The sequence below is a fragment of the Crinia signifera genome, chromosome 7 (genome assembly GCF_055691185.1).
Source record: "Crinia signifera chromosome 7, ASM5569118v1, whole genome shotgun sequence".
Taxonomy (NCBI): Eukaryota; Metazoa; Chordata; class Amphibia; order Anura; family Myobatrachidae; genus Crinia; species Crinia signifera.
The window spans coordinates 113,059,168-113,131,256 of NC_139223.1; the positions used below are offsets into that span (position 1 = coordinate 113,059,168).

The 72,089-nt window shown below is 43.1% G+C and overlaps 1 pseudogene; it reads right to left on the reverse strand.

Annotated features, from left to right (window-relative positions):
* Positions 1 to 1,604: 1,604 nt before the first annotated feature.
* Positions 1,605 to 31,180, reverse strand: LOC146021219 (small ribosomal subunit protein uS5-like; annotated as a pseudogene).
* Between the last annotated feature and the right edge of the window lie 40,909 nt (positions 31,181 to 72,089).

Genomic DNA, 72,089 nt, shown 5'->3' on the forward strand with positions numbered 1-72,089 from the left:
GGGACTCAAGGCCCAAGTTGTTGATAGGGCCGAGTCACCGTCCAGAGTGGGGGAGACTCCCGGAAATGGTACTCCCAAAGATGGTACTGGGGTCCTTTTTGATGTTGAGTGTCCACGGTAAGGTAAATCATCTTTGGGAGTACCATCTTTGGGAGTACCATTTCCGGGAGTCTCCCCCACTCTGGACGGTGACTCGGCCCTATCAACAACTTGGGCCTTGAGTCCCAGGGAGCACAAGCTACACCCCGGTGTGTCTACAGGTGGACGGTAACCCCCATCCAATATTCATGCATTTGCACAATATGTTGTCTTCGGCATAATAGGAATGGACAGTTCTGCAATTTGATTTTATCTTCTTCCCCCCATTTCATTATACCAGCACTTGGTCACTTTATTAATAAATGTTATATTGTTTTTAAATTGTACAATCAGTCCAATCCTTTATTCATATTTATTTATATATTTTTTTAATTTTTTATTATTTATCAACTTACAGCGCTGCTACATCCCAGTTGTTCTTTTCACCCAGTTCGGGCCTAACTTACCCGACATACCAGCAGCTTCTAGTGTCACAACCCACGTCGCAGCGCCACCTACCACCCCCTCCCCCTGTGGAGGCACCTTTCTTTTCTGCTTGTAGGACATTTGAGGACTATATCTGGGATACTTTGTTCCACTAGCGGGAATGTCTCTGTTTATAGCAGCATGTAATTGCAAGGTGGCCGAATCCTCATGCAGTTTGCAAAGCAATGGATTTTGTGGTCCGGTAAACCTTGATATGCTTGGAGTAGTTGCTGCAGGTCCAATCCAGATGTATTATGTGCAGGATGACCAAGTGGAGAGAGTGAAATCCATATCCAGTGGAACTTGTAGGTAAGCAGTATTCCCCAGGAGTCCAGTGATGTCAAGGGGGTGTAAAGTCTGAGAAGCTCTATGCGTTTCTCTGGGTATAAACACCCAGCTTCCTCAGGAGAAGACTCATAATGACTGTCTGTCTGTATTTATACCCCTGTGTCCTAATTAGGAATGATTAGCAGCTGTGAAGCTGCTACTAAAAGAAAGAAACCATCAAGAAAACTACAATATTCATGCAATATAATAGCAAGAGATTTATGTCACAATGGTCTGTATGATAATGCATGATTTTAAAACACATATAAAACCGTGTACATATAAATAAAGTATATACTTTATTGTGATGAGACATCATTGGTCCTTATATATCACGTGACCGGAGACTTGATCACGTGACCCAGAAGTCCGTGGTGAGATACAGCGTGCTAGTACTGTTGCTTAATGGCCGGCAGTGATATTCAGCTGCGCGGTATATATTAGACTCACTCATGTAAAGCCATGGCTGAGGTTGAGAAAAGTTCTCAGAACTCGGATGGCCCAGTACCAGATAGCTGCTGGATGTTGTTTTCCGGGTATATGACGTCATCGTCAAATGGGACTCGTAATTTGTTACCGCGGATCATATAATCGCGAATAAAGACACCTCACCTTTAAAATTGAATATCCAGAGCGGTATACAGAAATCCACTTAGGTGGAATTTTTTTTTTTATAGTTGAATCTATTCTTTAATTTTCCGATGACAAAAGACTTAGGAGGTGGCAGGAACAGCAACAGCCTGGGTCCTCTGCACAGACACCCTGGTGTGAGTCCAAATGGTCTGTGTACTCCTGGTATGGAGCCTTGGTGAACACAGTTTCCTTCCAGAGGTCAGGAGTCAGATAGCTGTAGGTCTTGGAGATGGCATCAAATGTGGCTTTAGCAAAGTTACCCAGGGTAGCTGTGCAACCTTTAGCTGATGTGTAGCAATCATCAATACCAGCCATCCTCAGCAGCTTCTTGGGGACTGGAGCAGACACAATACCAGCACCTCTGGGGGCCAGGATGAGACGAACCAGTACAGAACCACAATGACCAGTTACCTTGCATGACACTGTGTGGGGCTTGCTGATTTTGTTACCCCAGTAGACTCTACGAACAGGTACATTGGAGAGCTTAGCCAAGATAATTGCTCCGCTGATAGCAGTGTCAACCTCTTTGGAGCACTTCACACCAAGACCTACAACCCATTGTAGTCTCCAATAGCCACAAAAGCCTTGAACCTGGTTCGCTGTCCGGCACGGGTCTGCTTCTACACTGGCATGATCTTCAGGACTTCATCGTTCAGGGAGGAACCCAGGAAGAAGTCAATGATCTCAGACTCCTTGGTGGGCAGGGAGAAGAGGTAGATCTCCTCCAGAGACTTGATCTTCATGTCTTTGGCCAGGCGGCCAAGCTTGGGAACTGGAACCCATTCCTTATCATCGACCTTTCCTCAGGCACCACAACCTCTTCCACGGTCCCTGCCTCTGTCGCGTCCACAGCCCTAGCCAACACTGCCAAACACCCGCGAAAGCCTCCTCTATTTCCACCGGCATCGTCCGCTATTTGGTGTTCACACTCACTGGTGATCAGAGCCACTTAGGTGAAATTTTAACAGCTGCTTTTCCAGTTATCTGGTTGTCAGAAAATTTTTGTTGTTATATTGTGTTTTATAATATAGCCATTTTGTTTTATATGTGATTTATGTTATTAAATTGAACAATGATTCTTGGTATCAGAGTTGCTTTTTTTTGTATATTTATATACAATTTTTGTGTTTTTCATGTGGACAGAGCTGCAAATTACAGGGGCAGTGACACGATGTGATGAGGGGAATGGAGGTAGCATGAAGCCACAGACTGAGAGTTATTTAGTGGGAGGAGCCGGGTCCCCAGAGCCATGATCTCTTACATATTTGTTGTCTGTTATTTGTCTGTTTGTCCAGTATGCTTTCAGACACTGTTGGACCGATTTGGATGAAACCAATGCAAGGTGGCTTAATTGGGTTCAGATTAGGTTCATGGACACTAAAACCCCCAATCTCAACTTTGTGGGGACCCAAAAAGGGGTCAGACCACTCCACAAAGTGGGTCAGGGAAGCAAGATATGGCATAACATAGATGGTGTAGAGGACATGGTAAGAAAAAGATGTCTAGAGGCCCTCAAGCAATCCCCAAAAAGATTCTAGAGGCCCTCAAGCAGGAGTTTCTTGTAAGGCTACTAGAGATTGCTCCCCAGCTGCTTTGATTATGAATTACGCAAAATCAGAACTGCTGGGGAAACATTCTTTAATGGCCTGTAGCTAAACAGTTAATTAATGGCCTAACATATATATATATATATATATATATATATATATATATATATATATATATATATATATATATATATATATATATATATATATATATATACATACATAATAGTCCAAGATCCCACTGGGGAATAAACAGCACTCAGGAGACGGTATAAATGAATAAAAAAAAACAGTATTTTTTTTTATTCATTTATACCGTCTCCTGAGTGCTGTTTATTCCCCAGTGGGATCTTGGACTATTGTATTGCATTACATTCTGGCACCGGGGGCAGCTGACTGCATTATCTTTGGAGTGCCGGTATATATATATATATATATATATATATATATATATATATATATATATATATATATATATATATATATATATATATATATATAAAAGACACAGGGTCCGGCACTCCACTGGTTAATAAGGCTGGTTCCTTGCTCCGGTGCCCTCCTCAGACATCAAAGTTCAGAAATACAGCAAGGCAAAGGCATCACTCGGAGACTTATTGCAGAAATAACAATGCTTTATTAGCAAACAGGTGATAACCAACACCAGCGTTTCGAGCCGCAGGCTCGTCCTCAGGGTACAACCCACAAGTGTATAAAGACAGAGTTATATACCCTGAAGTTATTCCACACCTACTAATCACTAGGACTACTCACCTGGAGCAGGTGTCAGCGCCGCATCTCCAGCGTCTCATCAGTGCCTCTCCGGTCCTCCGCTCACTTCCTGATTGCGTCATCAAAGACGCGCCCTGGCTTGTGAAATGCAGGGAAGCATCAGAGAGTGCACGACTTCCGCCTCGTGGACCGCAGCAGACGGACCGCCCAGGGAGTATCCTGGAGACAATGAATAAAAGTATTATTTACATGTGAACAGATAAGTGAATAAATACATACATAAATAATAGGAAAAACAAGAAAAATAAATAAATGATTAAAAGGAGAAACCAGCATTAAACAAGCGCTATTACACATTTATCATCATAGAATAAATATCTCTACTTACAGTATAAGTAGCTTATGTCCTACAAAACTTTAATATTGCGCTTGACATATGCTAAGGAATGAATATTCATATAAGAGCAGCAATAAAGGTATCAACCAACAATATTTAAATTGTACCTAAATGTATCTGAAATACAGACCATTATGTGCTATAAGTAACTTTGTAAACCATGTTGCTCGTTAGGCCCTCTTGGGGCAATGGTGTCCAATACATGGATCCACCTAGCCTCCGCCTGAAGTAGCATTCTTCCCCTATTGCCACCCCTAAAAGGGGGGGTGGGGCACATGATCCACAATTTTTGAAAAAAAGGCTAGCAATACTATGACCATGTAAGACACAATGCCGAGCCATCGGCTGATCTCTAGTGCCACTAGATAACGCCTGATGTATGGCATAACGGTGATTCGCCATTCTTTCTTTAAATTGACATTCTGTCTTGCCCACATATTAAAGACCACATGGGCAAGACAGAACGTACACGACGAATTTAGTTGAATAAGTCACAGCGACCCTAATAGGTATTTTACATCCTGTGTGGGGATGACTGATGAAACTACCTGTCAATAAAGACCTGCAGGTAGTACACCCCACACAACTGTAACAGTCCGCAGGTCGTGACAAAAAGTGCGTAGGTGCAGCTTTTTTAGTGAGATCACTAATATCCAGCTTGACCAATAAATCAAGTTTTTACCCCTTTTATAAGCCGGCATAATACGAAGCTTATTAAGACCATGCAAGTCTTTAACAGTATTGATAATTGGCCAATGATGTTTAACTTTTTTTGTGACTGCCTGACTGTCACTGGCAAACTGGTTGACCCATTGGATCCTTTGTAGATCCTGATTAGTCCTGTCAGGAGGATTCAAGGCAATCTCTCTAGGAATCTGCAAAACCCTATTTTTGGTCTTGATAAGGTCACTGCGTCTATATCCCCTTTGCTCAAATTTAGTTTGCATAACATCGAGTTTGTTAAAGTCGAATTGCATACACGCCATTTTAGGATAGTATGGCTGCCATTTTGGTTCACAGAGTTACGCAAATAAAGTATAATACCCGAGTCTGTGTAACGAAGTGGACCATAAGCGCAGCCATACTAATACACATAAATGCATAATATCATACTTACACCAAATAAAATATAGTTAATTAAAGGTTTAGTGCACTCCAAATAGTTTAACTAACAACACACAATTATTTCTGTATAATGTTTAGTATTGTTATGTTCCGTTTCTCATGCGCAGCACTCCGGTCGTAGCGAAAACTTCGCAAATCATAAGGTCCGATAATTACGAACAAAATCCATATTCCATGTACTATTTCTGCTAGAACTGTGTAAGACAAAGGAATCAAGTTATAACCGGTTCTTGTTGCTTTTTATGACCCCGACGACGATGCCAACACACAAAGGACACCGAAGTACACTCCCCCTGCACCAATCCAAACCAAGTGTAATACTTTGCTCCAATCCCTGAGGACTTGACATTTGAACCCTTGACTAATTGAAACGGCCTTTGACCCCCCTTATTGGACCCTATAAATATAGCCATCCCTGAGCTGGCTCGGTCACTTCGGCACTGCATCTATCCCTCCACCATTGACCTATTTTCTATTTGAACATAGCGAGCTTCGACCGGACTGCGCTGCGCATATTTGATGAGATGGTAAACGGTTGCATTTCTTGTGCTTTCTTTTATTGTTTATTGGCTGATTGTATTCTGTACCTGTTTTTTTTTCCGTTTAGTAGTGTGTGACTTGTATTTAGTATTGTTAAGCAAACTGTATCACGTGTTATACTGTCTTTCTTCTTTCTGTAACCCCTGTTGTCCGCTAGGGACTAATACATTATTAGGAGATTCAATCTCCTCACTTTGAGTTATATCCTTGTCTCGACTCTCATTCGCATCTGGCGATAAAGGTTTACTATGGACATTGTCCTTTAAAGGTATTCGCAGTTTAGGTACTAAGTACTGCGAAGGGATACTCAATTACTGGTATTGGTCCAGAGTGTACAATACATGGAAAAGGTCCGCTACGTTGCGCAACACTTTGTTCGCACGTAGCTAGGTTTAAAGGGTAAGCAAGTTACGGAAAGAGTACGTAAACTGCGCATTTCACTTATTGTCCTTCTGATTACATTTATATCAGCATTCACAAGTTGTTTAGACGCTTCCTATGGATCACTGGTAATCTGTCGCACCCGCAGCATCTGCGAGTAGGGCAGCCCCCTACACAGCGGCAATGGGTGACAACTCTTGTGGCGAAGCAGAGTGTTCCTATAAGTTTCTTTAACAAATATGGCTGTTGAAAGCCTTCTATTCTGTAGCGTAATTTGCACATGAAGAAAATTAACAGAGCTATCACTAATGGAAAAAGTGAATTTTAACGGACTTAAAGACTGGTTGTGTGTCTCGAACATATCAAACAAAGAATGTTTGGACCCTTGCCAAGAGATTAGTAGGTCATCTACATACCTTAGGAACAGGACCTTAGGAAAAGCAAATCATCAATAGTGCACATAAAGGCATTGGCGTCCCCAGTGGCCCCATCGTATGCCAATGCCTTTATGTGCACTATTGACAATTTGCTTTTCCATCAAGGGCCACATAGTGACAAAGTGGTCCTGTTCCTAAGGTATATAGATGACCTATTAATCTTTTGGCAAGGGTCCAAACAAGGGAAGGTAACATATAGCTGCAAAGGTGCGGTACTCTTGGCTTTAATGAAGACTCTCAGTCAGTGTAGTTTCACAACGTTTCAGTTCTTATATGAACTTTTTTGACACACTTGAAAAAGTGGTACTTGTGTACTAGCACGGCGCCCATCGCATCGCAGACCATATCGCATGCGATGGTATGCGATGCGACGCGATATCGGCCGATGTTGTACAATGGCATACAATTTTAAAATTGTATGCCATTGTATATGGCATACAATGCCATACAATGCGATGCGATTATAAATTGCATAGGCACCCTAATGGGTGGTTACAATGGTTAAATGCACCCCCACGCCACCCCCAAGTATAAACGTAAACCCGAAGCGTGGTAAGCGCAGCGAGCCCGCGAGGGGCGGCGGTACACGTCCTACGAACTTTTCATACCCCCACTATCCACGTCGGCGTGGAGTTGAGAATAGAAAGTGTGGCGAGCGCAGCGAGCCACCGAGCCCGAAGCGTGGCAAGGGGACGCGGATACCTTCACAGGTATCCGCATCCCCTAGCGGCTTCACAGGTATCCGCTGCACTCACCACACTTTCTATTATCAACTCCACGCCAACGTGGATAGTGGGGGTATGAAAAGGTCTTAGGACGCGTACCGCCGCTACTCGCGGGCTCGCTGCGCTCGCCACACTTCGGGTTCACGTTTATACTTGGGGGGTGGCATGGGGGTGCATTTGAGCATTGTAAGCACCCATTATACAATTTAATATCGAATATGAGTTAAAATTGCGTCGCATCGCATCGCATGCCATCGGGTTTTTGGCATGCGATGCGATTTAAAAAATCGAGTGACTAATTATTGAGGCGCCGTGCTAGTACACAAGTACCAAAAAAGTTCATAAAAGAACTGAAATGTTATATATAACTCCCAAATGTTATATATAACTCCCAAATAAAGAACGTCACTCCGGGTCTCTTTGTAATCAAAAGTGCGGTTTACTGATGCCTACGGCGTTTCGGGCCAAGCCCGTCTTCAGGACATACTCAACTGACCCTATATATATATATATATATATATATATATATATATATATATATATATATATATATATATATATATATATATATATATAAATAGCTATATGCTATTTCGGTACTTGTGTATTATCACAGCGCCCGAATTCATCTAAATCGCATATCGCATCCGATTCGATCTGCGATGCGATTTTGCGTCCGATTTTCTCCCCCGTTTTTTGCCCGATTTTTTTTTTTGATTTTCGGGCATTTCCTGCCGATTTGCATGTTATTCCATCTTTGCACACCCCCAGGTACTATGCAATGGTATGCGATGTGATTTTCCGGAAAAAACGCCACCCCCACTATCAACGCCAACCCCCACTATCCACGTCGGCGTGGAGTTGATTTCAGATAGTGTGGCGAGCGCAGCGAGAGACCGAGCCTGAAGCGTGGCGAGCGGACGCGGATTACTTTACATGTATTCCGCGTCCGCTTGCTGCGCTCGCCACACTATCTAAAGTCAACTCCACGCTAGCGTGGATAGTGGGGGTATGAAAAGGTCGAAAGGGCGCGTACCGCCGCCCCTCGCGGGCTCGCTGCGCTCGCCTTGCTTCGGGTTGGCGTTGATAGTGGGGTTGGTGTTGACAATGGAGGTGCATTTAACATTGTAAGCACCCATCAGGGTGATTGTACAATTACAAATTGAATCACTTCACATGCATCGCATGGCATGCATCACATGCCACTATATTGCATGCGATGCACTACGATGGAAATCGGGGGTGTGCAAGGTGTGCAATGATGGAACAGCATGCAAATCGGTCGAAAATCGGATGGAAATCGGCCGCAAAATCGCATCCGTTTGCATGCGATTTGTGGCCAATGTTCACGGTGATAATACACAAGTACTGCTATTTCTATATATTAATGCTATATATCATCCATATATATCCCTGTTCCGCATCTACTGCTGCTGCTGATATTTGACTGTACCCTGCTGCCTTGAGAATGGTCCTAAGGGTCCGAAACGTCGGTAAGCTTGTACATTATTAAAACTATCGGGACTTTGAACCTTATCAACACTTTACTAAAGTCTGGTGAGTGCTGTTTTCCCTACTTGGGAAGTTCTCTGTATATATATATCAAGAGATGGGGGGTTGTGACCTTTTCTGCGCTAAGAGGTTAGCTGCACCTCTAACTACCTCGCTGTTAATTGAGGTAGAAGATAGGCATAGAAAAAGAAAGAATAGAGGTGCGCTGGTGTAGGTTTCACCTTAATTTCATACACAATGGTAGAATAAAATAATTAGTTTTGTACAATAATATAAAAACAGTTGATTCTCACACAAATGTTCATATCATATTAGATACCATTTCTAACAAGTATAAAAACAGTTGATTCTCACACAAATGTTCATATCATATTAGATACCATTTCTAACAAGTATGTTTTCCTGGAAACATACTTGTTAGAAATGGTATCTAATATGATATGAACATTTGTGTAAGAATCAACAGTTTTTATATTATTGTACAAAATAAATTATTTTATTCTACCATTGTGTATAAAATTAAGGTGAAAGCTATTCTTTCATTTCTATATATATATATATATATATATATATATATATATATATATATATATATATATATATATATATATATATACAGTATATATATATATATATATATATATATATATATATTGTGGCAAGGGTCCGGCACGCCCAATGAAGTTAGATGACTACGGCGGGTGCCTTCACATGAAGGTGCAGATAGAAGTAGATGGTGCGGCACTCTGGCGGCTTGATAAATGTAATAAATGAAGAGCAAACCGTGCTGCGTTTAAGACAACGTTTCAGTTTTTTTTATTCAACTGTTTTCAAGTCAAGTTGTGACTTGAAAACAGTTGAATAAAAAAACTGAAACGTTGTCTTAAACGCAGCACGGTTTGCTGTTCATTTATTACATTTATCAAGCCACCGGAGTGCCGCACCATCTATATATGAGCTCCACAAGCCTCCTGTACTCCTGCTTTATCTACAAAGCTGAGAAGGCACCAGGGCAAGTTACCTGGCTATCAGCACAGAGTGCCGGTCCATCTGCTGATATATATATGCCCCTTTAATTCTAATTCAGGTGCTGTGTTTGGGATTGTCTCACCTTATAAAAGCCATGTTACTTGGCAGTTGAGCATTAACCCAGGAAAAAAAACACATGTTCATTTTAGCTATGATGTGTAAGCAGGTGCCAGGTTCTCAAGATAACCAGTTGCTAGTGTAGGACTTGCAGTGAAATGGGGTCCCTTGGCGATGGGCTGCAAGCTTAAATGCATTGATCAATTCATGAACTAAAACCCCATTATTTATTTATTGATTATTTGAATGTTAAGGTGAGTTAGTTTGTTGTAGTGAGTGCTGGGCCCCCTGTGTTTGTATTTACTAGAGTGTGTGGTCACAGGCCACCGCACCCCACCCTGGGATGTGGGTGCAGTTTGCACCCCATTCCTAGGAATGGCGAGTGTGTTGGTACTTCTGTATCTATATATTTGGGTTGATTTTTAATTAACCTCTGTTACTGTGATCATAGCTTTCTCATGCACCCTTGATAAGCTCATTTACCTGAAACCTGTGACAGCTGCCCCTTTAATTCTAATTCAGGTGCTGTGTTTGGGATTGTCTCACCTTATAAAAGCCATGTTACTTGGCAGTTGAGCATTAACCCAGGAAAAAAAACACATGTTCATTTTAGCTATGATGTGTAAGCAGGTGCCAGGTTCTCAAGATAACCAGTTGCTAGTGTAGGACTTGCAGTGAAATGGGGTCCCTTGGCGATGGGCTGAAAGCTTAAATGCATTGATCAATTCATGAACTAAAACCCCATTATTTATTTATTGATTATTTGAATGTTAAGGTGAGTTAGTTTGTTGTAGTGAGTGCTGGGCCCCCTGTGTTTGTATTTACTAGAGTGTGTGGTCACAGGCCACCGCACCCCACCCTGGGATGTGGGTGCAGTTTGCACCCCATTCCTAGGAATGGCGAGTGTGTTGGTACTTCTGTATCTATATATTTGGGTTGATTTTTAATTAACCTCTGTTACTGTGATCATAGCTTTCTCATGCACCCTTGATAAGCTCATTTACCTGAAACCTGTGACAGCTGCCCCTTTAATTCTAATTCAGGTGCTGTGTTTGGGATTGTCTCACCTTATAAAAGCCATGTTACTTGGCAGTTGAGCATTAACCCAGGAAAAAAAACACATGTTCATTTTAGCTATGATGTGTAAGCAGGTGCCAGGTTCTCAAGATAACCAGTTGCTAGTGTAGGACTTGCAGTGAAATGGGGTCCCTTGGCGATGGGCTGCAAGCTTAAATGCATTGATCAATTCATGAACTAAAACCCCATTATTTATTTATTGATTATTTGAATGTTAAGGTGAGTTAGTTTGTTGTAGTGAGTGCTGGGCCCCCTGTGTTTGTATTTACTAGAGTGTGTGGTCACAGGCCACCGCACCCCACCCTGGGATGTGGGTGCAGTTTGCACCCCATTCCTAGGAATGGCGAGTGTGTTGGTACTTCTGTATCTATATATTTGGGTTGATTTTTAATTAACCTCTGTTACTGTGATCATAGCTTTCTCATGCACCCTTGATAAGCTCATTTACCTGAAACCTGTGACAGCTGCCCCTTTAATTCTAATTCAGGTGCTGTGTTTGGGATTGTCTCACCTTATAAAAGCCATGTTACTTGGCAGTTGAGCATTAACCCAGGAAAAAAAACACATGTTCATTTTAGCTATGATGTGTAAGCAGGTGCCAGGTTCTCAAGATAGCAATGGAAAGGAGAAAAGAGGACTCTCTTTGTGGGGCACTCTTGCTATGTCAATTGTTTGTATTTTTATTATATTAATACTTAGCTTTTATTTATTATCTTTTAAAATAATCGGGACAGAAAAGGCCTTCTGTGTAGGATAAGAAAATTTAAAATAGAATAAATTAGTCCCTTCTGCAGTGAGCTTTTATCATATTTGCTATGCACAGGGGAATATTAAATTATTGAAAAGAGTGATTCCCCCTCTGGGGGTCTTGAATGGAAAATATGCACCCAGTATAGCCAATGGCTCTAAAGTCTGGGGATCGTTATGGAGGCTGATGTGTTTAATTCGAATCCTGTGTTGGGTAATTTAAGGGGTATATTCCTTATTTGTGGTGTAGGATTCAGAGTATTTTTTAAAAGGGAGGGATTCCCTCAGTGGGGGAAACTGCTGTTTATATCAGAGTGCCTGATATTGACAGTAAGCGGGATCTGGCTACAGCGAATGGGAGTTTATAATAGCAGGGTCTGGCTGCAGTACAGAGGTGTCTGACAGCACAGTGTGTCTTTACAGAAGTTACTTTTATTTCACTATATTCAAGTTGCAACAATGTTTTTATTGTTGCTGTTTGAATATTATGTCTGCCAGGGATCGCCTATGAGCTGTTATCCCAAACGGCAGACCATGGATCTTGGAGGGTAAGTCACCCAGAGCGGGTCACGATCGTCAGTACAAATATAAGTGACAGGTGTGTCTGTCAGAGATCACACTTGCCCACCATTACACAAAGGTAGGTAACAACATACTAGTTGGCTTTTCATATAATATGGTATGTCACTCAATCGCCCAGCCTTCCCAGCGTGTGAAACCCGCTCAGACAGTACTGCACAAAAATAGACACTCAATCGCCCGGTGTGCACGTGCAATCTGCACAGATGCTCCGTTATAATCGCGCCAGACAATCAAACAGTGGATCTGCTCCTGTATCGTGCAGACGAACAGCAATTTAAATGGTGTACACACCCGAAAGCATAGTCATTGATGCCCCGCACTGTATGCGTGTTGTCAGATAACCTTTGCAGCAGATCACAAGATTTTTTAAAGATTTTGTCCCTGTTAGATGACAGGGATAGGTTGCACTCCTGCGCACACACAGCAGACGTATATTCTAAATTCCGATCACAATTCACAATTGGTTATCATTGCACACAGAGATAATATATCGATAGTAAATTAATAATTTAATAATTTGTCTAGACCCAATCTATCAAACAATCTCTTAAATCACCCAGTGTGTAGGTGCCGATTGCACCAATCGAGAATTTTTTATATTCAGCAGTATATTCTTGTGCTACCAAATCGGTTTTGCAATGACCCATTGATTGTGTCCCTGCTATTTTAGTGAAAAGGTCACGTCTGGGTAAACAGTGGTTTAATCAGTTCAATCACTATTTGTCAGGGCCGTGTTTGGCAGAGGTTACACTGAGGAATATCCTCATATGAATCAGCCTGGCCCTTTGGTGCCAATCGGATTTTCTGCTTACTACTAGTCATGCAAACGTGCATAGGACTAGAGATGAGAGGGTTTCCGATTGGACTGCAGGGTCATAGAAATATAGATAAAGGTTGACACTCCTTTTATTGCCTGCTGTATTTAAGCAAAGCCCTGTTGCTAATTGTAGCAGTGCAGGGTATTATGCTATATACTGTTTAGGCTGTCAGAGGAGTGTCCTGAAAACAAGGGGTTAAAGAGTGATTGTGGCTACCTGAACAGCAATATAGGTGGTAATGAAAACAGAATGCTGTGAGTTACCTTGGAATTCTACCTTCTGCTGTTAAGGAGTCATGCTCCCGCAGCGGACTCGATAATGAGAGGGGTAGATCCTGTAACTATTTCAGCAGAGGGTACAGAGTAAAAATGATCGCTTCTGCTGTCGGAGTTAAATGCCACAAACTTCCCTGTTGTTCCAAAACAGAGCAGGGATAGTTAGTGTGCAGGTCTCCAATGAGAGAGCGATGAGGTACCTGGCTGTGTGCCTAGGATGGCAGAGGGTGCAGACAGGGGCAGGTCCAGTGTCTGTCTGGGGTGTCAATCACTGTAGTTGTCCCGTATTAGATGCGGCTGTGTTGCCGAGCAGTCTCCGTCCGCACTGACCCGCCGGCGCCGGCGAGCAGTGTCTGATACTGATGACGCGCGTTTCGCCTCTCAGAACGGCTTGATCACATCAAGTGATCTATGTCGGGCTGAGCCCTATGATATAGTTCGTTCGGGGATACTCCCCTGATTGGTATGGCGCCCTGATAGGCTGTGTTGCCTAGTGTTGCGTATCACACGCAAATAGAGTAGGGTTACGTTGCCTCTAGTTTTATGTGTCTAATTCTTGTGAGGGATCACTTTTAGGTATTTAGGTAATAGGTACGAGGCTGGATGTCAGGGGTCCTTTGATCTCCAGTTATTCATAGTGTGGGATGAGGGAATGGTGATGGGTATTGCCGCTACAGATTTTTTGGCATATTTGCGGTACATTTATATATGATATTCAGCTGTTAGGAATCTGTCAGGGAGGCATTGGGACTCAAAGAGATTTTTTATTATTTTATTTAATGCTAGTGTCCAACAATAAGTTGGTAGCGTAACAGACTAGACCAGGTCTTGGAGTGACCTAATCGGGAGAGAATAGCTGTGTTTTATTCACAGTGTGTCGGTCTCTGTTAGTCTCTAATTTAGGGGAGTGAGGTTTTCTCCCAATGATGGAGAGAGACAGAGTATAATACAGATGTTTGGAACATCTGGTTGAATTATTTTGTTAAGTAATTTAGAAAACCATCATAGAGTATCGTAAAGTTTAGGATTTATTAAGTGTTGTGGCAAAACAAAACAAACACCCACATACAAATAAATAAATAATAAAAACAAAAACAAAAGCAAAAATAAATAAATAAAAATAAAAATAAATAAAAATAATAATAAATAAAAATAAAAATATAAAAATATAAAAATACAATTAATAAAAATAATAAAAATAAAAATAAAAATAAATATAAATAATAATAAACATAAATAAAATAAAATAAAATAAAAAAATAAATAAAAATGAAAATAATAATAAATAAATAAAAATAAAAATGATAATAATAAATATAAATATAAAAATAATAATAATAAAAATAAAAATAAAAACAGTAAACAGAAACAAACATAAACAAACAGACGCAAAAACAAAACCAAAAACTGCGGTAGTTGTGTTTTCTCTAATTTGACATCATGCAATTTTTTCAAAATGTCCGAGGTGTCTTTCGTATAAGATGGCAGCTGTAGAACAAATTGTCTCAGATGTAAGTCCACAAAGGTACTAGCTTTTTCAGTTATACCCCCTATGCCCGAGACAATAGGTCTCCCTGGTGGTGTATTCGGGTTCTTGTGGATTTTTGGCAAGAGGTAGAATGTTGCCATTCTCGGATGTTCCGTCCACAAGTACTGGTGTTCTTTTTTGGTTATGATCCCATTCATTTCTGCACTAAGGGAATGTCTACTTCCAACACCCCATGAACACTTACACCAACCCGAAACAGGATACCACCTTTTCACATACCCCACCCACCACAATCTACAACACGATTAATCAGTACTAGGTAACCACATGCTAGTCATCACAGAAACGACCCATCTTAGCCCCCACTAATCAGGCCATGCATAAGACCTCCTTTTCTTCTTTCTCACGCTTCACTGTTTTCCACAATATCGTTTTGCACGAGTGTATCACACTTTTATATCTACACATTTTTCAGAAAGGACCAGCCTCAATACAGGAACCCAGACACGAACCACACATATGGATAGTCCACGTGACACAACCACACACGCCATTACTTTCTTTTCTTTATAAAACACCACGCGCGTCCTAAACACCGCTAGTAACCACAGGACCTACATACAGCAAGTAGTATACACATTGCCCTCCAAAAACGCTTACCCCCTTATACTGGAGGATAATAGAGACCCAGATGTGGTTTAAGTCACCTCCAAGACCTCCGCAGTTTTTGGTTTTGTTTTTGCGTCTGTTTGTTTCTGTTTGTTTCTGTTTACTGTTTTTATTTTTATTTTTATTATTATTATTTTTATATTTATATTTATTATTATCATTTTTATTTTTATTTATTTATTATTATTTTCATTTTTATTTATTTTTTATTTTATTTTATTTTATTTATGTTTATTATTATTTATATTTATTTTTATTTTTATTTTTATTATTTTTATTAATTGTATTTTTATATTTTTATATTTTTATTTTTATTTATTTATTTTTGCTTTTGTTTTTGTTTTTATTATTTATTTATTTGTATGTGGGTGTTTGTTTTGTTTTGCCACAACACTTAATAAATCCTAAACTTTACGATACTCTATGATGGTTTTCTAAATTACTTAACAAAATAATTCAACCAGATGTTCCAAACATCTGTATTATACTCTGTCTCTCTCCATCATTGGGAGAAAACCTCACTCCCCTAAATTAGAGACTAACAGAGACCGACACACTGTGAATAAAACACAGCTATTCTCTCCCGATTAGGTCACTCCAAGACCTGGTCTAGTCTGTTACGCTACCAACTTATTGTTGGACACTAGCATTAAATAAAATAATAAAAAATCTCTTTGAGTCCCAATGCCTCCCTGACAGATTCCTAACAGCTGAATATCATATATAAATGTACCGCAAATATGCCAAAAAATCTGTAGCGGCAATACCCATCACCATTCCCTCATCCCACACTATGAATAACTGGAGATCAAAGGACCCCTGACATCCAGCCTTGTACCTATTACCTAAATACCTAAAAGTGATCCCTCACAAGAATTAGACACATAAAACTAGAGGCAACGTAACCCTACTCTATTTGCGTGTGATACGCAACACTAGGCAACACAGCCTATCAGGGCGCCATACCAATCAGGGGAGTATCCCCGAACGAACTATATCATAGGGCTCAGCCCGACATAGATCACTTGATGTGATCAAGCCGTTCTGAGAGGCGAAACGCGCGTCATCAGTATCAGACACTGCTCGCCGGCGCCGGCGGGTCAGTGCGGACGGAGACTGCTCGGCAACACAGCCGCATCTAATACGGGACAACTACAGTGATTGACACCCCAGACAGACACTGGACCTGCCCCTGTCTGCACCCTCTGCCATCCTAGGCACACAGCCAGGTACCTCATCGCTCTCTCATTGGAGACCTGCACACTAACTATCCCTGCTCTGTTTTGGAACAACAGGGAAGTTTGTGGCATTTAACTCCGACAGCAGAAGCGATCATTTTTACTCTGTACCCTCTGCTGAAATAGTTACAGGATCTACCCCTCTCATTATCGAGTCCGCTGCGGGAGCATGACTCCTTAACAGCAGAAGGTAGAATTCCAAGGTAACTCACAGCATTCTGTTTTCATTACCACCTATATTGCTGTTCAGGTAGCCACAATCACTCTTTAACCCCTTGTTTTCAGGACACTCCTCTGACAGCCTAAACAGTATATAGCATAATACCCTGCACTGCTACAATTAGCAACAGGGCTTTGCTTAAATACAGCAGGCAATAAAAGGAGTGTCAACCTTTATCTATATTTCTATGACCCTGCAGTCCAATCGGAAACCCTCTCATCTCTAGTCCTATGCACGTTTGCATGACTAGTAGTAAGCAGAAAATCCGATTGGCACCAAAGGGCCAGGCTGATTCATATGAGGATATTCCTCAGTGTAACCTCTGCCAAACACGGCCCTGACAAATAGTGATTGAACTGATTAAACCACTGTTTACCCAGACGTGACCTTTTCACTAAAATAGCAGGGACACAATCAATGGGTCATTGCAAAACCGATTTGGTAGCACAAGAATATACTGCTGAATATAAAAAATTCTCGATTGGTGCAATCGGCACCTACACACTGGGTGATTTAAGAGATTGTTTGATAGATTGGGTCTAGACAAATTATTAAATTATTAATTTACTATCGATATATTATCTCTGTGTGCAATGATAACCAATTGTGAATTGTGATCGGAATTTAGAATATACGTCTGCTGTGTGTGCGCAGGAGTGCAACCTATCCCTGTCATCTAACAGGGACAAAATCTTTAAAAAATCTTGTGATCTGCTGCAAAGGTTATCTGACAACACGCATACAGTGCGGGGCATCAATGACTATGCTTTCGGGTGTGTACACCATTTAAATTGCTGTTCGTCTGCACGATACAGGAGCAGATCCACTGTTTGATTGTCTGGCGCGATTATAACGGAGCATCTGTGCAGATTGCACGTGCACACCGGGCGATTGAGTGTCTATTTTTGTGCAGTACTGTCTGAGCGGGTTTCACACGCTGGGAAGGCTGGGCGATTGAGTGACATACCATATTATATGAAAAGCCAACTAGTATGTTGTTACCTACCTTTGTGTAATGGTGGGCAAGTGTGATCTCTGACAGACACACCTGTCACTTATATTTGTACTGACGATCGCGACCCGCTCTGGGTGACTTACCCTCCAAGATCCATGGTCTGCCGTTTGGGATAACAGCTCATAGGCGATCCCTGGCAGACATAATATTCAAACAGCAACAATAAAAACATTGTTGCAACTTGAATATAGTGAAATAAAAGTAACTTCTGTAAAGACACACTGTGCTGTCAGACACCTCTGTACTGCAGCCAGACCCTGCTATTATAAACTCCCATTCGCTGTAGCCAGATCCCGCTTACTGTCAATATCAGGCACTCTGATATAAACAGCAGTTTCCCCCACTGAGGGAATCCCTCCCTTTTAAAAAATACTCTGAATCCTACACCACAAATAGGGAATATACCCCTTAAATTACCCAACACAGGATTCAAATTAAACACATCAGCCTCCATAACGATCCCCAGACTTTAGAGCCATTGGCTATACTGGGTGCATATTTTCCATTCAAGACCCCCAGAGGGGGAATCACTCTTTTCAATAATTTAATATTCCCCTGTGCATAGCAAATATGATAAAAGCTCACTGCAGAAGGGACTAATTTATTCTATTTTAAATTTTCTTATCCTACACAGAAGGCCTTTTCTGTCCCGATTATTTTAAAAGATAATAAATAAAAGCTAAGTATTAATATAATAAAAATACAAACAATTGACATAGCAAGAGTGCCCCACAAAGAGAGTCCTCTTTTCTCCTTTCCATTGCCATTGTATATTCGGACTCAGGGGAGCACCACCAACTCTTCAAAATAGCTGCACCCACTTCGGGAATCAATTTTGTTTTTTAGAGAATAGGTTATAGGCCACTCAGGCCGCCCCCCACCACAGGTGAGAACAGATCTCTCTTGATCTCCCTCACCCTAGGTGGGAAGAACCTAGTGCGGAATCCATAAACCAGATTCCTAAGGTTCTCAAGATAACCAGTTGCTAGTGTAGGACTTGCAGTGAAATGGGGTCCCTTGCAATGTTCCCTCTAATTTTACTAAGGCTGTGTGCGGCAAAAGATTTTGGCTGTGCAACTTTGGAAGGAAATTTAAATTTTTGTGCGTCACTTATATATAACTGGAAAATGACGTTCAGCATTTGTGTTAACTTTACTTCAAAATGATATTAAACATTTAAAAATTCAAAACACAGCACACAATGTAGTTAATGGGTGAAACACACATTAATTGAGTCCCCAACTGCAAAAAGGGACCACTGCTGCTTTGTGCGCTCTGTTGTAATGTCTGTGCGCACGCTTGTTGAGTTGTGTGCGCGCGCACGTGCGCACAGCTTAGAGGGAACACTGGTCCCTTGGCGATGGGCTGCAAGCTTAAATGCATTGATCAATTCATGAACTAAAACCCCATTATTTATTTATTGATTATTTGAATGTTAAGGTGAGTTAGTTTGTTGTAGTGAGTGCTGGGCCCCCTGTGTTTGTATTTACTAGAGTGTGTGGTCACAGGCCACCGCACCCCACCCTGGGATGTGGGTGCAGTTTGCACCCCATTCCTAGGAATGGCGAGTGTGTTGGTACTTCTGTATCTATATATTTGGGTTGATTTTTAATTAACCTCTGTTACTGTGATCATAGCTTTCTCATGCACCCTTGATAAGCTCATTTACCTGAAACCTGTGACAGCTGCCCCTTTAATTCTAATTCAGGTGCTGTGTTTGGGATTGTCTCACCTTATAAAAGCCATGTTACTTGGCAGTTGAGCATTAACCCAGGAAAAAAAACACATGTTCATTTTAGCTATGATGTGTAAGCAGGTGCCAGGTTCTCAAGATAACCAGTTGCTAGTGTAGGACTTGCAGTGAAATGGGGTCCCTTGGCGATGGGCTGCAAGCTTAAATGCATTGATCAATTCATGAACTAAAACCCCATTATTTATTTATTAATTATTTGAATGTTAAGGTGAGTTAGTTTGTTGTAGTGAGTGCTGGGCCCCCTGTGTTTGTATTTACTAGAGTGTGTGGTCACAGGCCACCGCACCCCACCCTGGGATGTGGGTGCAGTTTGCACCCCATTCCTAGGAATGGCGAGTGTGTTGGTACTTCTGTATCTATATATTTGGGTTGATTTTTAATTAACCTCTGTTACTGTGATCATAGCTTTCTCATGCACCCTTGATAAGCTCATTTACCTGAAACCTGTGACAGCTGCCCCTTTAATTCTAATTCAGGTGCTGTGTTTGGGATTGTCTCACCTTATAAAAGCCATGTTACTTGGCAGTTGAGCATTAACCCAGGAAAAAAAACACATGTTCATTTTAGCTATGATGTGTAAGCAGGTGCCAGGTTCTCAAGATAACCAGTTGCTAGTGTAGAACTTGCAGTGAAATGGGGTCCCTTGGCGATGGGCTGCAAGCTTAAATGCATTGATCAATTCATGAACTAAAACCCCATTATTTATTTATTGATTATTTGAATGTTAAGGTGAGTTAGTTTGTTGTAGTGAGTGCTGGGCCCCCTGTGTTTGTATTTACTAGAGTGTGTGGTCACAGGCCACCGCACCCCACCCTGGGATGTGGGTGCAGTTTGCACCCCATTCCTAGGAATGGCGAGTGTGTTGGTACTTCTGTATCTATATATTTGGGTTGATTTTTAATTAACCTCTGTTACTGTGATCATAGCTTTCTCATGCACCCTTGATAAGCTCATTTACCTGAAACCTGTGACAGCTGCCCCTTTAATTCTAATTCAGGTGCTGTGTTTGGGATTGTCTCACCTTATAAAAGCCATGTTACTTGGCAGTTGAGCATTAACCCAGGAAAAAAAACACATGTTCATTTTAGCTATGATGTGTAAGCAGGTGCCAGGTTCTCAAGATAACCAGTTGCTAGTGTAGGACTTGCAGTGAAATGGGGTCCCTTGGCGATGGGCTGCAAGCTTAAATGCATTGATCAATTCATGAACTAAAACCCCATTATTTATTTATTGATTATTTGAATGTTAAGGTGAGTTAGTTTGTTGTAGTGAGTGCTGGGCCCCCTGTGTTTGTATTTACTAGAGTGTGTGGTCACAGGCCACCGCACCCCACCCTGGGATGTGGGTGCAGTTTGCACCCCATTCCTAGGAATGGCGAGTGTGTTGGTACTTCTGTATCTATATATTTGGGTTGATTTTTAATTAACCTCTGTTACTGTGATCATAGCTTTCTCATGCACCCTTGATAAGCTCATTTACCTGAAACCTGTGACAGCTGCCCCTTTAATTCTAATTCAGGTGCTGTGTTTGGGATTGTCTCACCTTATAAAAGCCATGTTACTTGGCAGTTGAGCATTAACCCAGGAAAAAAAACACATGTTCATTTTAGCTATGATGTGTAAGCAGGTGCCAGGTTCTCAAGATAACCAGTTGCTAGTGTAGGACTTGCAGTGAAATGGGGTCCCTTGGCGATGGGCTGCAAGCTTAAATGCATTGATCAATTCATGAACTAAAACCCCATTATTTATTTATTGATTATTTGAATGTTAAGGTGAGTTAGTTTGTTGTAGTGAGTGCTGGGCCCCCTGTGTTTGTATTTACTAGAGTGTGTGGTCACAGGCCACCGCACCCCACCCTGGGATGTGGGTGCAGTTTGCACCCCATTCCTAGGAATGGCGAGTGTGTTGGTACTTCTGTATCTATATATATATATATATATATATATATATATATATATATATATATATATATATATATATATATATATCTGGAAAGGGTCCACACTCAAGGTTGTTTGTTTTTCAAAGGGGGTGCTCCAACAGATGAATGAACATCAAAAGGTATAGAGGTAGATAAAATGGGCACTCACCAAGGTCTTAGTTCAGCAAAAAAATCTTTATTGTAGAGACAAGAACATCCGACGTGACGTGACGTTTCGATCTGGTATAGATCGTCATCAGGAAAATATACAACAGGGGTAACTGGTATCATGTCCAAACAGGCAACCTGGTATCTCCTCTGTGGATGGATACCAGGTTGCCTGTTTGGACATGATACCAGTTACCCCTGTTGTATATTTTCCTGATGACGATCTATACCAGATCGAAACGTCACGTCACGTCGGATGTTCTTGTCTCTACAATATATATATAAGGGCGGAGTGAAAAAATGAAATTGAAATTGAGACATTCAAAATCGGCTAGTGTAGAAAAGTTGTGACTTGACCTGAATAAAGCGTTTTGATCTGAGTCAACATCTTCTGTTCTGGCAAGAGACCTTAAGTTTCGCTTTTTAGGTGAAAATAATTAAACCTATAAAGAACCTCCGATCTAGTTATAATTATGTCAGGATGTCTTAGAGTGGTTCATTAATATACTTTAGCATAGTAAAAGAGAGTACGAGCTTGTCCTAGTGCAAAGTGACTGACTTTGGTGGGATAAAAAATCCGTATTCGGGAAGAATTCGCTCCCCAATCCGATGTTAGGGGTTTGCACATGCACGAATATGCACATGTGCAAAGCCCTGGAGTGAATGCCTTAGGCAAGGTTCACCCTCACCAGGGTGTTCACACACCAGGGTTTTCGCATCAGGATGTACCTCCATACTTGCGATGCTTCCGCAAAGCCCCGCCCCATTTTCGCCGCTTTGGGGGCCAGGCCAGGGGCTCTGTGAGCAGCCAGCCAGGCCCCCAGCCCCTCTGGCTGCAGGAGTAGACGCTGTGCACAGCATATATTCACCAGAGACAGGGAAGAGAGCCCCCCTGCCGCAAGACACTGCTGGCCCCGGGCGAGATGCAGGAACGCCCCCAAAGATGGGACGTTCCCACGAAAAGCAGGACAGTTGGGAGGTACGTTATCCAAAATATTAATTCTACAAAAAAATAAACAGGGACTGCAGATTCAATATCTGCAGCACAATCCCGTGACCTCTAAATTCTGTTTATCTGCAGATTGTCATTTAATGCAAAGTGTAGATTAAGAATTGCAGCAGACTTGCATGTCTTGGCTCCATTACTTTATTTCACTCAGTATGGAGGGATCAAGGATATCATACAAAGGATTAGAAAAATAATTGCAGGAACGCAGCTTTAGGCAATGGCAATAAATCTGTTTTCCTTGTGGAATCTCTTGTGAGGTAATTATAGCACCAAGAAACAGAGTAATGGGAAAAAAAACAATTGTTTCCCCCCTGTGTCACATTGCCTGAAGCCTTGAATTCAAACAGCGCCTCATCGCCTTGGGGGGCGTTCTGTCTGTGACCTTCTCTTAATTAGTTTGATACCTATTGGCAAGGGAAGCCTGCGTCCTCTTCTAAACATTTCTGAACACGGGACTATCTCCTTTGTGACTGTTTGTCATTCATTTGTCTCAGCAAATCATCATTTTCATGTGATGTTATGAGTCTAGATACATTTGTGTCTGTTTCGTGAATGTTGTTAGAGATAACAAGTTATGACCATTAAACTGAGAAAACACAACATCAATCAGGTGTCTTTATAATGTAGTAACGTGTAGTCTAACGTTGTTCATTATCTCATTTCCAATACAGTATTTGAGTAACAAGTTGACTTTCCAGAGGTTGGAGGAAGGGTGACTGTGGGTGGGAAAGTAACGGCTCAAGCTTCTTGCATGATGTGTTAAAGCCAGTTTGTATCACATATATTGCAGCACAAGGGAAGATACTAAGGTGACAAACAAAACATAAAACAGAGTTAAAATGTCATTGTGAAAAAATAAAATGCACAAATAAGACAAAAATGAAACCTTTCATACATAGAGGTCGCTACAATGGATGGGTACCGTATGCTAAAAGCCTGACAGACGAGATCCTGACTTACAGCGGCTATTCTCCCTTGGCGGGGAAAGGGGGTTCCACAACCCCCATAGAGTTAAAAAAGAACTTGTGGCGAGTGCAGTGAGCCCACAAGGGGCTTCATTGCACTCAACCCCTGGATGGTGTCCCGGCAGTTGGAATCTCAATTATCGGGGGGTCATACCAAACCCACAGTGGATAGCTGTTTAAATTCCATTATCTCTCTTTCTTATGACATCAACATTGCAGTGACCTCTGCCATCTAGTGATAGTTTTTAATTCCCTTTGTAAAAAATAAAATGGTGGAGAGAAGTTCACCAGCAATGATCACTTCAGGGATTTATCAGTAGTGGATTTATCACCTGCATAATATAACCATGCTAGACCAATTGCAATATGATCGCAGTTGGGCAAGTGATTCTTTTTTGTCACTACAACTTATTTTTTTAATTTTATAACTGGTGAGGAAGAGATTGCTAGTAAATTGTATTGTTAGAGGGAGAATAGGTTGGTCCTTGTGCAGTTGGGAGGCCACAACATGAAGGGTGCAGTGACGTTATGCGGGTCTACCAATAATGTTGTGACTAGAGGTGGTCTGCCCACACATTTACCCCTGGGATTTTTGTGTAATCTATTTATTCAAAGATAGCAGTGCAGGTAAAATAATACATTCTAGGAAAGTACGGTTTAGGGCATAAATGTTTTGCGCAAATACTTTATTTCTTTCACAGTAAAATCATGTATTCACTCCAGTGTACTGAACGTCATGCAATACAAAGATCCATACTGCATGCTAGGCTTCTCTTGTTATCCTAAAGTGACCAACAGTAAAAAGGAGGACACAAATAAATTGAAGAAAATAGAAGAAAAAAATATTGTAAATAAAAGAAACATTTTATTAATTGCAACAATAATATACTATAATTTGATAAATGTGTAATAAAGTCCACAGTGGCTCCCAGCATGCAGTGCCCGCTCCAGCATTGGCCTGTCAAAAATCATGGCAAAAGTCTGCGTTCCGCTGAATGAATACGCTGATCACTGTGCAGTCGGCTTGGGGGCTGCCTGCAATTGCCAGCCTCTGAGCAAGGGGGGTGGGCTCTTTTAACAGGGATACATTTGTATGGCCCCGTAAAATGGCGGCCATGCATTGGGGGTAAAGCATTTAAAAATAGTAAAATTACTCACCTAAAACTACTACGCTTTCTGAAAAACTTCTCATGCCGCCTGCACAGACCTTCCTCAGCTTCCACTTGACCACACGCCTTCTTTTTTGGTCCGCATGTCTTCTCTGCAAGATGCAGAAAGTGAGGAGCAAACCTAAATAGACTAGCAGGGTGGGGCAAGGCAGGCCTAAACAGGGGGAGGATGCAGCTAACAAAGCTACTTGCATGCAATGCACTCTCTCATGTTCTCCCATGCAGTCGGCGGGTGTTGTGTGCCGCCGGGAGCGCTGGTCGGGAGGCGGAGGGTTCCGGCTGTGGAGGTGCGGCCTGCACAGCATGACCTATGACCAAATCACGCTGCCCAGGCGCACGCCAGGGCCAGGAACAGACGGTCAGCGTCTGAGCACTTGGTGCTCAGATGCTGCCCAGCATTAGACTGTGCATGTGCAGGGCCGGTGCAAGGCACCGGAGCGCCCCAGGCGAGTTGGGGTGGGGGCGCCCCGGTGCTGGGGGGGGTGTGTACCTGTCCTGCGGCTGTGTATATAAAGCTTGCGGCGGCGGCAGCGGGGGGTCCCTGCAGTCAAGAAATAACGAGCGCTATCCATCGGGCTATGTATTTATGTTTTCTCTGTTGTGAAAACACTGGCCGCACGGCGCACGCTGATTGGCTGAATCTCAGCCAATCAGCGTACGGACAGTGTTTCCACAACAGAAGCGCTTCCGCGTAGCCAGGCGGATAGCGCTCGTTATTTCTTGACTGCAGGGACCCCCCGCTGCCGCCACCGCAAGCTTTATATACACAGCCGCAGGACAGGTACCCCCGCGGCACGGGGGGGGTTGAAATACCGCCCTCCAGTGGCCGGCGCCCTAGGCAAATGCCTAGATTTGCCTAGTGGTGGCGCCGGCCCTGTGCATGTGGAGTCTAATCCTGAAATCCCAGGATTGGATACTCCAATCCTGGAATTAAAATCCCAGACATTTTTGGGCTAAATCCTGGGATCCCACCGATCCCGATCCTGTCGTTGGCCACCCTAGTATACAGTCTATATTGTGAAAATGATCACGAGCTAAAGCTAGATTATCCACCTTATTGATTCTCAATTTGGCAACAATGGATTTTTACTTCCAATTTTAGACATGAGAAAGAGAAGGGGAACAGTGTGGAGCAGTATGTATAGAGGGGAGCAGAGCCTAGGTAACCTTGACTTTATACAGACATATGCGACACAAGAAATATTGACAGCACAAATGGAAAGAGGGGCTGAGATAGCAATAAGTTCTCCGTAAACTATTGGAAATCTTTACAGACTGCTTCAGATTTCTATCCTTTAAATGATTTGCATTCTTGATTCTAGAAACACTTTGTTCTGAAGTCTGTAACAGCAGAGTAATGAGTGGCTATTCAGTGCCTTAAATTACCAGACAGCGGCTTGAGACAAAGGAGAATTCATTTAATCATCTCTTTTTTGTATCCACAAATCTTTTTTTTTTCAGACAAATAAGAAAATCCTAGATGTAAATGACCTATTTTCTGTATAAGAAGTTTCCTTTTTGCACACTGGAAAACAGAATTTTTTAGTGAGTACCCTGGCACTGAGTGTTTTGTAAGACAAAATAAAGGTTATAGTCTCAATGTACAACAATCATTCCAGTATGATGTCACCTACAGTATTTTTCGTGACATGTTTTTGTGATTTTTTGGGGGGATAATCTTTTTTCTTTACTCAAATGTATCCAATTAACCAGGGATCCCCCACCTTCACCTGCATATCCATACGCCTCTCTGTGGAAATGGTCCAATGGTAATTATTAGAGTAGTGCCCCATGATTTGGGTTTTATCACCATTGTATTTTGGTTTTGCCAAATCCACCCTCAAATGTTTTGAATCTGGATCTTATTTCAAAATAAATTATAAAAAATTCTAAATCATGTAATTTGGTCCTGTTTTTATTCCTACAGTATTAATAATAATAATAATAATAATAATAATAATAATAATAATAATAATATCTAGTTAATTTTGGCAATCTCATAGCTCATAATATGGTTCACCAATATTAGCCAAAGGCTGGCTGGCTAAATTTAGCAACAGAGCAGTGGCACAAAAATATAGCTACAGTATGAAACATTGCAACATTTCAATGGTAGGCAGAATGGCAGCAAAATAAACTCTATGGTCCCTAGAGCAGTACAGGGAAATGGGGGTGGAGTACTGATTGTAGTGAAAGGTGTCAGGCACCGGAGAATTGCACCTCATCACTTCCCCCTGTGCCTTGCGATCTCCCACAATCTGAATACTGCCCATCATCCTGTTTCCATGGTGGTCATAGAACCTCATGTCATATACGGTTTACCCCACAATTCTTCCTCATATCTCCCAGCACTGGGAGCTGTCATGTTGTAGCTGGCCAGCTACAGTAGCTGCTGTTTCTGTGATTGAGGTCTCTAATCCAGTCAGCTGATTCCAACATCCAATGGCTGTGCAACAAGGGGAATAATGAACTTCCAATGGCAATTTGCAAATCACCCACAACATTATTGCTTCTCAGCTGCATTTTGGCTCCAGACTACTTTGTATCTCAGGTTCTGAACTGCTTCTGCTACATTATTTGCTAAAGACCAGTATTCCATACCTCCCAACTTTAAAATTCAGGACAGCGGGAGTCCTGTGAACCGAGAAGCGGCGCTCTCCTGGCAAGGGATCATGCCTATTTGAAAGTTGGCATGGTTAGTGACGATGACACTCCTATGAGCCATGCCTCCCAATGGTATCATTCTTGGGGCTGATGGCCATACCCCCAGCCCCTCTGACTCACTGAATTGATGCTATTCAGGACAGTTGAGAGGTATGAGAATTTACCCGCAGCAAGTATTCACCCCATCATTACTGTAGTCTGCACTCAATACTGTCTTCCTGACTTTTGTTCCTGTGCTTTCTGGTTCCAGGCTGGTCAGTGCAAAGCTAATATACAGCATAGCCAATGCACTCAGCCTGTGCAGGCAGAATACTGTTTCTGTGTTCATCAGTTACAGTCTAGCCAGTGCAAACCTAATAACCTGACTCCTTTTCCTTGGTTTTCCAATTCCAGTCCAGCTACATATGCTCCAACATGACCCATTCCATTAGGTACAAAATGCTCTGCTCCTGGACTTCCCTCTAATGCCCCTTTCAGACCGCACTTTGTAAACGGTATATTGCCGTTTTTTTACCGTTTTAAAACGGTAATCTGTGCGGTCTGAAAGGTGCAGGACCACTTAACCGGTTAGAAAATACCGTTTTTTCTAACCGGTTAAAATGCAGGGTCCTACCCGTTTCAGAACCGGTATTTTAGGCTCAAAATCGGCTCTGAAACGGTATTTAGGACCCAGCCAATGAGCTGGGTCCTAAATTCAGCGCAGTGAATATTTAATGAACGCTCATTAAATATTCACAGCACTGGAGCCGCCCCGTGCCCCCCCGCGCTCGTGTCGACACCCCTCCCCTCGTGCGTGTCGACGCCCACCCGTGTCGACCTACCCCCGTGCAGCCGGTACCTCCGTTGTGGATCCCGGCACTGCAGTTGAGTATGGTCGGAAGCACTTATGAAAAAAAGTGTCTTTCAGAAAATGGCTGCCCCATAGGAAAACCTGTTTAAAAAAACTGTCTTTCGTACGGGGGCAGCCATTTCCCAAAGTCACTTTTCTTATAAGAAAAGTGACTTTTGGAAAATGGCTGCCCCCATACGAAAGACAATTTTTTTAAACAGGTTTTCCTATGGAACAGCCATTTTCTGAAAGACACTTTTTTTCATAAGTGCTTCCGACCATACTCAACTGCAGTGCCGGGATCCACAACGGAGGTACCGGCTGCACGGGGGGTAGGTCGACGCGGGGGGGGGGTGTGTCGACACGTGCGGGGTCGACACGCATGCGGGGGGGCACGGGGGGGAGCTGCACGGAGGGGAGGGCTGAAGGCTGCACTGGCTTTGACCCTGTATTTGGAAAGTTTCCAAAAACGGGTCTGCCAGTGTAAAAAAATCGGCACTTAAACGGTAATATCCCGTTTAAGAGCTGTGGTGTGAAAGGGGTTTTATCTGGCAGACCCGTTTTTGGAAACGTTTTCAAATACAGGGTCAAAGCCAGTTATGCGGTCTGAAAGCAGCATTACTGTATGATTGTTATCACCTGTGTCAAACTAATTAATTAATGAAAAGGGTATTTTAACAGCATACGGTCACTAGGCCGACAACAGGAAGATTGACATACTCTTCATTAGATAGATTCGCCACTGAAGGTCGACAGGCTTTATGTTGACACCCTGAAAAGGTCAACATGGATCTAGGTCAACAGGGCCATTAGGCCAACATGCTGACAGGCGGTATACCCATTTAAAAAATAACCCCCCTTCCCCTTTCATGGTGTTCAATGTTATTTTGTTCTGAATCTATCCATGTCTACAGAGCCATCCTCATCTAGCCCTTTAATAGGATTAAGTAAGTAATATGATTATTCTGCAATTCCCCTACTGTATTGCAGCCGAGAACAAAAGGCCATGGCTCACTATGGCTATCCAGAGAAGGCTGGCTGGGGAGGGCTCCATCTGTATGTACACACATATACATGTTGTACACACAATGCTTTGCAACTATGCATTGCTTATATTCCTAAAAGAAAAAGCCCACTGGCTGCATTACACAGAGTGTGACTGAGACACCCTGTCTCACAAAATTTATGCAAAAAAAAGGATGGGTGTCCCAAATATTTCAGAGTACGCGTTATGTTAGTGTTTGCAGACATGTCAATGAAAGTGATAACACAGATGTAGGCAGGGCAGCCATCAGGGTGGACTGCGGGGACTCTAGTCCCGGGTCCCGACAGAAAGGGGGCCCAGGACTGAAGTTTTGAAAGTATAATTTGTCATAACCAAAGTTCCCATTTCCCTTGAAGCAATGTAGAGGTTGATTAGTGCGGCCAGTGCTGGCAGACACTGTTCTCACCAGGTATTCAAACGTGTGTTCGAGAAAGGGAAGGGGTGCCCTGCCTATTTTGTCAGTCCTGGGCCCCAGAATTTCTGATGGCAGCCCTGGATGTAGGATGTAGGATGCCAACGGTCTAGTTAAAGTTTAATTGATGGTGTCTAAGGACACACCAAACAGTGTGCATAGGAGCTAAAAGTGCGTGTCTAAGTCCTTATGGGGGGAATGCTCTAACATCCGCACCCCAGCTCCGCCCCCTATCGCCACACTTCGCTGCTGCTGCGCTGGGCTCTCCTCCTCCCTGCACCCGGAAGAGGATCAGTGCAGGGAGGAGGAGGTCACAGGTCCGGGCAGCACAGCTCTGTGCTGCCCGGACACAGGTGCGAGGGGGGGGGGGGCGATGCGGGGTGGTGGGGGTCCGTGCGGGGCGGCGGAGGGTTGCGGTAGAAGCCCATAGGCGGGGGATGCTTACAGCATCCCAAAATGCAGTAAAAACCCGATAACAGGTTTTTACCGCATTTTTAGCTTAGAGAATCTCCCCCTATATATTTAGTCACATGGATGTACACCAGGGAACGACTCTATAGCAGCATTAGTATAAAATCCCAGGTATTCGACTGGCAATAGAAGTCTGTGAATAAAATTTGACATTGATTAGATGCGCTTTTTAACTGCGGCTGGTTAAAGGATTGTCAGTCCTTTATACAATGAAATACAAAAGAAAAAAGAACCAGCGCTGGCTTAAGCTTCTCAAATAATTAAAAAAATAGATATCTAGGATGGTTTCTCTCAAAGAAAAATATTTATTACAGAATTAGGACATATAGAATAAAATAGGAATAATATTTTAAAAAGACTGTATATACTCAAGTATAAACAGACTTTTTCAGCACATTTTTTATGCTGAAAAGCCCCCCATCAGCTTATACTCGAGTAAGGTCCCACTTACCTATTCTCCCATGCAGTGCGGGTGTTCTCTGGTCTCTCCCACTCACCTGCACCCTCTGTGGGTGGTCCGATGGCTGCTGATATCACCGCTCTTCTTTCCTCCTGCACGCCAGCAACTTCTGTGTTGTCCTTGCTGTACTGGCAATAACCTCTTCGCTTCTGTATGCTGGTAACTTGGGCGCACCGCATCCTTGTCTGATGCCTCAATTAATGTATTTTATTGCTATCTATTTTTATCTTTGAAATTTACCAGTAGCTGCTGCATTTCACATCCTAGGTTTATACTCAAGTCAATAAGTTTTTCCAGTTTTATGTGGCAAAATTAGGGTCCGCAGCTTATATTCGGGTTGGCTTATACTTAAGTATATACTGTAATTTTTTCTTTTAATTATTTTTTAAATATTATACCTATTTTATTCTTTATGTGCTAATTGTGTAATAAATAGTTTTATTTAAAAGAAAATGTCCTAGATATCTATTTTAAAATTATTTGAGAAACTTAAGCCAGCGCTGGTTCTTTTTTCTGTTAAATTAGTAGAATCGGATTGGTTGCTATAGCAACAATCCGTCTTCAATAGAACTCCCATCTTAGTATATAACCTCCTAAGAATCTGATTGACTTTGACAAAGGCCAAATTGTGATGGCTAGGTGACTAGGTCAGAACATTTCCAAAACATCATGTCTTTTGAGGTGTACTTAAAAAAAAAAAACTTCATTAGGTCCAGTAATTCTCTACAGTGGCCATATATGTTCAGGGGTTAACTGCAACAAAACTTAGAGGAAGATATGTACTTTACTGTGGAACTATGGGGCTAATTCAGTGTCAGTGTAGAATTGCTAGGTATGCTGGCCAGCCATGCCCTATGCTGGCCAGTCCACAACATGTGGGAGAAAGCAGTTGTAGGTTTGCTCTTTCAGCAAAACTGCAACCGAAGCTGAATTAGGCCCTATGATCAATAATTCACAATGGTTGTAGGGAATGGAAGATCACCTAAAAGTCTCCAAATTTCAGTAAAATCAATTCAATCAGGATGCTGTCAGTATGGACAATGGACCCTGTAATTAAACCTACAGTATAAGAAAAAGTTCCTAATATTGACCTTTTCTATTACATGTCAAATGAACTTGTGACAGATATCACCTCACGTACTCCCCTAGACAACCATTGACACTCCTTTTATTTCCTTGTACCATGTATTGACAAATTAGATCTCTGTGTTATTATGTTATTACACAATTGTAAAAAAACTGAAATCCTTACAGACTTCTCTCTAGAACTATAAACAGCTTAAATAAACCAATATTTGCTTTGATCACAAACTGACCGGATACGTTTTGTAATACCCCACTAGTAAATGTAGTTCACTCACCTATTGCTGGTTCTTAATAATCCTAGGATTTTTCAGGTGGCAAAGTACTATACCTAAGGTTTTTGGATAAATTTCTATTTATTTAACATTTTTTTTTTTTTTAGTTATGATAACCAAATTTTCAACTACAACTACTCAGAAAACATTAATCTAATTATCCAACATTTACATACACAATGCACTCTGGGGGTCATTCTGGTTCACTCGCAAAGGCAAATGTATTCTGTAATGGACAAAACCATATGCACTGCAGGTGGGGCAGATGTAAGAAACTTAATAGAACCAGTACAGCACTTTCAAAGCTCACATTCTCCCACCTTATGGTAAGTCTCCTGTCTCTTCTTCCTGGCAACTGCTCTCTGGTCCAGTGCACTGACTGAGGACACAGCAAACTTGGCAGAAGAAGTTACTACCACTGTGCATGTGTAGCAGTTCTGCTCTGTTCCTTACACTGCATGATGTGGCGTCAACTCCAGTAATCGTATTATTGCTATTGTCATAATTTGAACCACTTGCCAAGAGGATGCGTTTGCCTATGGGAGGAAACCCACGCAAGTACAGGGAGAATATACAAACTCTGCACAGTTAGGGCCATAGTGGGAATCAAACTCATGACCTCAGTGCTGTGAAGCAGTAATACTAGCCATTACACCGTCTGTGCTGCACCTTTAGATTTGAGTGAGATGTTTTTTATATTGGGATGTGCACTGGTCACTTTTCGCGTTTTGGGTTTTGGTTTCTGATTACCTTAAGGTTTTGGGTTCTAATGGGTTTTGCCAAAACACCCCCTAAACGGGTTCTGATTTTTTTTAAAAGCATAAAAACGGCTAAAATCGCAGAATTATTATTTTTTTTGCTATCATTAACCTCAATAAAATTAATTTCCACTCATTTCCAGTCTACTGAACACCTCACAATATTGTTTTTAGGGTAAAAGGTTGCACCAAGGTATCTGGATTTGTGCCGCACACATGTGTGGTTTAGCATAGTTATGCTAAGCCACACAAGTGTGCGGCACAAACACGTGGCTTATCTTGGAGTGGCACTGCAGCGGCAGACAGGATGGCAGTTTGAAAAACTAGGCCCCAAAAAGACCCCTATATGCTTGATTGTGTTTATCACCAGCAGAGGAGCATTGGGTTATTGGTGCAGCACTGAGTTGGTCTGCGAGTGTGCTGTGCTGTGTATCTGTTTTTATCAGTTTAATATCCAATAAGACCACTATCTGGCTTGATCGTTTTTACCACCAGCCGAGGAGCAGTGGACGATTCGGCAGCCTTCTGCAGGCAGTGGCAGAAATGCTCCTGTCACTTAGGCCGTCTTCCGGCGGCGTCTGGTTGTGTGATGCATGGTGAGAGCAGCAGCAGCAGCGGACTCCCAGAATAATATAGAGAATATACCCATCTGCATTACAGTGTCTGTGAATGTAAAGAAAAGTTTTATTGTTCCTCAGTGAGAAAAACAAAATAGCAATCTAGCAAATATGATACCTTTTAATGGCTAACAAAAATAAATGTTGTTAAAATGCAAGCTTTCGAGACTTCTTAGGTCTCTTCCTCAGGCATGGTATAACAAGGTGTGTGAAGAACCACATATATATACACAGCAGAGTGGGAGCAAGATGTGATGGATGGACATTCTTAAGATCAAAACAAAACAAAATAACAGAATGAGCTTGTAAATTGAGTCCTTAATTAGTTTGTAGATAAGTAGTGTGAAAGTTTTATTGTCTCTAAGTTGATGACAGACCAGAGTTAGAGCTCCGATGCCCTCACTCTCTCTGGGCCAGATTCCTCAGATGTTGTAGTGGGCCATAAATCCCTCGGATAGATTCAGTCCTGTGTTAAGGGTGTCAAACGTTGTCATTAATTTGTATTCCCAGACCCTCCTGTCTCTTTGTGATTTGAAATTTCCTTTTAGTATAATCACTTTCATATGATCCTGATTGTGTCCTGGGCTGCAGAAATGTTTGGCCACAGGAAAGTGTGTCTTTTTTTCCTTTATTGTGTGGCGAAGGGACCTCATCCTTGCCTTAAGTTTTTGTCCTGTTTCTCCAACATACAGACCCCCAATAGGACATTTGGTGCACAGAATCAGGTACACTACATTGGTAGTAGAACATGTGAATGTCCCTGGGATCTTATAGTCCTGTTGTGTGTTGGGGATCCGTACACTGTCTGTAGTGAGGATATGGGCACAGGTTTTGCAGCTCCTTACATTGCAGGGATAGGTTCCTCTTTGTGTAATGGATGGCAGTGAACTTCGGATTATAATATTTTTCAGGTTTGCAGGTTGTCGGTAACATAGTAGTGGAGGGTCTGGGAATATTGTTTTCAGGCGGTCATCTTTGTGTATGATGTGATGTAGTTTTTTTGCAGTTTTTCTTAGCACCTCAAGCTGTGGGTTGTAGGTGACTACCAGGGGTACACGGTTGTTTCTTTCTCTTTCTTTATATTGGAGAAGTTGATTTCACAGACTTCGCATAAAAGCAGGACTTTATTCAAGCACACAGAAAGTCCACCCCAAGTCTGGAGGGATAGAACAGAACTCCCAGCAAGACACAGGTAAATTTAACTGTGTGATTAATTTGTCATCTCACAAACCCACTAAAGTAGAAGTCAGTGTGCTATCTAGAGGTCTTACATTCTGTCCGACCAAGCCTCTCGACAAAACAGAACTATGTAGTGACATGGAAGAATATTTTAGGAAACTAAGACTGAAGGAGTTCTTCCATGACAGAGAGGAGACAGAACCTACAAATAGCCAAACACAAATTAGACCAGTCCACAAGAAGAGTTCTGTCTGGACACCACCACCTGGCCGCAGTACCATTTTGGACCTATATATTGACTCTTTTAGAAATGTGGTCCAGTCAACAATATTGGAAAAACATAAAAAGGAATACTTTAACATCAGTGTGCAAGAAAGAAGAGCTATTCACACCTTAAGAAACAACAAGAAAATCACCATCAAGCCTGCAGACAAAGGTGGGGCCATAGTCATCATGGACACATCGGACTATACTAAGGAAGCAAATAGACAGCTGATGGATATCCAATACTATACCAAACTAGACAAAGATCCAACTCAAAAATATTTAAGGGAGTTGAGAAGGCTTGTCAGGGGGCTGTCAGCAGAGTCTACAGAACTTTTGGACTTGATACCCGACAGTCCCAGAATTGGAATATTCTACATACTTCCCAAAATACATAAGCCCGGCAACCCAGGGAGGCCAATCATCTCATGCGTGGGAACCCTCACTGAAAAAATCTCAGGATGGGTAGAGGGTGTCCTGAAACCACTGGTGAGACATACTACCAGCTTTCTCCAAGATACCACGGACCTACTGAATAAATTATCAACCCTAGGTCCCCTCCCTAATGGAGCCATCCTTGCCACCATGGATGTGGAATCCTTATATTCCAATATCCCCCATGAAGATGGACTGACAGCATGCCAGATATATCTTGAGTCCAATGGGATTGCTCCTGGTCCTGCAATACAGCTTACAAAATTCATCCTTACACACAATTATTTTTCCTTTGGCAAAGAAATATTTCTACAGCGCACCGGGACCGCCATGGGCAGTAAAATGGCACCGCAATACGCCAATCTGTTCATGGCAAAACTCGAGAGTGACTTCTTGGCATCCTGCTCAATCAAACCCTTGGCTTACTTCCGTTACATCGATGATATCCTGATCATCTGGACTGGTTCTGAACAAGAACTCATACATTTCCATGAAAAATTTAACAGATTTCATCCAACAATAAACCTGACAATGAATTACTCATATACCGAGATAAACTTCCTTGACACCACTATAACAATTCAAAACAACGCAATACAGACAACCCTATACCGAAAACCCGTGGATCGGCCTTCATACCTCAGATGGGACAGCTTCCACCCGAAACACATCAAAAAATCCATTATCTACAGCCAGGCCATCAGATATCATCGCATCTGCTCCAGCCCAGCAGATAGAGATGTCCACTTAAAACAACTTAAAGGGACCTTTTTAAATCAGGGATATCATCCCACATCAATCAACGATCAGATTATCAGAGCCATCAGGATACCCAGAAATCAACTTCTCCAATATAAAGAAAGAGAAAGAAACAACCGTGTACCCCTGGTAGTCACCTACAACCCACAGCTTGAGGTGCTAAGAAAAACTGCAAAAAAACTACATCACATCATACACAAAGATGACCGCCTGAAAACAATATTCCCAGACCCTCCACTACTATGTTACCGACAACCTGCAAACCTGAAAAATATTATAATCCGAAGTTCACTGCCATCCATTACACAAAGAGGAACCTATCCCTGCAATGTAAGGAGCTGCAAAACCTGTGCCCATATCCTCACTACAGACAGTGTACGGATCCCCAACACACAACAGGACTATAAGATCCCAGGGACATTCACATGTTCTACTACCAATGTAGTGTACCTGATTCTGTGCACCAAATGTCCTATTGGGGGTCTGTATGTTGGAGAAACAGGACAAAAACTTAAGGCAAGGATGAGGTCCCATCGCCACACAATAAAGGAAAAAAAGACACACTTTCCTGTGGCCAAACATTTCTGCAGCCCAGGACACAATCAGGATCATATGAAAGTGATTATACTAAAAGGAAATTTCAAATCACAAAGAGACAGGAGGGTCTGGGAATACAAATTAATGACAACGTTTGACACCCTTAACACAGGACTGAATCTATCCGAGGGATTTATGGCCCACTACAACATCTGAGGAATCTGGCCCAGAGAGAGTGAGGGCATCGGAGCTCTAACTCTGGTCTGTCATCAACTTAGAGACAATAAAACTTTCACACTACTTATCTACAAACTAATTAAGGACTCAATTTACAAGCTCATTCTGTTATTTTGTTTTGTTTTGATCTTAAGAATGTCCATCCATCACATCTTGCTCCCACTCTGCTGTGTATATATATGTGGTTCTTCACACACCTTGTTATACCATGCCTGAGGAAGAGACCTAAGAAGTCTCGAAAGCTTGCATTTTAACAACATTTATTTTTGTTAGCCATTAAAAGGTATCATATTTGCTAGATTGCTATTTTGTTTTTCTCACTGAGGAACAATAAAACTTTTCTTATCAACTGGCTAACACGGTACCAAACTTTTTTCTTTTGACTTAATGGAGGATACCAGAATGTACCGCACACACATGGAACTAAAAGGTTTATTGAAGAAACTGGCTCAACTGGACAGCAACTTATTTTTTCTAACCAGATGCAAGAAGGAACACTTAATCCCCAAAGGACTTTGCCTTAAGAACCCCATTCTGCACACCTACAAAACTCAATATGCACATCATCTCTGCTACAGGACTTCTGAGAGACTGCGAAACCACCTTATTCATGTCTTCTACAGCACCAAGAGAAATGTCCAAATGGAAATACAAATTTTAAAGCGCTCCCTCACAAAGGACTCAATACAGATACTACAACAATATTATAAAACACTACAGCTATGTCTAATCAATAACAAGAAAAAGAAACTTCACAGACTTCGCATAAAAGCAGGACTTTATTCAAGCACACAGAAAGTCCACCCCAAGTCTGGAGGGATAGAACAGAACTCCCAGCAAGACACAGGTAAATTTAACTGTGTGATTAATTTGTCATCTCACAAACCCACTAAAGTAGAAGTCAGTGTGCTATCTAGAGGTCTTACATTCTGTCCGACCAAGCCTCTCGACAAAACAGAACTATGTAGTGACATGGAAGAATATTTTAGGAAACTAAGACTGAAGGAGTTCTTCCATGACAGAGAGGAGACAGAACCTACAAATAGCCAAACACAAATTAGACCAGTCCACAAGAAGAGTTCTGTCTGGACACCACCACCTGGCCGCAGTACCATTTTGGACCTATATATTGACTCTTTTAGAAATGTGGTCCAGTCAACAATATTGGAAAAACATAAAAAGGAATACTTTAACATCAGTGTGCAAGAAAGAAGAGCTATTCACACCTTAAGAAACAACAATCACCATCAAGCCTGCAGACAAAGGTGGGGCCATAGTCATCATGGACACATCGGACTATACTAAGGAAGCAAATAGACAGCTGATGGATATCCAATACTATACCAAACTAGACAAAGATCCAACTCAAAAATATTTAAGGGAGTTGAGAAGGCTTGTCAGGGGGCTGTCAGCAGAGTCTACAGAACTTTTGGACTTGATACCCGACAGTCCCAGAATTGGAATATTCTACATGCTTCCCAAAATACATAAGCCCGGCAACCCAGGGAGGCCAATCATCTCATGCGTGGGAACCCTCACTGAAAAAATCTCAGGATGGGTAGAGGGTGTCCTGAAACCACTGGTGAGACATACTACCAGCTTTCTCCAAGATACCACGGACCTACTGAATAAATTATCAACCCTAGGTCCCCTCCCTAATGGAGCCATCCTTGCCACCATGGATGTGGAATCCTTATATTCCAATATCCCCCATGAAGATGGACTGACAGCATGCCAGATATATCTTGAGTCCAATGGGATTGCTCCTGGTCCTGCAATACAGCTTACAAAATTCATCCTTACACACAATTATTTTTCCTTTGGCAAAGAAATATTTCTACAGCGCACCGGGACCCCATGGGCAGTAAAATGGCACCGCAATACGCCAATCTGTTCATGGCAAAACTCGAGAGTGACTTCTTGGCATCCTGCTCAATCAAACCCTTGGCTTACTTCCGTTACATCGATGATATCCTGATCATCTGGACTGGTTCTGAACAAGAACTCATACATTTCCATGAAAAATTTAACAGATTTCATCCAACAATAAACCTGACAATGAATTACTCATATACCGAGATAAACTTCCTTGACACCACTATAACAATTCAAAACAACGCAATACAGACAACCCTATACCGAAAACCCGTGGATCGGCCTTCATACCTCAGATGGGACAGCTTCCACCCGAAACACATCAAAAAATCCATTATCTACAGCCAGGCCATCAGATATCATCGCATCTGCTCCAGCCCAGCAGATAGAGATGTCCACTTAAAACAACTTAAAGGGACCTTTTTAAATCAGGGATATCATCCCACATCAATCAACGATCAGATTATCAGAGCCATCAGGATACCCAGAAATCAACTTCTCCAATATAAAGAAAGAGAAAGAAACAACCGTGTACCCCTGGTAGTCACCTACAACCCACAGCTTGAGGTGCTAAGAAAAACTGCAAAAAAACTACATCACATCATACACAAAGATGACCGCCTGAAAACAATATTCCCAGACCCTCCACTACTATGTTACCGACAACCTGCAAACCTGAAAAATATTATAATCCGAAGTTCACTGCCATCCATTACACAAAGAGGAACCTATCCCTGCAATGTAAGGAGCTGCAAAACCTGTGCCCATATCCTCACTACAGACAGTGTACGGATCCCCAACACACAACAGGACTATAAGATCCCAGGGACATTCACATGTTCTACTACCAATGTAGTGTACCTGATTCTGTGCACCAAATGTCCTATTGGGGGTCTGTATGTTGGAGAAACAGGACAAAAACTTAAGGCAAGGATGAGGTCCCATCGCCACACAATAAAGGAAAAAAAGACACACTTTCCTGTGGCCAAACATTTCTGCAGCCCAGGACACAATCAGGATCATATGAAAGTGATTATACTAAAAGGAAATTTCAAATCACAAAGAGACAGGAGGGTCTGGGAATACAAATTAATGACAACGTTTGACACCCTTAACACAGGACTGAATCTATCCGAGGGATTTATGGCCCACTACAACATCTGAGGAATCTGGCCCAGAGAGAGTGAGGGCATCGGAGCTCTAACTCTGGTCTGTCATCAACTTAGAGACAATAAAACTTTCACACTACTTATCTACAAACTAATTAAGGACTCAATTTACAAGCTCATTCTGTTATTTTGTTTTGTTTTGATCTTAAGAATGTCCATCCATCACATCTTGCTCCCACTCTGCTGTGTATATATATGTGGTTCTTCACACACCTTGTTATACCATGCCTGAGGAAGAGACCTAAGAAGTCTCGAAAGCTTGCATTTTAACAACATTTATTTTTGTTAGCCATTAAAAGGTATCATATTTGCTAGATTGCTATTTTGTTTTTCTCACTGAGGAACAATAAAACTTTTCTTATCAACTGGCTAACACGGTACCAAACTTTTGTCTGTGAATGTGAAACAGTCATGTACGTGTTATCTGTGCTTAAGGTACAGTGCCTACATTAACGACACTACAGAATGGCTTCCCGGAGACACCTGTAACACCCTATCTTAGGCAGTAGATGCACCAGCAGAGAGGTATTATATGTATGGCAGTAGAATGGAATGGAACCTACTGACCAGACATAATCAGGTGACGATCATCTGAAAAGCAGTGGGCGATTCGTGCAGCAATCAATGACTCTCAGCAGTGTGATTGGTCAGCTCTGTGATTATTACCACTTGAGCGCAAACACTTGTATGTGATTAAAGACAAGTCCACTTATCTCACATATCAATGACTCTCAGCAGTGGGATTAATGAATGATGATGCAAGATGGAATTGTCCTTCGGCCCTCCCACCTACCCTTATGTTGCGGAAATAGGACATGCACACATTAACAAACCAAACATTTCAGCAACAGGGCCTAAAAAAACAATTAATATCTCCCTGTATAAACTGGCTCTACAGAGACAAGATGTCATTGTCACTCCTCATCCTCCTCCTCTGATTCCTCGCCCCCTTCAGTGTGTACTTCCTCATCCTCACAGATTATCAATTTGTCCCCGCTGGACTCCACAATCACAGGTCCCGTTATAATATCTGGAGGCAATTCCTGCTCTTCATTGAATAATTGATAATTCATTTTTATAAACATCATCTTCTCCACATTTTGCGGAAGCAACCTCCTTGGCCACTCAGTGACCAGGTTCCCCTCTGCACTAAAAACTCTTTCGGAGTACACACTGGAGGAGGGAAAACTCAGATAAAAAAAGAGACAATTTGTACAGGGGCTTCCAAGCCTTTTTTTCCTGTCAGTACAGGTAAGGACTGTCTGACATGTCTACTTGGATGCTGTCACCAAAGTAATCCTCCACCATTTTTTCAATGGTGACAGCATCCAATGCAGCGACAGTAGACATGTTAGCAATCGTTGCCAGGTCCTTTAGTCCGGACCAGATGTCCAAACTCCCTCCTGCCTGCCCTGCATCCCCGCCAGCGGGTTGTGGGGGAAGTCGCAGCTGTTTCCTCGCAGACACATTTGTGGGAGAAAATGAAGGAGGAGCTGGGGCTGTGTCACAGTCCCCTTCAGATGACAATCTCATGCCCAGCAGGTCTTTGCACCTTTGTAGACTTGTGTCTGCCGGAAACATACGCTTTAAACCGAGGATCGAGCACGGTGGCCAGAATGTATTCCTCTGACTTTAGCAGACTGACCACATTTGTATCCTGGCAAAGCATATGGAAAGCTTCATCCACAAGAATGACATGCTTTGCGGAATCGATAAGCTTTAGCTCCTCCTTCACTTTCTTCAGCTGCTTCTGCAACAGCCTGATCAGGGGAATCACCTGTCTAATGCTGGCAGTGTCGGAACTGACTTCACGTGTGGCTAGTTCAAACGGCTGGAGAACCTTGCACAACACGGAAATAAGCCTCCACTGTGCTTGAGTCAGGTGCAGCCCCGCTCCTCTGCCTATGTCGTAGGTGGCCATGTAGGCTTGAATGGCCTTTTGCTGCTCCTCCATCCTCTGCAGCATATAGAGGGTGGAGTTCCAGCGCATCTCCACCTTTTGTTTAAGCTGATGGCAGGGCAAGTTGAGGAGTTTTCTGCAGGCAGTGGCAGAATGCCGAAAGGGTCTGCAAATTTTGCAAGCATTTCCTAGACGCTTCTGTCACTTCTGATGAAATGCTGCACCACCAAATTTATTGTGTGGCAAAACATGACACATGCTGGAAATTGCCCATGTGTAATGCCCGCACAATGATACTGGCGTTGTCCGACACCACAAATCCCCAGGAGAGTCTAAGGGGGGTAAGCCACTAGGAGATGATTTCCCTCAGTTTCTCTAAGAGGTTGTCGGTGTTGTGCCTCTTCCTGAAACCGGTGATACACAGCGTAGCCTGCCTTAGAAGGAGCTGGCGTGCAGGAGATGCTGCTGCTGTGGAGGCAATGCATCTACCTGGTGGGTTGTCACAGTCATATAGTCTTTAGTTTGCCCTGATCTACTTGTCCACATGTCCGTAGTTAAGTACAGCTGCATTTTTCAGGACACTTTTTCTGACGTCCCTGTACATCCCGGGTATCACCTGCCTAGAGAAGTGGAATCTAGATAAGACTTGGTACCGGGGACACAATACCGCCATCAACCGTCTAAATCCCACTCCAATGATGGCGGAAACCAAAGGCCGTCTAACACCAACATAGCTGTCAAGGCCGCAGTTATCTGCTTTGCCATAGGATGTCTGCTGTCATATTTTATCCTCATGGCAAACGACTGTTGGACTGTCAATTGCTTAGTGAAATATGTAGCGGTCTTACGACTTCCCCTCTGGGATGATGACCGACTCTCAGCAGCTGCAACAGCATCAGCAGCGACAGTAGTAGGCGTAGCACTGCACGATCCCCTGGAGAGGAATCTCGGATAGAAGAGGAGTCAGTCATGCTGGTGACATGGCCTGCCGGACTGCCCCTGATCCTGGTGGTGTGCTTTTCAGGTGCTTGGCTCCAACAGGAGGACCAAGGGATTTAGGTGACCCTGGACTGCTAGCCACAGTTTCTGAACTAAACACTGATTTATGAAGGTTCTTCAGGTGACGTATAAGGGAGGATGTCCCTAGGTGGCAAGATCCTTACCCCTGCTTATTGGAGCTTTACGTAAGCTTCATATGGCAATACATTTTTTGTCCAAACTCGGGTAAAAAAATTCCAGACCGTAGAGGTGGATTTATTGGTCCTCTGCCCAGGCATGGCGATGGGCTTTTCATCCCATGGATAACAACTGTTTCCCCCCCTGGTGCCTCATTTAAGAAAACCCCCTCAGCATCCTCCTCATCACCTTCCTCCTCAGCGCCAGCTACATCAATATCCTCCTCTCAGTCTACAACATTGACAACTTCATTATCTAAATCAGGAACCTGCACTGTGGGTGATACTTCCAGCATATGCAGAGGGAGTGCTGAAAATGGTGGAAGGAGCCACCTCTTCCCGTACAGCGATGGGAACATCAGGGATTGCAACTACCAACACCCTTGGACTCTGCTTGTCTTCTTTAGTAGGCAGAGATGTTTGTTGTGTTTTTGATGACAGCTGAAATTGCTTCACATTTCTAAAGGGGGAGTAGGAGAGCTTGCATGGTCATGTGTAGTTGAACCATGAATGCAGGCCATGGTCTTAACCGTTCTTTGCTGTAAATGGCACATTGCCAATTTTACGTTTCTCCTCCAATGATTTGAATTTATTGTTTTTGGTCCTCCTTTTACTCAACTTTGGCTTTTTGGATTTTACATGCCGCGTACTTTGACACTGGACATTGGACTTGGCAGACGACGTTGATGGCATATCATCATCTATGTCACCATTACTACTTGCATTTCCAGCAGATTCAGAAGTAAGAGGAAGCAGCCCTTCATATTTCCCTAATTGATTCTCCATATTTTGGCTCTACATTATTTTTGTGGAGTTATGCAATATATTACACCACAGGACAGCACCACTGGAGTGCAAGTATATGGCAGTAGATGCACCAATAGAGAGGTATTATATATACGGCAGTAAATTAATTATGCCCCACCAGAAAGATATTATATATACGGTAGTAAACTAATTATGCCCCACCAGAAAGATATTATATATACTGTAGTAAATTAATTAGGCACCTCCAAAAATATATTATATATACGGTAGTAAATTAATTATGCACCACCAGAAAGATATTATATATATGGTAGTGAATAAATTAGGCACCACCAGAAAGATAATATATATATATATATATATATATATATATATATATATATATATATATATATATATATATACAGTAGTAAATTAATTATGCACCACCAGAAAGATAGTATATATACGGTAGTAAATTAATTAGGCACCACCAGAAAGATATTATATATACACACACACGGTAGAAAATTAATTATGCACCACTAGAAAGATATACGGTAGTAAATTAAGTAGGCACCACCAGAAAGATATACGTTAGTAAATTAATTATGCATTTCCAGAAAGATATATGCTAGTAAATTAATTAGGCCCCACCAGAAAGATGTACCGTAATAAATTAATTAGGCACCACCAGAAAGATATCTGGTAGTAAATTATTTATGCACCACCAGAAAGATATACAGTAGTAAATTAATTAGGCACCACCAGAAAGATATACGGTAGTAAATTAAATATGCACCACCAGAAAGATATACGGTAGTAAATAAATTAGGCCCACACTCTTATATAGTGTGGCGAGCGTAGCGAGCCACCGTGCCGGAAGCGTGGCGAGCGCAGCGAGGGGCCGCGTATTACTTTACATGTATTCCGCGTCCCCGTGCGGGGCACGCCGCGCTCGCCACGCTTCGGGCTCGGTGGCTCGCTGCGCTTGCCACACTATATAATATCAACTCCACGCCGACGTGGATAGTGGGGGTATGAAAAGGTCGGAGGACGCGTACCGCCGCCCCCCGCGGGCTCGCTGCGCTCGCCACGCTTCGGATTCACGTTCATAGTGGGGGTGGCGTGGGGGTGCATTTTACATTGTAAGCCCCCATTAGGGTGCTTATACAATTTAAAATCGCATCGCATTGTATGGCATTGTATGAAATATTTTTCATATACATTTTGTTGTTCCCACAATGCTATACAAGTTTAACATTGTATGACATCAGGGGAAATCTAGTCGCATTGCATACCATCGCATGCCTTATGGTCTGCGATGCGATGGGCGCCGTGATAGTACACAAGTACCGTAAATTAATTATGTACCACCAGAAAGATATACGGAAGTAAATTAATTAGGCACCAACAGAAAGATATGGTAGTAAATTAATTATGCACCCCCAGAAAGATATACGGTAGTAAATTAATTAGGCCCCACCAGAAAGATATATGGTAGTAAATTAATTAGACAACACCAGAAAGATATAATTAATCCATATCAATTAAAATCATCAAGCATAGTCGACGTTTCGAGTCACAAACGACCCTTTGTCAAGACAGCTTATGGTGTCATCACTCCATTTGAGCAGCAGCTGTCATGGAGTGATGACACCATAAGCTGTCTTGACAAAGGGTCATTTGTGACTCGAAACGTCGACTATGCTTGATGATTTTAATTGATATGGATTAAAGAATTGCCTTTTAACAGTGGAAGAAGTCTGGTGAGTGTGCTTTGTTGTATCAACAACCCATTTGGATACATATTGCATGCACTGGAGGACCACCAGAAAGATATACGGTAGTAAATTAATTATGCACCACCAGAAAGATATACGGTAGTAAATTAATTAGGCACCACCAGAAAAATATTATATATACGGTAATAAATTAATTAGACCCCACCAGAAAGATGTTTTATACGGCAGTAAAATAATTATGCCCTATCAGATAGATATTATATATACAGCAGTAATTTAATTAGGCACCACCAAAGAGATTTTATATATATGGCAGTATAATTAATATGCACCAGCAGAGATATTATTTTATTTAGTAGATGCACCAGTACACTGTTAATTTATTAATATTTATTTATGTCAGACTCAGTAGTACAGTAGATGCACCAGCAGAGAATATGTTTACTAGTTATGTAAGGCTGTAAAAAATACACCAGCAGGGTTTTATTATAAATTATACAGCAGATGCTCAAGCAGACTGGTATACAAGTGGTTAATAAGGTTAACAACAGTGCACACTGCAGAAATATACACATGATATAAACAACAATTTATCTTCATTCGACTTATCCATTGCTGCCAAATTACCCCGATGTTGCTACCAACAACCGCAACTTTCTAAAACCATTTGCTGGACTGACAACATACATTCAAGTACGCGGTGATTGTGACAGCAGCTGAGTAACGTGCGGTAAGAGACGTCCCTCCATCTGGACGTCCGAGCTTCCACTACAGCGTGCGGCCGTGTCAGCTCCCAGTGCCAGCTCCCCCAACATCGAAGCCACGCTGGTTGTCAGCAGACTGGCCACCACCCCGGCATCACTGTGTCTGCTCCCGGTATTGGCTCCCTCCACATCGGAGCAACACCGGTGGTAGCGGACACTCAAATAGGAGCATCACTGCATCTATCTCCCTGCACAAGCCAGTAATATATTTAATAATTCTACCTGGAACATTATCATTAGATGAAGCATTTGGTACAATACTCCTTAACTAAGGAAACTATTTGGACATTTAGGTCCAGTGGGAGCTCTCTATTTACTTTTAATTAATTCAACATTGAGGTTGTTCTGAAGGCATGCGCAATAATAGGGGTTGTGGCCAGCACCTAATAATGTGGGAGGCATGATCAGTGTTCTGTTTTGGTGGTCTACTCATGGGTGTGCCTAGCATAGGAAAACTGCAGGGAGATATATTGGCGGGTGCCCTCCAAAGGTGCACCCTCAGGATGCCGATGTCCTAAAAAACTTGCGGGGTGAGGCGGCACTCCAGTCATAAAATTAATACTGAAAGCTAAAACTCGGTAGACAGCGTTTCAGCACCTTTTGTGTGGTCCCCTAAGTTTACCACACCATATACCCCTTATACTGTACTTGCCTCTTACACATTATGCCACATGGAATGAGCCAAAATTCACACCGACTGAGCCAAATTTCACATTATGCCACACAGATTAAGGCAAAATTCACATTTTGCCACATGGATTGAGCCAAAATACACACTATACCAAACAAATTAAACAATAATGCACAATATGCAGCATAAAAAGGGACATTGCGTGCCAAAGGAGTGCATTAAAAATTCACACCATAATTCCCAATACATGTTAAGCCCCATTGCCAGGCGTTCCATGCTCGTTACCATGTGGGATTACATGCTCATTGCCAATTGGGAATACATGCTCATTGCCAATTGGGAATACATGCTCACGGTAACTGGGGGACAGCCACCGCCGGGCAGAAATGACAGCCGGGCAGGCTATTCAGAGCACTGCAGGTCCCGGCTATTTGAAATAATACCCCTTTCGCACCAGAAAATGCAGGAATTTACCCAAAAATATGGTCCCAGGATCATGCAGGGACATTCCCGGGCTGGCCCCTTTTACACTAGCCTAGTCCCTGCATTTTCTGGAGTGAGGGGGAGAAAAAACCACTCCACACTCCATTAAACAACCAGCTATATCTTCAGAACCAACTGACCCATTTACATGTCGGTTTTGAATGATTTTGATCCCGTAAAACTGGGCCATTTGGCTCCAGAGTAATCTGTCCTCAAACAACATGAACAGCCATGAAATTACATTTCAGAAATGAAAATATCGGTTTACCCACAATATCTTAGAAACATAGAATTTGACGGCAGATAAGAACCATTTGGCCCATCTAGTCTGCCCCTTTTTTAAACATGTTACCTCAAACCATATTTGATCCTCATTTTTTTGTAAGGATATCAATATGCTTATCCCAAGCATGTTTAAATTGTACTACTGTATTTGCATCTACCACCTCTGATGGTAGGCTATTCTACTTATCTACTACTCTTTCTGTGAAGTAATTCTTCCTCACATTTCCCCTGAATCTTCCTCCCTCTAGTTTCAGTGCATGTCCTCATGTTCTGTTACTCCTCTTCCTGTGAAGAATGTCTCCCACCTGTACCTTGTTAAAACCCTTGATATATTTGAAAGTTTCTATCATGTCCCCCCTTTCCCTTCTCTGCTCTAAAGTATACATATTAAGATCTTTTAGTCTTTCCTGGTACGTTTTGTGATGTAGGCCATGCACCATTTTAGTTGCCCTTCTTTGTACAGTCTCTAATGTATTTATATCCTTGTGGAGATATGGCCTCCAGAACTGAACACAATACTCTAGGTGAGGTCGTACCAATGACCTATACAGTGGCATTATTACTTCTTTCTTTCTACTGCTGATACATCTCCCTATGCAACCAAGCATCTGACTTGCCTTCTTCATTGCTTTGTTACATTGTCTACCTGCTTTTAAGTCCCCTGAAATAGTGACACCTAGATCCCTCTCTTCCTCAGTAGTTTCCATTATAGTGCCATTTATACTATATTTAGTCTTTGGATTTCTGAGACCCAAGTGCATGATTTTGCATTTTTTGGCATTAAACTGTAGTTGCCATGCTCTTGACCATTCCTCTAATCTACCTAGATCCTCAATCATTTGTTTTACCCCTCCTGGTGTGTCTACCCTGTTGCATACCTTTGTGTCATCTGCAAAAAGGCACATTTTACCCTCAATTCCATTTGCAATATCCCCAATAAAGATATTAAAAAGCACCGGTCCAAGTACAGATCCCTGGGATACTCCACTTGTAACCTTTCCCTCCTTTGACTGTACTCTGTTTACTACAACTCTCTGTTTTCTGTCCTGAAACCATGTTCTTATCCATTCAACTATCTTAGAATCCAATCCCAAGCTTTCAAGTTTATTAACAGTCTGCAATGTGGGACAGTGTCAAAAGCTTTACTAAAGTCTAGATAAGCTACATCTACAGCCCCACCTTGATCTATTACTTTAGTCACCCAGTCAAAAAAGTCAATAAGATTTGTTTGACATGTTCTTCCCCCAGTAAACCCATGCTGTTTTGGATCCTGTAAATTGCTGGTTTTGAGATATTTACAACTCTTTGTTTTAAGAGTGTTTCCATCAATTTCCCTTCTACTGATGTAAGGCTCACTGGTCGATAGTTGCTTACCTCTTCCTTGCTTCCACTTTTGTGCAGTGGGACTTCATTCGCTGTTTTCCAGTCCTCTGGGATTACTCCAGTAGCTAGTGACTGGTCGAATAATTCTGTTATTGGTTTTACCAGCTCCCCTTTAAGCTCTTTTAGTATCCTTGGATGTATCCCATCTGGCCCCATTGATTTATCCACTTTCAGTTTTGAGAGTTCTGTGAGGACTTTCTCCTCTGTAAATGTACTTGTCTCTCCCTCAGTTTTCTGACTATACTTGCAACCTAACTGTGGCCCCTTCCCCTCTCTTTCAGCAGTGAATACTGAGCAGAAATAATTATTAATATTATCTGCTATTACATTGTCCCCCTCAAGAAAACTTCCACTCTCTGTCTTCAGTCTAATTATTCCACTTTTTGTTTTTCTCCTTTCACTTATACACCTAAAAAAAGTTTTCCCCCCTTTACCCACTGACTGGGCCATTTTCTCTTCAGCCTGTGCTTTTGCACATCTGATTACCTTCTTAGCCTCCTTCTGTCTAACAAGATACACCTCTTTGTCCTCATTCTTCTGCATCTGCTTAAATTTCTTGAAGGCCAACTTTTTTGCTTTCACAATACTTGCTACTTCTTTTGCAAACCACAATGGCTTTCTTTTTCTTGTGTTTTTCCTAACTCTTTTGACACAAAGTTCTGATGCTTTTAGAATTGCACTTTTTAATTTTTCCCACTTATCCTGCACTCCTTCCAAGTTCCTCCACTCTGCCAAAGAATCCCTTACAGAGTTTCCCAACTCTACAAAATCAGCCTTCCTAAAATCGAACACCTTTGTTTTTGTGTGCGATGAGTCAGTCTCTGTCTTTATTTTGAACCATACTGCTTGATGGTCACTGGTTCCCAGATTTTCACCCATATTTATGTCAGATATTCTGTCACCATTTGTAAGTATTAAGTCTAATATTGTGTCCTTACGAGTGGGCTCCCTCACCAATTGCTGGAGGGATGCTCCTTGCAAAGAATTCAGCATGTCCCTACTTCTGGTGGAACTTGCAACATGCAGCTCCCAGTTTACATCAGGTAGATTAAAGTCTCCCATGATTATCACCTCTCCTTTTAATGCCATTTTATTGATGTCCTGCAATAGGCTCTTGTCTAGTTCCTCTTCCTGACCTGGTGTTCTGTAGATCACCCCTATACGAAGAACCAATGAACCCATATGGACCAGCTTGGTATCAGATTGAAGGCCCAATGATTTGGGTTTGACTGAGATCAACCTCAAACTTCTGTGATGCCGGAGGGGGAAGTGCTAGCCGTTGGAACCGGGTGGGGGTCGGAATTAGCGGGTCCCATGTTATCCTATGGGGAAAACGATTCAGCTTTGCCTGGTGGTATCTGCGGTTCCTGGGGGGCTAGTGACGTGGGGCCAGGCTCGTTGGAAAGCCCTGAGAGTGGGCCTGGAGCTGTAGCTCCATCAGGCCCATTGTTAATCCGGCCCTGCTCTAAGTGTATATAGTTGGATGCTAATAATTAATTATTTTAATCACTGTCTAATGAATGTATTTTTATATTGATATAATTTTATTGTGTATTTCTTGAATTTAATATAAACTGGGTTAAAAAAATTAATAAATAAAAGATCAACACAGTGCGCTCTCTTTTTCTTCTTTAGTTTTATGTCTGATATAAGGCTGTAAAAAATACACCAGCAGGGGGATATTATTAATTATACAGCAGATGCAAAAGCAGACTGGTATACAAGTGGTTAATAAGTTTTACAACTGTGCACACTGCAGTCATATACACATGCATGATTGAAGTGATCAGGTAGCGGTACTACTGCTGACTGGGCTAGCAACCAGCCACTGGCAGTGCAGAGTACACACACACCAGAGAGCAGAGCAGACAGTGGCACTAGTAGGCACCCCAGCAGCAAAAAAAACACAGCTCCCTAACCTAACCTAATAAAGCTCTGCACACAGACTCTCCTACTCTCTCTAACCAGCTCAAATCACAAGTGAAAAAGTGTGCCGGACACTCGCTCTTTATATAGCGGTCCGGATCTCACGAGAATCCTGCGCCGGGCAATGACGTTTTGCCTGCGCACCCGGATCCGGGCTCGGATTGATGACGTTTGTGTTGGCTCGGATCTGGGAAATCCGAGCCCGCACATCTCTAGTTTATATGAAGGGTAAATATTGACTGCTTAATTTTTAAACTGTCATTTAGATTTCGGTTTGAACAAACCCAATCCTAATGCTAACCATTACACCAAATGTACTTCCTCTAGAACAAACACTTCCTGTATAACAATGATTCAACTTACACCACCCACATGCTGTACAGCATACATCTACAATGACTTGTTCCCATATTTTTTTTTATAAAGAACCAGTAAACTTTTGAATTATATTCTTAAATTCAGAATTCTTTATCTTTATACTGTATGCTGATTCCTGTGGAAGCTCATATGAATGATGTTGCCCTAACAATTGAATTTCTTTGAGCCTCTGTGAATCACTGAAGAAGGTCAGCTTTTATACTGTACATAAAAGATTGCCTAATTCGAATAAAATTGCTAATACTGTGAATTTCAAGGAAAACAGTAAAAATGAAGACCGAAGTACATTCGGAGAAAATTAAAAATAAAAATACATGCACAAGATGGGGAAATGTTACATAATAAAATCCAAGTGTTTGGCTGTCCCAAGGAGCACTGCTGGGCAGTGTTCCCTCTAAGCTGTGCGCATGTGCGCGCGCACACAACTCGACGAGCATGCGCACAGACATTGCAAAAGAGCGCACAAAGCAGCAGTGGTCCCTTTTTGCAGTTGTGGACTCAATTAATGTGTGTTTTACCCATTAACTACATTGTGTGTTGTTTTTTGAATGTTTAAATGTTTAATATCATTTTGAAGTAAAGTTAACACAAATGCTGAACGTCATTTTCCAGTTATATATAAGTGACGCACAAAATTTTTAATTTCCTTCCAAAGTTGCACAGCCAAAATCTTTTGCCGCACACAGCCTTCGTAAAATTAGAGGGAACATTGCTGCTGGGTCATTTGCTAGGAAATTAAAGCTAAATCCTGTCACCGAGGCATTGCCTCAGAACAAATGCAACATGTACAGAAAGAATTCGATTTGGGTGAGTTATACCGCTTTCACGTTGCAAAATGTAGGGTCATACCAGGACTTTGAAACGGTTCAGTCCCAGAGTGACCCTGCATTTTGCTCCCTTCAGACCCCTTCAGCAACGAGGCGATATTGCCGGGTTGCTGATGTCATGGTAAGGAGGCAGCGATTGGAGCTGACGCTCCTCCAAGCACTGCCTACTCCTTCAGTGTAAACGGGAAATGTGTTAACCCGTTCACACTACACAGCAACGAACCAGTAACAACCCTACATTTTAACCGGTTTGTAATGCCGGGTTGCTGCTGGGCTGCTAGACTGGTAAGCCCTTTCAGATAAGACCTATTAACTGGTCGAACCGGCAACACAAACCGGTATGAACCCAGTAATTAGGTGCGATCTGATAGGGGTATTATTTTGTTTCTGTGCAGGGAAATATTGGCTGCTTTTAGATTTCAGGTTCAACACATCCCACCCAAATCTAACTCTCTATGCACATGTTACATTTAAAAAATGTGCCTTGTGATCAGTGGAAAGGCATGGGTGAAAACGGATGCAAGAAAGGGTGAAACCCCCCATGATTGAATACTAACTTGCAAAACATTGTCTTTTTTTGCTTTGCTTGGTAAAAAAATGTCAATGATTGTATACCCTCCTATATTGTAATTGTGTTTTTGGTACTTGTTTCCTAGCAAGGCCACACCGATCATGATCGTGGGCATCGTTGGTAAAAATCGGGGGCATCGCGGCCATCGCATGCACTAAAAAATCGGGTGCGATGGTACCGACGCGATGCCCGCGATTTCCCATAGGGAACAATGTTAAATGCCTCAATTTACCCGCGATGCCCCCGATTTCCCATAGGAAACAATGTTAAATGCCTAAATTTACCCAAATCATCATAGGGAACAATGGTAAATGGGCCAGAAACCCCCCAAAACACCCCTGAACAGTGAAGCGTGGCGAGCGCAGCGAGCCCGCGAGGGGCGGCGGTACGCGTCCTCCGACCTTTTCATACCCCCACTATCCACGTCGGCGTGGAGTTGAGAATAGAATAGTGTGGCGAGCCCGAAGCGTGGCGAGCGCACGCGGATACCTGTCGAAGGGACGCGTTAACCTGTGAAGGTATCCGCGTTCCCTCGAGGGGCTCGGTGGCTCGCTGCGCTCGCCACACTATTCTATTCTCAACTCCACGCCGACGTGGATAGTGGGGGTATGAAAAGGTCGGAGGACGCGTACCGCTGCCCCTCGCGGGCTCGCTGCGCTCGCCGCGCTTCGGGTTCACGTTGATCGTGGGGTGGCGTAAACTACTTTTGGGGGGACATTTCACTGTTCAGGGGTGTTTTTGGGGGTTTCTGGCCCATTTACCATTGTTCCCTATGATGATTTGGTGAAATTGAGGCATTTAACATTGTTTCCTATGGGAAATCGGGGGCATCGCGGGTAAATTGAGGCATTTAACATTATTTCCTACGGGAAATGGGGGGCATCGCGTCTGGACCATTTAAGCCTTTTTTAGCCACCTGCGACGCGACCGACGCGATTTTGACTTTTTTCAATGCATTTCAATGGGAAAATCGGGATTGTGGCCGTGCTAGGAAACAAGTACCGTGTTTTTTCTATTTAAGAAAGCAGTACTGCTAATGCATTATTTTTATTTTGTGTTTCATGCTTTTATATAATAAATGTTTTAATTTTGCAGATAAGAGGTCGTATAGGGTCAGTAGGTCGACAGGCCTTAGCTCGACACATGAAAAAGGTTGACATGGCTTTAGTTCAACAGGGATTGTTAGGTTGACACAATCATTAGGTCGACATTGGTACGGTCGAGAGTCAAAAGGTCGACATGGGTTTTTATGTTTTTCTTTTAAGCCAACATGTGTCACAGTATTTCATGCCCTACCATCTACTAGGGCAGGGGTGGCCAACCAATCAGAGGTAATGCACTAAAAAATATGTTATGGTAAGACAAAGAGCCGATACCATGAAAAAAAATTGGTGTGGCCTAGCTCTATCAAGGCCACGCCCCATTTTTAAAGTCCAATTAGCGGACCTCTGAAATCAGGGCATTTGGGAGGTATGCATTTTTGCTATATAAAACCATCTAGCACCATCAAATGAGCAGTACATTTATGATTTTAATAAGTTTTATTTTAAACCGGCAGCCCATTTAATGTATATATAACGCCTTGTGACACATTTATCGGTACTCTTTACCTATCACGGCGCCCATCGCGGGCATCGCGGGTACATTTATGTCTGGCCGCGACGCGACCGACGCGATGCCCGCGATTTGCCATAGGAATCAATGTTAAAAGGCCCGATGGACACGATTTTCATGTTAAATGGCTGAATGGACCCGATTTTACCATAGCAAACAATGTTAAATGGGCCTTAGAGCCCAAATACTTACCCTGAACTCTGAAATGGCCCCCCCAATTGTTTACGCCACCCCACGATCAACGTCAACCCGAAGCGTGGCGAGCGCAGCGAGCCCGCGAGGGGCGGCGGTACGCGAGGGGCGGCGGTACGCGTCCTCCGACCTTTTCATACCCCCACTATCCACGTCGGCGTGGAGTTGAGAATAGAATAGTGTGGCGAGCGCAGCGAGCCACCGAGCCCGAAGCGTGGCGAGCGCAGCGAGCCCCGCGCGGGGACGCGGATACCTTCACAGCTATACGCGTCCCCTCGCGGGCTTCACAGGTATCCGCGTCCCCTCGCGGGGCTCGCTGCGCTCGCCACGCTTCGGGCTCGGTGGCTCGCTGCGCTCGCCACACTATTCTATTCTCAACTCCACGCCGACGTGGATAGTGGGGGTATGAAAAGGTCGGAGGACGCGTACCGCCACCCCTCGCGGGCACGCTGCGCTCGCCACGCTTCGGGTTGACGTTGATCGTGGGGTGGCGTAAACAATTGGGGGGGCCATTTCAGAGTTCAGGGTAAGTATTTGGGCTGTAAAGCCCATTTAACATTGTTTCCTATGGTAAAATCGGGTCCATTCAGCCATTTAACATGAAAATCGTGTCCATCGGGCCTTTTAACATTGATTACTATGGCAAATCGTGGGCATTGCGTCGCGGCCATCGTGTGCACATTTATGGCCGGCCGCGACGCGACCGACGCGATGTCCATGTTTAACATGGTTTTCAATGGGAAATCGTGGACATCGCGTCGGTCACGTCGCGTCCGGGCATCTTTAGCCCGCATACGACGCGACCGACGCGATTTTTTACCTCACGATGCCCACGATCAAGATCGTGGGCGCCGTGCTAGGTAAAGAGTACCCATTTATCTTAGCAACCCATTTAAGCAGTACAAAATGCCAAACGAGACATTACTATATTATTCTTGCAGCACTCAATTACAGGATAAGCCTACAGCTGAATCAGTCCACACCACTAGTGACTAAAATAAATTACAAACCTAAGAAAGGAGCTAGTCCAATAGGGTGAAGCAGGGCGGCCATCAGAAACTGTGGGGCCCGGGACTGACAAAACAAGCAGGGCCCCCCATTGTTAAGGGCCATACACACTACAGCGATCCCGCTGGCGGTGGGGGCGTCATCGACAAGTGCACACACACTTACTGATGAGTGGGTAGACAGCGGCAGGGGAACAACGGTCATGCTGCAGCATGGCTATTGTTAACTATGTCCTCCCTCGTCCGAATATGCTGGACGAAGGAGGCGGTCATTAACGAGGCGCATGTGCAAGCATTGTTAAAGATGCATAGTGTACACACTGGACGATATTGTTCACAATATCGTTCAGTAAGCCCTTTCTGAATGGCATTGTGACCAATATCATCCAGTGTGTATGGGGCTTTACAAGTGTGTGCAGGCGCAAATATTGACTACTTAAAAAAAACAAAAACAAAAACGTTGTTTACTGTGTTTCTCACTCACAAAATAAAAATCTGGTTCTGATGCCAGGTTTTTATTTTGTGAGGGTGAAACACTGTAAACAAATGCTACCACCAGCCTCACGCAATAATTGACAGGATCAGAGAGCCAGCTCCGCCCCCCTCTCCCTTCTGTATTAAAATCAATAATTACCATCACACACAGACAGGTGGGAGGAAGGATGGCAACATGCTGCTCTCCCTTCGCCGGCTCCTCATCCTCCTCAGACTGGCATCGGGGTGAGATGACATTAGTATGTCACTTTGTGGTGCCTGTCGCATGGTGTGGGGGGGGGGGGGGGGGGCTTTCCCCAGGCAGCCGCAGCTGCCTCTCACTATTAAAGATAGCAGGAGGGCTGCGGAGCTGTGGCCCGCTGCAGTTAAATGGGGCAGGCGGCCGGGCTCAGCTGTTTATAAAAGGGGGTGCTGGCGGCCATGCGTGCTGCGGGGATAGAACTGCCCAGGCCCTACCTTTTGTTAGAGCGGTGGGGCCCGGGACTCCCAGAATCCCCCTGTCGGTGGCCCTGGGGTGAAGCACTGGAGAGAGCAGCTGAACACAAAACTGTACAGATAGAGCCCCTCTCATGCTTGCAGGGGCTGGTGATTCTATCGCCAGCCCCCTCCAGCTGCAGGTTCAGTTGTCAGAAGGCAGCATGCACGCACAAGATGCTAGGGCACGCGCCCTACTCCCCGCCGTCTGCCGCCGCCTCCCACGGCCACCCTGAACTCCCCCTAACCCTGCCCGTCTCCCAGAAGCGGGGATGGGCAGGGTCATGCCGCCCAGCTGCCGAGTGACTGGGACGCATGTGCGTATGAGATGCACTTGTTTCCCAGTCTCCACCAGCAGGGACATTCTGCCGAGTGCCGGCAATGAAATAAAGATGCCTCTATAAGGGTCCTTTCTTGTGTCTTTTATAATTTCATACAAGGAAGATTGCTGGGTTTATCAAGGCGGGAAAGGCAAACCAAGCCCTCCTGTCTCACCAAAGAACTCAGTAGTGTGTCAAAATGGCAGGGGGGCAGATGGAAGAGCTGACAGCTGTGGTTAACAGGATACATCTAGTGCATATCTGCATGTGCCCTATATCTGTACTGTTTTACTTGTCTACCTATCTGTCTGTTGCAATCACCAAGTGCTGCCACTGAATGGCTGCCTGGGTGCTGTGCAGCTCAGTAAATATATGTTCCCCATGTCCGTGTCCCTCATCAGGATATATCTAATGTATATCTGTATGTGTGATATACATCTGTACTGTCACTGTTTTACTTGTTCCCACCCTGGCTGTTGCACAGCAATCCAAATCCAATTCCTAGAATATGCAAGTATACCTGGCCAATAAAGCTGATTCTGATTCTGAGCTATTGATGGATCTGGATAGGTTTGGCAACCTTAGGTACTGAGTTGATCTGGCAACCAATAATACTGGGATGGTCTGGAAACCATGATACTGGGTTGGTCTGGGGACCGATGGTATTGGATCGGCCTAGAAATCCATGGTCAGGGTCGGCCTAGGAACTGATGGTCAGGATCGGCCCGGGAACCAATGGTTAGGGTCGGCCTGGGAACCGATGGTTAGCGTCCTGTGCTGCTCTCCGGTAAATGATGACACAGGATGCTGAATATGTTATAAGCAGAATAGCAGGCAGATGGTAATAGACCAGGAATCGATAGCAGAAGCAGCGGGGAAAGGTTCTCTGGACACAGGTGATCTGGAGTCTAGCCTCTGTGATCACTCTCAGGAGGAAGACAATTGTTCAAGGCGCTGGACTCATACCTTCCAACTTTTTGTTCTTGCAAATAGGGACAAAGGCACCCGCCGCAGGTGCGTGCCCGAAATTAGGGGACGTGGCTTGCTGGGAAGGGGCGTGGCCTATTAGCACACCATCCAGTGAGGCCACGCCCCCATTTTGATGCTGTGGAGGCATGGCCCAGAGGCTCTTTGAGCCTCTAGCCATGTCCCCAGCCCCTCGGGCTGCGGGAATAGATGCTGTGCGACTATTTAGCGCTGGTCAGCAACTGCCCCCCCCCCCCCTCGCCGCGGACACTGCCGGCCGCGGGAGGGACTCGGGAATGTCGCAGAAAACTGGGACCTTCCCACGGTATATGTGACAGTTGGGAGGTATGTGGACTGAACAAGTCACATACCTCCCAACATTACCCATTCCAGGAGCGACAGAATGCTCTGTTTCTGGACTTCCCTCTTAATTTATGATTGCCATCACCTGTGTTGAACAGGCTAATTGATCAGAAAGGCGTTTCACCACAGGCGATGTTAATCCTAAATTAAGAGGGAAGTCCAGGAATAGAGCACTGTGTCCTCCCTGAAGAGAGTCATGATGAGAGGTAGGGTGTATGTGTTTGTGTCAGTGGCGTAAATATAGCTCCACAGCCCCTGCGGTGGCGCGCAGAGAAATTGGGGGCGCCGCCGGGGGGCTGCGGGGCTATAGTTACCCGCGGTCTGCGTCTCGCCCGGCTCTCTGCCGGGACCTGCCTGACCGTCACGGTCCCGGCCGGCTCCTGCTGCAATGAAAACTGACAATTAGAAAATGGCTGCCCCCATACTGCAGACAGTTTTCTGTCTGCAGCATGGGGGCTGCCATTTTCTAAGAGTCAGTTTTCATTGTAGCAGCAGGAGCCGGCCGGGACCGTGACGGTCAGGCAGGTGCCAGCAGAGAGCCGGGCGAGACGCAGACCACGGGTGCAGGTACGGGTAAGAAGGGGGGAGGGGGCAGGTTAGGTGTGTGCTGGGGTTGGGGGGCGCTGAAAAAACGTGCGGGGGGGGGGGGCGCAAAATAGTTACGCCCCTGGTTTGTGTGTATATATCTATATATATCTATATGTGTGTGTGTATGCTAATCTGACTGCCAAACAAAGAAAATAAAAAGCAACCAGCAATAAAAATAATAAATGTAAAGACAATAATAATATCATCTGGTTACGCACTCTATTGCAAGGCTGCATTCAAACATGTGCTGGAGGAATGTTTCAATTTGCTATTTTTTGACCCTTGATGTTGCTCTTTGCTTTGTAAATAAAAGTTGAGAAACATCTATATTTTGTAATCACACTTTGCTGCTGTTCCCATCATTCCTCCATGACCCCGGTGTCTCTGCATTTGGTTATCATTCTTAAAGATGCTAATAGATTTTTTTAGCTGTAGGCAGACCAAGCCCCTGCTGGTTAGGAATAATGTGAAAATGTCTTCTGAAAAAGATATTGCCAGCAGGAATTCTTATCTATGACCTAAATCTGCCATTTGTCTTCAGAAACAGGGAAAGAAGTTTGTACGGTGGTCTGACTAATTACGACAAGCAGATCCGGCTGCTGTACCAGACTACATAGAAAAACAGACATACAGTAGACTCTGCTAGTTAATTTGCATTCCCTTAAAAGTCAAATGCAGCGTTAGAGAATATAAGTTCCACTGTTTAAACAAGAACTTTCTAGCAAAGCTATGCAAATTTTAGCCACTGCACAATGTTCGTCTTATGTAGAAATGTTCAAATATCTTTTCTATTCAAAACTTTAAAGAATAAATATCTAATTAGTTTATTCAAGGGAGAGGCATGTGTCATAGATTTCGCTGCATCAATTAGACTGCAAAATAGTTAAAAGAAAAAATATGTTCACTTTCATATATGGAAATGCCCAGCAATAAGACAATGTAAGGTCCATCTAAGACAGTGATGGCTAACCTTGACACTCCAGCTGTTGTTGAACTACACATCCCAGCGTGCCCTGCTACAGTTTTGCTATTTGGCCATGCCAAAACTGATGCAGGGCATGCTGGGATGTGTAGTTCAACAACAGCTGGAGTGTCAAGGCTAGCCATCACTGATCTAAGATATAGGAAATTACTACTTTGCTTGTTCCCAATATTAGAGTGAAAATCAGGAGAAAACTGAAGCAACTACTCAATGTGTACGAAACTATTTAGCCACACCTGCTAATTTTTTATTTCAAGTGTTTTAATCAGAACTGTTGCCACAGGTGTTTCCAATCAAACAATTAGCCATGTAGTAATTTACAAACATTAGTAATACAAAATGGGTTGTTCTGAAGGGATGCAGTTAAAATCCCGGCGGTCGGGATCCCGGCATTCAGAATCCCGACGCCGGAATCCCGACCGCCGAAATCCCGACACATTCTCCCTCCGTGGGTGTCCACGACACCCCTGGAGGGAGAATAAATTAGTGTGCCGAGCGTAGCGAGGCACCGGGCCCAATGCGTGGAAAGCGCAGCGAGCCCGCAAGGGGGGGGGGGGGGCGATCCACGTCCCCCCCTTGTCTGGATTTTGGCTGTCGGGATTCCGGCGTCGGGATTCTGAACGCCGGGATCCCGACCGCCGGGATTCAATACTGAATCCGTTCTGAAGAGCTCAGTTACTTTTGGCATTGTACTGTGGTAGGATGCCACCTAGACAGTTTCATCCAGCTGGTTGTAGCATGGTCAAATGTTAGTGAAAAGAAAGTAAAAGTATCTAGAAACAACTCAGACATGAAGCTGAAGAATAAGTAAAAGCATGCTGATTCCATAGCTGATGAGTTTGTTATTGGCATTAATGTACAGTAATCAAAGGTTAGGAGGAAGAGGTAGAACCGAGTTCCTGCATCTCTAATGTTAGGTGGAACTAGTTCCACCTCCACCATAGCCATGCACAGTAATTTTAGAAGAAAAGACCACCCCACCACCCACATCAATATGGAGATGCAGATGGAATAGTGCACTGGCAATATGCAGCCACCATCCCTTCCTCAGGCCTAATTTATAAGTTTTTATCTCTGTCTCAGTCTTTAAATTGTATCTGAGTGTGGCGTCCCGCTATTCTGATAAATCTGTGTATCTTCGGGTACCCCTTTAGGCAGTGCAAGTACAGTAAGGCGGCGCCTATGGCAACACTGTTGTCCGGAGCATCACATTTAACTACCCTGAGTCCCTGTAACCACTGGAGAACAGCAGCGGCCAGCGCATGTGTCTCCACACACGTGCGGCACCGAAGCTTCCCTGAGGGGTTCAGAAGAGTCGCCGGTAAGCCCTAAGCTGCACCATCCCCCTCCTCCGAAAACCCACAGAACACATCCAGGCTCTAAAGGGGTACCTGAAGATACACAGATTTATCTGAATAGTGGGATGCCGCACTCAGATATACAGTATTTTAAAGACTGAGACAGAGACTAAAACTCATAAATTGGGACTGCATGAACATCAATCCCTGAATTGTATACAAAGCAAGAGACCAGTGCTAACAGTCTGGCACACGCGCTTAGGGCCCGGTGCACAGAGTGGAGCACGGTACTGGAGTATTTGTTAGGATTTACGGCTGCCAGCACCATTTATGAATATTGTTATTTTTATCCATTTGTTTACAACTTTTGAAGTAAAGGCAATTAATATCATAATTGTGTCATTAGCAATATTGTGCAATACACTAACCACTGGTTTAGACACATAAGCAAACAGGACAGAGCACAACACTAACAACCTGATTTATCCTATGTTATTACACACAGGAGAATCCTAGTCAGATCCCCAAGTGTTTGCAGCTAGTCCGTAATTGCGCAGGTACACAACAAACTAAAATTCTCCTTCCTCAGGCGTGGCAACTCCATGGTTCTCCTCAACATGCGACCGACCCCTCCTGGTAATCACAAACACACTATGTCTGTCAAATTGCATTTCTCCCCTCCTTCATTGTCCCAATATGTAAAAAAAAACATCATGTTACAATGTAACATAATGTGAATAAGGGGCACTACTATGTGGTGTAATATGAATCAGGGGCACTACATGTGGTGTTATGTGAATAGGGGGTACTATTGTGTAATCATGCCCCTTCCTTGTGAGTCCACTGTCCCTCCATTAAGTATGGTAGGGCACAAATTTAGTTTTCAGGGGGTGCCGAAAATCCTAGCACCGACCCTGGCTCAGTCTAATGAGCTGCAACGGGTAAATAAGTTCAGCTACCTCTACAGGAACACTTTAAGATCTGGATGTAATCACAAAAACTGTGCATTGGGAGCCTAATGTATTGCGTTGCCATGACTAAGCAGCTGTATACAAGACTCACATGCAAGTCCAATGCCAAGTATAGATGGAGTGGTGTTGAGCACATTGACACTGGACTGTGGAGCAGTAAAACATGAATCATGCTTCTCTGTTTGGCATTGAGATGGGTGAGTCTGGGTTTGGCATATGCTGAGAATGTTACCTGCTTGACTGCATTATGCCAACTGTGAAGTTTGGAGAGGTGGGATAATTAAAGACATACAATAGGGGAAAATTGACTAAGATCGAATGGCTACAAATGCCTGTATTCGTAACCATTCAATGTCAATTACCGGACATACATTTTTTGCTAATTTGTTAAGCCAAAAATCCGTTTGTGCAAACTGTTATACTAATGGTATATTAATTTGTATTTATTTTTATGAATGAAAACACCATCGAAAGAACACATACTATTTCATCATTCACTTGAATGGTGAATACAAATTTACTATCAGGTCGTATGCTGAATACGGCCGGTAATTCAGCATAAAATATGACCTGGAAAATACTCCTAATTTTCAAGGGGTAATTGGCGGAAGCCTTCTTAGTTTAAAACATAGAATGAATAAAAAATTATTTAAAAATTCAGGCGGGATGCTAGGATTCTCCTGTATCTCTGTAACCAGCACCAGGCTCAGTGGTGTAACTAGAAATTTTGCACCTCCCTCCCCAAAAATGTTGCCACTTTCTCGATGCTAAGGGTTTCATGCTCATTGCCAAGGAGTGTAGGGTCGGGAGAAGCTGTCTGTTGCTGCGTTGAGGAGATCATTAGTTCATTAGGAGATCATTAGTTCCCCGCATCAGCAGTGCATTGCGGCCAACTGCATGCCCCTTCACTGTCGAGGGCCTCTGTGCAATGCCCCAACTACAGCAGAGGTAGTTTTCACCCTGCTAGACGGAATCTGTAACTTCTGGGTTATGATACACAATACACTACACAGTAGGTCCTATGGGATTCAGTACTGAATCCCGGCGGTCGGGATCCCGGCGTTCAGAATCCCGACGCCGGAATACCGACAGCCGAAATGCCGACAAGGGGGGGACGTGGATCGCCCCTTCTTGCGGGCTCGCTGCGCTCGCCACGCATCGGGCCTGGTGCCTCGCTACGCTCGGCACACTAATTTATTCTCCCCCCAGGGGTGTCGTGGACACCCACGGAGGGAGAATATGTCGGTATTTCGGCGGTCGGGATTCCGGCGTCGGGATTCTGAACGCCGGGATCCCGACCGCCGGGATATTAACTGCATCCCGGTCCTATGGCATCTATTCATCTTTCCAGCAGGAACCCTAGCATCTATGTCCTTCAAGGTGGTGGACATTTTTTGAGGGACATTTTCAGCAGATTCCATATGGAGGGAGAGACCTAATGGAATCTGCAGAGACCATGTTTCTACACAGTGCTGGCTCCCCCAAGCCACCGCTTGGGCTGCAGTGCCATTGTTATGTCACTGTCCTTACAGCTCAGCCTGTAGCCAATAGAGACACTGTAGCAGGAATAACAGCTCCTGGCCATTCTAGGGGGGTAGGAAAGTATGGGCTTAGCACATCTGGCCTGTTGTGTTCTTAGTAGTCCAGAATAGAGACTATGCAATGTCATGCATTATAGTGTATGCCTCATGCAGAGTTTTGAACAAAAGCTAAAAATCTAGCAAGTTTGCATTACATTTTTTTTTTGCATAACAATTTTTATTACGAATTTCAAATTATTCAAAACATTTTTATAAAGCAGTTGTTTAAACACTTACATGCAAACAAAGGTATTAATAAAAGATCAATTTCTCAGACCAATTTGGTTTTGTGTCTTTTTAACCGTTGTTGGTTGATAGAGAGTAAGTTCCGTAGAAACCAAAAACAATGTCCTTGCTGTAAAGTACAATGTCTGAGGGCTGAGAAGAACATCTAATTGGCTCCTTATATCTATTTTGGAGTACATGGGGTCATAGTATTACATTACTCTAAGAGATCAACTGCTATATTTATGCAACAACTATATATAATAGGGGAAGGGAAAGAAGGGGGAGGAAAGGAGGGTAAGGGGACTAATGATAACATTACATCTTATACCATTTTCATCCAGTGTTGTAATTTCTAACACACTTTGCAATTAGACTATTTCCGATAGTAGCTTTCATACACCTTCTTGGGCTATCTGACGTCTAAGGTACCACGTAGTGGATTCAAAAACTTTGTTTATTTTAGATTGTAGTTCTGCATCCAGGCTATATATGAATATTTCCCATTTTTTAAAATCTAGCTGCATCCTTTTCTGCCGTGGGGAGTAGGGCGTGTCTTTCATAAAATAAAATGTCCAATAATGCAAGCTTAAGCTCTTGGATCGAAGGGGCCCATCTTTGGATCCAATGGAGCAATATCAATTTCTTTGCCAAAACCAATATTACCGTGAGTATTGGGATAGTTGCTTTTTTATTGGGGCCAAGCTCCCAGTCCTTGTAATAGAGAAACAAGCATGCCATTGGATTCCTAACAAGTTTTACTGCAAGGAGATTGTTAATATAATATAGGACCCTATTCCAATAATTTCTAATTTTACCACATTCCCAAAAATTGTGCATATAGTTCGCCCTCATCATAAAGCATTTATAGCAGTTGCCCAAATCTTCTGGTACAACGTGCGCTCGTTGTACGGGTGCGATATACGCTCTGCTGAGAAACTTATGGTGAGTTTCCTGTAAAGATGCAGAGTATAAATATTTCAAAGTGAGTCCTAATTTTTTGTATACTTGCGGCAGCGGTGGTATGGTTGGGATATCGGTCAGGGGAGGCACATTTTTAATCACTTTTCTACTTTGGCGATCTCGTTTCTGGGAGATGGCCCGAGAGAACAAGCAGCCAGACAATGCTGGGGGCAGGGCCAGGCTAAATGCTAAATTAGGCCCTGTCGATCAATGGAAACAACCCATGATTGGATCATTTTTATTGGATAGAATCGACTACCCCCTCTGCAGATAACATTGATTCACAGTATTTATTTCCCCATTCTTCCCACTTCACTAGGAAGTGGGCCGAATGCAGGAGAGGTTCCCACTCTTCCGGGGTGCGGGAGGATACCTAGAGAGTAAGCAAGTATGGGGTATTCTTTAAGTAGCGCTAATTATTTGGCCAACATAAGAATGGGCTAATATCGTGATTTCAGTCCAATGGTCATTGCCGTGCGATGAAAGGTCCCTTGCTTGGGCAAAAACACATGGGATTTGGGATAAGTTTCTGAACCTATCTGTTTTCACAAAAATAGATTTCCACTGGCTGGTTATGATTGCAGTGAAGCATAATCCCTGGAAAATGACGGCTTTTCTGGGATAACTGTTATCCATTAGCCATGGTAATCTCCACAGTTAAGAAGATTATGTCTCACTGTCACCTATTTCAATTCTAAATTTGTGCAAAAGATGCGGTTGAAGAAGGGGTAGCAGGGGTATGGGCAGTGGGATAATGAGCTGCTTATTAATATTTGAGCAGTTTTAAAATATCCTTATTTAGGCCTGCTAAAATAATTTTATCCAGCCTTAAAACCTCTAGCAGGCATTTCTTCCTCTTGATTTAAATGTAAGGATACTTCTAATAAGAGAGAGAGAGAAAATCCTCTTACAATCAATAACGAGATACCCACCAATGGAATTGACTAATGGGTTCCATGTACACTACTGCACCATGTTAGGCACAGATATATTCAGAATTCTGGCACCTTGGCCTATTTTTCTTTAGGGATTACAACTGTAATCATAATAAATGCTATCAATTTTGTTTATTGATTTTGCACATCAGAGTTAACAAGCATCCTTAATGAAACCTATTCATAAATATAGATTAATCATCTTTTAAAGTACTGTACACAAATGGTTACTGCATCTAGGTTTAGATTGATAGATTTTAAGAGAATTCCTTTTGTTAGGAGGTAAATTAATATAAAGCTTTAACATTAAAATTAAGCACCTATGTCACACGGATAGAACATTTGTAATTAAAAGACAGAGTGCTTTGAATAGATTAGAGACATTTCATTAATAAAGTGGAGTTTAGAAAACATGAATATTGCCATGCACTATTTGTAGGAATATAGTCTTAACTCTTTCATTGAGCAAAGCCTTTATTGTTGATGCACTTTTGGGTAAAGTTGATCATGGTGTTATTTCTTATCCTTAAAGTCCATACACACTTGCTGTTTTTGCCCAGCGTGTGTCTGGCTAACGATTATGGGGAAATTGGCTGCTCTGCAAAGCTCTCAGTGCATACACCCTGATAATTTTTCGCCAGTTTGAGCGATTTCCCCCAGGATGGACAGCTTTCCATAGCTGGACACTATGGAAAGCCATCCACTCCCTCGTTCATCTGCTGGTATTACCAGCAGATGAACGGCCGGGCCAGCAATAATGCGTGAGCATGTATCCCTGCTCATCGCTGCCCCGTACACACTGGGCAGCTATCAATCAGCTTAAACGAGTAAACCGAGTGGCTCACGTATACACCGATGCCCACAGCTCACCAATTGTTTTCTTTCTTTTGAGATGAAGTTTAGAACAGGAACAGGATTAAGTAAAGTTAAAGGTATGAGCGTTTATTTCAGGAGTTGCTTGCTTAAAGCTGCTGCTAGATTAGGGGATGGTCAGTCCCCTATTAGACCAAAAAAAGACAGAATAGCAGCGCCTAATTGAATACCTCTAATAAGTGAATCAATTGAATAACACTTTTAATATACAATCTTATAAAATACAATAAAAATCAATTTCATTGATAAAATCAACAGTATGAGTATCCAGATCAAGTGTTGGATAGAAAAGGGTGACAAGCTTGTAAAAACCTGCACTGCACCCAATAGCAGCAGTCCCAATTGGTGGAGTTCACAAGGCAGAAGGTGTCCTGAGGGTCGCTGGGGGGATCGGCTCTGCAGATGGACAATGAGACAATCTGGAACCTCAACGAGTTCTTGCGACCAATTTTATTCAGGGTTCAATAAGCCAAATACATCCAATGGAGGGACCAAGGTCACATGAATGAGCAGGCAAGTCCAGTTAAAAGAAGTCCAACAATGAAGTCTGTGATCTGGATCACCACCAACACATTTCACTGGTCCAAACACCAGCTTTATCAAGGTGTCCTGTTGTGAGCTTGGGCAATTTTCAGACAGCAGGTGGTTTTTTTTAGAAACTCCCAACACGACCCATTCCCGGAGGGACACAACCCTTTTATTTCCAAAACTGTTGTTTTTATCAATGAATTTGATATTTATTGTATTGGTACTTGTTTCCTATCTGGGCGCCCAGGTTTTCTATGTACGGCACCGTAATGAAATCTGATCGCATCGTACACATACACGATATTGAACGATGCGATGCGATGCGATGCGATCCGATTCGATTTCCCATAGGAAACAATGTTAAATGGCTCAATTTAGCCAAATTATCATAGGAACAATAGTAAATGGGCCAAAAACACCCCTGAACATTGAAATGTCCCCCCAAAAGTAGTTGATGCCACCCCGCCATCAACGTGAACCCGAAGCGTGGCGAGCGCAGCGAGCCCGCGAGGGGCGGCGGTACACGTCCTCCGACCTTTTCATGACCTACTATCCACTAGGGCGTGGAGTGAGAATAGAATAGTGTGGCGAGCGCAGCGAGCCACCGAGCCCGAAGCGTGGCGAGCGCAGCGAGCCCCGCGAGGGGACGCGGATACCTTCACAGTTATACGCGCCCCCTCGCGGGCTTCCCAGGTGTCCATGGCGACGCGGACACCTGGGAAGCCCGCAAAGGGACGCGTTTACCTGTGAAGGTATCCGCGTCCCCTCGCGGGGCTCGCTGCGCTCGCCACGCTTCGGGCTCGGTGGCTCGCTGCGCTCGCCACACTATTCTATTCTCACTCCACGCCCTAGTGGATAGTAGGGCATGAAAAGGTCGGAGGACGCGTACCGCCGCCCCTCGCGGGCTTGCTGCGCTCGCCACGCTTCGGGTTCACGTTGATGGCGGGGTGGCGTCAACTACTTTTGGGGGGACATTTCAATGTTCAGGGGTGTTTTTGGCCCATTTACTATTGTTCCTATGATAATTTGGCTAAATTGAGCCATTTAACATTGTTTCCTATGGGAAATCGAATCGGATCGCATCGCATCGCATCGTTCAATATCGTGTATGTGTACGATGCGATGCGATCAGATTTCTCTACGGAGAATAGCATGGTGCGCAATTAACTTAGCGGGCGCCCAGATAGGAAACAAGTACCATTGTATTTTATACGATTGTATATTAAAAGTGTTATTCAATTGATTCACTTATTAGAGGTATTCAATTAAGAGCTGCTATTCTGTCTTTTCGTCTTTTTTTGAAGGTTAGAACAGGCAGCTCAGACAGTGAGGCAGCAGCTGCCCTCTCATGTCCACAGTGAGGCAGCAGCTGCCCCCTCATGTCCACAGTGAGGCAGCAGCTGCCCTCTCATGTCCACAGTGAGGCAGCAGCTGCCCCCTCATGTCCACAGTGAGGCAGCAGCTGCCCTCTCATGTCCACAGTGAGACAGCAGCTGCCCTCTCATGTCCACAGTGAGACAGCAGCTTCCTTCTCATGTCCACAGTGAGACAGCAGCTGCCCTCTCATGTCCACAGTGAGACAGCAGCTGCCCTCTCATGTCCACAGTGAGACAGCACACTGGCTGATATACCGCTTGTAGCAGCAACATGCACAACAACACTTCCCCTCTCATCACATGATGATTTCTCTCACCTTCAGTGTAAACAGACTTTAATTCTTGCCGCAGATCACCCAAAAGTGGAAAGGCTCTGATGTCATGTAACGCAATCACGCAGTGACACCCCTGCGTTCCCAGGGGAACTCCCAGCATTTTTATGGGGAATCCCAGAAAACACTGGATATTCCCCTGCTGCCATCCCCTGCCCGCCATCTTCCCTCCCCTCTTCGAGTGAATGGCTCAGGGAGTGCATGTGCAGGCCCCAAACATTGGTGAAGGGGCCGAATACGAGCCCGGCCGAATGGGTCTGAATTAGCCACTGAGGTCCATGAGGCTTTGAGTGCTGGCCCATGAACTTACTTCCTCAGTCTGTCCCAATAGCAAGGAAATAGTAATGCATCTGCATCAAGCTGCACTTTATTTTTGTCACATGTAGTGTTGTTTGTCAGTGGGGGTTTCTTTAAAACAGGATGGCAGTAGTTTGTTTAGTACAAGTGTGTGGATGTGTTTGACAGCAGTGTGTGTGCGTTTTGCAGCAGTGTGTATGTGTGTGTGTGTGTGTTTGACAGCAGTGTGTGTGTGTGTGTTTGGAAACATTGGCCCTCATTCGGATTCATTCCCTCTCCAGCGCGTTTGCACAGTGGAGCGATGTTTAGCAACTGTTTGAGTAAGGCCAGAAAAAAAACATGCATTCCAGAATAATGAAGGTATTCAAAAGAGAAAAACACCAAGTATTGTATTGAGTGCTCAATGTGATACTGCCCTAAAGAAGGTCCAATGGGGTATAAAGAAGAATTGGCACATATTCTTCTCTGATCCTTCATTTACAAAAATGGATAGAAAACCTCCATTTTTGAGTGTGTGAGACGGGACCGTAACCTCAAGGATTATCTGCTGAGACCCAACATGCCTATTTCGTCAGCAAAATCGAAACCTACATGGCTAGCTCAACAAATTTGCTGTTATAAATGCCTTGGACACATGTCATGCACTGAGAACTGGCCGATCATTTATAGATCCACATAGTGGCAAGAAGATTGTGCTACGTCATTGCCTAACTTGCCTTAGTGATCATGTAATATATTTTTTGAAATGTCCATGTGGATATTTATATGTAGGAAAGATAATCAGAACTTTCCGAGAGAGAATGTCACAACATAGATCCTCTATTAGATTGGCCTATAAGTCTGGTGCCTCTGACAAACCTGTAGCTGTCCACTTTGTTAAGGAAAATCATCAGATATCATCTCTACAATACATGATTATTGATTGAGAACCACCATCTGAAAGAGGAGGTGATCGTGGGCGAGCACTCCTACAGAGAGAAGCCCGGTGGATTGCTAAACTTGACACAATAGTACCAGAGGGAATCAATGATAGAAACCCACTATCAGTATTTCTATAAAATAGCTGATTAGATGTATTGATAGGTTTACTGGGTAAACCAAGCGGCAGCACTATAATTAATTTAAGTAATGAAATTTTTCTTTTTTTCTTATACTCATCCTTTTAAAAAAAAATTGTATTATATGTGATTTTTTGTGATAATGTTAAAATGTGTATCTAGTTGAAAGGGTCATTTGTCCTTTTTAAAAGCTTAGGGGTATATGGTGCATGATTATATTACCATAATAACTGGGCCTGATGTATTTGCGCAAACCTACTGTATATAATCTATTTATAGTGGGACTAGAATGCTATGAAATGAGCTTGATCTAATTTTTTGTTAATTCTACTCTTAGATTGCAGTTCCCTGTATGACCAAAGGTGGCGTGATTGTCTGTCTTCATAAATGTGATCAGATTAGGTTATAAAAAGATATAGCGGCACACATGACTGGATTGAACATGTGACCGCTACTTTATTATGTAAGCGCCCCATGGGATGGTAATAACCATAGTAAAAGCGGGACATGTGACCGGGGTTTAGACCTGTCACGTGACCGCTACTTGCAAGCAGAAGTTAAATATGTGTTCCAAGGGACGTGCAGTGCGTTCCATTAGGCGGAAATAACTGTGGAGCTGGGACTGGAAAGCACACACGCAGAGATGGGCAAAATGGGTCACTAGCGAGAGCTGGGATCCAGCAGATCAGTCAGTGAAAAGATCTGTATCTTTTAGGCGGGACAACGGATCACTTTGAAAGAAGGGGTAATTTGTTAATAACGAAGCATACTTTGTCTTACAATCATTTATTCCCATTATTTTTTACTTAAAAAAAATAATAAAATTGAGCTGAACAAATAAGAACATACATAACCGAGTAAAACACTGATCGATGGCTGGGTGCAGAATCGCCATCGATGGCAACCATCGATGGCGTCTGCACCGATGGCCATCCCTAGCAGCAGCAGCCTTATTATTCTTTATTTTACTTGCAGTAGCAGCACTGAACTCAGTCTCCGGAGTCAGTACATCTCAGCTGCCACAGATGGCAGTGCTGAGATCAGGAAAATACATTGTAATTAAAAACGAAACTGAAAGTAAAAGAACGACGGATCACCTTTTTGGGATCGGCGGCTCAGTCGTTCATGAATGGGCTCCGTCTCAAAGATTTGCTTCGTTCGCGAATGACCCATCTCTACACACGCTGCACCTACATGTGCAAAATGGCGTGCACCTTAACTTGTCACCGTGAGGTACGCATTACAGCTCGCCTATTAGTAATAACTATCATGCACTTCATGTATGTTTGTCCATGTTTGGTGAATGAATATGAGGTGTATTTGTATTAAGATTAGACTACTAATGGTATTGTAACATAAATTTATAATTGATTGGAGCATTTTCCTATACAGTATATATATATATATATATATATATATATATATATATGAGTGCTATTGATAATTGGATATAAACTGTTTTGGATACTCTTTATGACTGATACACATTTTGTTTTTGTATATATTGTTATAGGTGTTTTTTCACTTGATGTATACTCTGAGGGCTGTCTACAAGTCTCGATAAAGGCTCTCAACAACAGTACCTCTAAAATTGCGCTAAACGATACTTGTGGTCCCTTCCAACACTGAGTCCCCTACTAGCAGAAAC